Source organism: Triticum aestivum, chromosome 3D (assembly GCF_018294505.1).
Source record: "Triticum aestivum cultivar Chinese Spring chromosome 3D, IWGSC CS RefSeq v2.1, whole genome shotgun sequence".
NCBI lineage: Eukaryota > Viridiplantae > Streptophyta > Magnoliopsida > Poales > Poaceae > Triticum > Triticum aestivum.
In genome coordinates, this window is record NC_057802.1 from 10,595,714 (window position 1) to 10,667,607 (window position 71,894).

The window sequence follows — 71,894 nt, forward strand, 5'->3', positions numbered from 1 at the left end:
TCACTTTTTCAATTCTGAAGCTGCTAACCCACACTCATGACTGAATTTTCGTTTTCTGGTTGTAGCCCTTACTCAAGATGTGCGTCCGTTGAGTGCATCTGCCATGTTGAAACCACTCAAATCAGCCTTTTGAATCGACTTAATACATGGCAGATGTGCTTGAAAAGGGATGTAAAAAAAAGGAAGTGGAATCAAACCTTAGGGAAAACCAATCGGATCCCAACTGTCAGACGCAAACTGCGCTGGCTCGCCAAATCCCTCATCCACCGTCGCCCCCTCGCTAGATGGAGCTCGTCGGAGCCCCCGCCACCCTGGCCTCCGGGGTGGCCTCGTCGTCGCTGCAAGCGAATAAGGGAGATGCTCGACCGACCACCGGCTGGCAAGGCGCTCAAGGCACGGCCAGCTCTAGATCTATCGTCGTCGGTGGTTCTTGTGCCCCAGATCTGAAGATGCTAGTGAGTGAGGACTGAGGACCGAGGACGGTCTGCGCGTGGAATGCTTCTTGAATTGATCACAAGGGGACCCTATGGTCTTCAATGCTCTGGTTGGGCGCCATTACTTCTTCCCACTTTCTTGCCGAGCTCTGAAGGCCAGCACGATGCACTGTTCATCCGAGGTTAAATTCCTTTTTTTTCAACAAAACTTCCAACCTATTCATCTTCAGTTATGGCAGTACAACGAACACTAGAAATAATAAAAATTATATCCAGATCCGTAGACCACCTAGCGACGACTACAAGCACTGAAGCGAGCCGAAGGCGCGCCGCCGTCATCGCCCCTCCCTTGCCGGAGTCGGGCACAACTTGTTGTACTAGACAGTCGGGAAGTCGTCGTGCTAAGGCCCCATTGGACCAGCGTACCAGAACAGCAACCGTCGCCGATGAAGAATAACGTAGATCGAAAGGATCCAACCCGAAGACACACGAACATGGACGAACAACAACCAGATCCGAGCAAATCCACCGAGGATAGATCCGCCGGAGACACACCTCCACACGCCCACCAACGATGCTAGATGCACCATCGGAACGAGGGCTAGGCGGGGAGACCTTTATTCCATCTTCAAGGAGCCGCCGCCGTCTCGTCTTCCTGAACAGGACACAAACCCTAACAAAACTCGAAGGAAGAACTGACAACGAAGCCCTCCCACCGGCCCTTGCCAAGATCCACCGTGCCCCTATGGCCCTAAGGCCACTGGAGACGAGGCGGACCTACGGCGGCGCCGGCGAGAGGCACGAACCCTAGATTTGTTCATCCGAGGTTAAATTCCTTGTCGTAGCAAGATCGGACAAGAGATATAGTACTCCTAGTTTCGAAGAGGTTAAGAGCTACTCTAGCAAAACTGCTGAAACGGAGGCTGCCAAGGCTATCTGTAGATTAAGATTCGTCAAAATATTGCCACCATGATTTTGTCACAAAAAAGATTGCATACTGTTGAAAATTCTACTTTCAATTGGAGGCATTCAAACACCGACTAAAACTGAATGAACACTCAAACAATGATAAAAAATAGTTAGTTCATATATATTGGGGATAGAGCTACATATATTTAGCGACTAAAAATATTGAGAAGTGACTGACATTTGCTCTGCCATAGTGGAAGAAGAAGAAGCACCGTCAGACCATACCACCTAGACAATGCGCTCTCCTAGGCGAGGAGGTTCAGCCAATAGGCGGTATCGTGGCACGACGACATGGTCGGAGTCGAAGAGGGGCTATGGGGGCGTTAGAGCTGAGCTAGGGAGAAGAAGAGAAATGGAACTGGCGATGCTCTATTTGGGAGAAGGTGGGCTAGGGTTTGTGCCCTCGGACATGTCGCTAACTGACTTCTAGATCTATGAGTGGCGTCGGAAATGGGGTGTGTGTGGCTGTCATCCAAGCGGGCGAGGCAAGAAGCTGTGTTGTGTGGGTTGGACACGTGATGTCCACCATTAATGGTCAGGGGCATGTTTCCGATGGTTTTTTCTACATGCGGGCCTATCACGCGTGACAACCCATTAAACAATTAAACACATGGTTGGACTGAGAAGGAAGGATTTGAAAGTTCAGTGACGTGACATTAGTGGCTTTTATATTCTGCTGGAGTGAGTTTTTGCCCCTCCAGCCTCTATATTAACGGTAACTGTGGAGAGAGGGGACATATGACAACTCTGCAAAGGTTGCTCTAAGAAGTAGTGTTAAAGCATCTTCGACAGCTAGCCCAAAAGATGTTACTTAAGCTAGAAATAAATAATGGAGAAAAATGCTTTAATGTCATGTCTGATTAAAGAGATCGTTAATAAAGAATGGGGTTTCGAAAGATGAGAATGGAAGGGGAAAGATAATTAATGAGGCCAATTTGAACTGACGATCCACACATCCTCCCATATATCAATTTCTCTCTCGTCCCATACTCTACAAAAAATAGCTCCCTTGTTAAAAGTATATATGTAATCCCGTAGGATGCTCTGCCATGTGAATGAAGAGCCCCTCTTCATTTTGCTTTCATATAGTGTCCTCTTCAACTTGTGTAGTGTTATTAGATCAGTGCAAGTCTCTAAATCCCATTCCTCCTCTTTTCTTTGAAACACAAAGTTTCCACCAGGCAAATAAGTGCATTTTTCTTGGTTTCGTGGCAATGCACAGACACTAGTTGGTCACCCGAAAAAAATGAATTAACGAAATTTTACCGAGTACCGGCCCATATCAGCCCAGACCAACCCTTTCTTTTCTGCCGGTACGCCGAGGTCAGAGCTTTCCAAACAGGCCATGCCAGCTGGACACACAGGTTAAAGGGTGCGGGCTATACCTTCTAGTGAGGCAACCTTTTGAATCGCTGAATCATCTTCCAGTCCCGGGAGCGTATGGGCCGACCAAGTGCGCGGGAGGCCACTGCCTCTTTTCTTCTATTTTATTTTCAATGTTTTTTCCTTTTTACTTTTGTTTATACCTGCAAAGATTCTAAATAAAATATATTACAAAAATTTTCAAAAACAAATGTTAACCAAGCATTTGAAAATGCTAAATGTACATGGAGAAAATATTTCCCATGTGTAAAAAAATGTATAAAAGAATATATAATATGTGTGAAAAAAGTTGATCATGTATTTATAAATATTAATACAAGCATTAGAAAAAAAACAAGTATTTAAAAATGTTAATAACACATTTAGAAATATATTAAATGTGTATAGAAAAATGTTGACCATGTATTTAGAAACTATAAATTTGTATTCAAAAAATGTTAATCATGCGTATAGAAAAAATACTGATCATTTATTAAAAAATATTAAGCTTGTATTAAAAAATTGTAAATCAAGCATTTGAAAAACTATTAAAGGTGTATAGAAAAATGTTGACCATGTATTAAAAAATGTTAATCTAGTATTTCAAAAATGTTAAGCAAACATTTCAAAAGACGTTAAGTGTGTATCAAAAAAATGTTGACCATGCATTGAAAAACTTTTAATCTAGTATTTAAAAAATGTTAATCAAACATTTCAAAAGATGTTTTTTTTGTAAAATATGTATCGAAAAGATATCACCATGTATTTAAAAAGGTTAATATGGTATTTGAAAAATGTTAATCAAGAATTTGTATGAATTTTTTTAGTCCCTTAAAATTTATTTAATCAATGATTTGAATTTGTTAAACGTGCCCTTCTAGGCCGTGCCGTGCCAGGAACGATTGCCGGGCTGTGCAGTGGCGTGCCGGCCCGTTTGGCCAGCTCTGTCGCCTCCCGCTGCCTCGTCCCAAACCCAAACCCTCGCTTCTCAGAGAGAGAGAGGGGGGAAAAAAGAAACTTTCCGCCGTCGCCGGCGCTCCCGCTCCCACCGGCCTCGGATCAACGAGCGTGCTGTCCCGTCCGAGAGCTCACCGGCAAGGGAGCAGCTACCTCGTCGTCGACGGCGTCGCCATCAGGAGACGGCGACCTCGAGGCCGGCCATGGCGTCTAGGTCTTGCAGCGGATAGACCCAGTATTAGTTCAGGTATGGCTGAATCCATCCCGATTCTGGATCTTCCTCCGTCGTCGGAGTCGCATTGCTAATGCCAATGCCCAAATTTGAGCCGGAATTTACCGTCTTTTCACTGCTTCTCTCTGTCAGATTACTCTTATTATCCCAGTAATGAGGCAAATCAGCTCAATGTTTACTGCCCCAAAACAAGAGAAATTACAGATGTGAGATTGTAGTACTCCACCACTCGATTAATTAGCCTGTGTCTAAATTGCGCTTGTCTGTTGCTTTTCCTTTACTATCTTGGCCCCAAACAATTACTCCCTTCGTTCCAAAATAGATGACTCAACTTTGTACATACCAGCGTCACTTCCAAATCCCTGAATTTTATCAGTATATCTTGTGGTCTTGTGCAACAGGCCGGAGAAAGGAGCGGTGGTTTGGATCTTGGTTTCGGTCTGCAGTACCAGCAGCAAACAGCAAGCAATTTAGTTCTGGTACACTTGAGTTTTGTTGGCGATGGACAGCAGCAACTCCAACAAGAGGAGAGGCGAAGCTCCGAGAGAGGGAGACCGCTGGATGGATGTCAGAATATTGAAGGAGACCCTTGACTGCACAGTCTGCTTTGAGCACTTCAGCACTGAGATTTATCAGGTAAATGCACTATGTATATGTACATATTGACCTGTTTTGAACACAAGCTTTTTTTCCATTTCTTATAAAGATCAAGATAAGAGAAGAGCTTTGACGAATTATCATTGTACGTAACATAATAGTTATGGTAGCTGAAATGATGAAACGTGTGGCACTAACCTGTCTTCTTGTTGTGTAGTATATTCTGTTTTCCCCTTCTTATTTATGTTATTAAAACTTATTCTCATGGGGACCCAATTAATCATTTTGTTTCCACAGTGTTCTGTGGGGCATTTCATATGCTCGTCTTGCCGCGACAAGATACTGGACAAGAAGTGCCCCACGTGCTCTATCAAAACTTCCTTCAACCGCTGCTTTGGGATGGAACATGTTGTCCGGTCAGTTGCATTTCCTTGCTCCAATGCCAAGTATGGATGCAGAGAGGGTCACGCATACTATCAGAAAGAAAGACACGAGCAGGTATGCCCGTATGGCCCATGCTTCTGCCCAGCGTCCGACTGCGGCTTTGGTGGGCTGACACCCGAGCTCCTGGACCATCTCACCATCTATCACATGTCTCCATGTACCGACCTCCCATATCATGGGACGGTGGCTCTCCGCTTAGAACCGGGCATACATGTTCTGGCACCCCGCAACAAGAGCAACAACCATTTTTTCATGATCAACATGGAGCCAGAGCGGCTTGGATATGCTATCTCAGTCGTCTGCGTCCAACCTAAAGCTACGGAGCCCAAGTTCGCATGTAGTATGAGTTATGACTGCTCTGGGACAGGTTATTGTGGAAGTGCAAGTTGCCAAATAAAAAGCTCTACACTCTCTGATGGGCTACCGACGGACTACGACTTAATTCCACCCAAGAGAAAAATTTCTGGTGATCGAAAATTTATCATGCTGAGAATCACCATTCATCAAGCTTCAAGTGTCAGCAAATCCCGTGTTAAAGGAAAGGGCCTGACTTCTGCTCCATTGACCCTGTTTCCTCGTTGTTCTGATGAAGATGCTGATATAGTCTGCAGATCCTGTATTGAAGGAAAGGGCCCGACTTCCTCTCAAAAGCTACTGTTTCCTGATTGTTCTTCTGATGACGATGATGATGTGCCCTCAAGATTCGAGCGTGCTCTCCAACGGGTGTCCCTGCTTGATTAATGGGCCGATTGATGATGTACCTTCAAGGTCCGATCGTGCTCATGTATGCTAGAGATTTAGCGTTGGTGTGTGGACGCCGTTAATATGCCTGGGTGGGTTTCACCATTCTGGTTCCAGGATATATGTATGACGAGAACCTGTATGATCTAAGTATCGGAGCTGTTTTGACCTTCTTTATGTGTTATGTTGTACGGAACTCCTGCCCCAACATGTTATGCTGTCCATGATGTACTAGAAAATATTGTGCTATGTCAGTAAATTTGTATGGATGAACCACTAACATGCAGTTATCCTGTTTTATAATCTTGCACAATAACAGGGGTGCCTTCTCTTTCAGTTTCTTTGTGCATTCATGAGTTCCCAATGTTGCATATATCAGCAATATCGACGAAATGAATTGTCTTCCTGAATCATAAGAATATTTTTATTTACTTGTGTGCACAAAGACCAAGCTAGACATATTGGTAATACTGCCAGGCACAATACTGTCTGCTACTATATGATAGCAAAATTGCAACTGGTTACTATGTCCGCACTTTTAAGAAGTTGGTCGTCACATGTTACTGTTTCAAGTTTGAAACAACTGAAATATGTCCACGTATCCCTGTAACGATAGATAGGCATAGATAAACTTACTGTATTTCCAAATATTGTTTATTGGATGCCACGCTATAATTTTTTGTTGGTGTTTTAGAATAAGGATATTAAACTTTTCAAACTCGTTTAAAATAAGTTGCTTGGAGATTTTTTGAATTTGTTTGCAAAAAAGATGACTATGTTTAAATATTGTTCTAAATGTGGTGCCCTTTTGTAATTTAGTTGATCATACTTGTTATCAAGTTGTCTTTTTTTTGCGATGAATCAAGTTGTCTTTATTAAACATGTGTCATCTTTGTCTGTTGGTGGATAAATATCTTAAAACTAGTAATCCTCTAAAATGTGCAATCACTTCAAACATATTCTTCTGTGGGGATCTTATAAAATTATTATTCTCCTTCAAGGTGTTTGTTCAATAGGACAGTTGCTTTGATAACTTTCCGTCCACGTCCAACGATGGCAGGCTGGTTCGGGCGAGGGAGTGGCATTCGGTGGCACGCCATCAGCGCGCTTGAGGGGATGAAGGCGGTCGACCACATGGACTTTGATGTAACTTTTTTTTATTTTATATGGGGTGTTTGTAGTACTGGTTCAATTTATTAATCGAAGTGCTTTTCATAAAATAATAATTAAATCTCAAATTGTACTTGATTTGGAATTTCGAGACTAATCAACATCTCTGAATTTTTTGATTTAGAGAGAGAAACCGTCATGGATGGAGAAAGAGAGAGAGAGAGAGAGAGAGAGAGAGTGTTCCAAGCCCATAACTACAGCCCATTATCCTCGGCTCCTACCCGTCTCGCCTGTCGCTGGCTCGCTGCCAGACCCTTGCCGCCGCCGTCGCCGTCGACGTGGCCTCCTCTTCCCCAACTCCATAGCTCCGATCAGTCTCAGGTCGACGCGCGCGGGCGGCTGGGTCCAGGTTTCTCCGGCCAGGCCTACCCTCCGGCCGCGGCTCGCTTCCACCACGGCAGCAGCAGGTAACCTGCCTCCTGGCCCCCACCCTCCCTTTTCTTTCCTCCCTTAGATCCAAGAACCGACCCATCCACCCTCCTTCTTCCATCTCCCCTCCGTCAGCCAACCTCTGTTCGTATGGAAAATGTGATGATTACTCCTCTGTACTGCATACTGTGAACTACATTGTGTAATGGAGCTTGCATGGAAAGTGTTTGTGAAAATGCTTGTATGGATTTTTGGGTTGGATGAGTACGTGCTGTAATGCTTGCTGCAGAGCTTGATAGGTGGTTCTCACAAATGCTTGTAGGGGCAAATGTTTGCAAACTGTAGTTCGAATTAGTACACATGATAAAGTGTTTTTGTTCAAACGCAGGAGCAAATGTTTTTGTTTAAACATGTTTGCAGTGCTATGCTCCTGCGGATTGGATAGTGTTGAGTGCATGTTCAAGTTTATAAATTGTTAACATGCAGTACTAGTACCTAGTTACAGCTTTGTTATAGATAATCACAATAGTGTCTAGTTATAGAGGCTAAACATAAACAACAATGAGAGTGCTCAGATATTAAGAATGCCCATATTTGTGAAATTCCAGTCCTCAACCTGTTTGTTGATTAGCCTGTTTGCAAATGTTTAATTATTTTGTTGGCTTTCTATCAGAATATCTTGTGGAACGGGAGAATAGAGCAGTGAGGTTGTGTTGATCGATAGGTTTGGATCTCGGTTGCGGTTTGTGATACCAGCAGTGCACACCAAGGAAGATATTGCGGGCACCTTGGAATTTTGTTGGCGATGGATGGTAGTAGCTCCAGCAAGAGAAAACCTGAAGCGCAGCAAGACGGCGAGAGCAGCGCCAAGAGGCTCAATGTCACCGTGGGGCTGGAGTCCCTTGACTGCCCCATCTGCTTTGTGCCCCTCAGTCCTCCGATATTCCAGGTAAATGCTCTATGTGTTGGCTTGTCTTTGAACCCGAGGTTTTATTTCATTTGTGATAAAGCTCAAGGTAAAATTAGAGCTTTTATGGAAGTGATCTTTCTTTGGACGTAGTGCTACTTGGCAAGGACGTGTTTCATGTGAATGTAGCATAATAGCTATGGTAACTCAAACAATGAACTATAGATTACTTACCTATCTTGTTGTTTTATGTTTCTCAAAATTAAAATATATTTATGTTACAAGTTATCCTCACGGAACCCAATTAATCCACAAAGGTTGTGGCTTCGCTGGACCCACAAAGGTGCTCCTGGACCATTTCACCACCCAGCACAAGTGTCCGTCGACAACCCTCCCAGACTCTGGCACGCTGTCTCTCTGCTTACAACCGGGTTTACATGTTGTGAAGTGCACCGGGAACAGCTACTTTTTCTTGCTCAGCATGGCATCAGAGCCTTACGGACATGCCATCTCAGCCGTCTGCGTCCAACCAAACATGACAGGATCCAAGTTCACATGTAATATGAGTTACGACTGCATAACGACGGGCTGTTGTGGAAGTACAAGCTGCCACATAAGGAGCTCTTCACTCTCTGATGGGCTTCCGACAGTGTATGACTTAATACTTCCCAAGGGAAAGGTTTTTGATGATGCAAACGGTATCATGCTTAGAGCTAGCATTCATCATCAACCTTTAAGCCTCAGCAGATCTTGTTTTCAAGGAAATGGCCTGACTCCTGCTTTTCACGAAACGCCCGATACTTACCATGATGTGATGGTGATGAGGAGGATAATACACCTTTACGTCTCAGCAGATCCTGTCTTCGAGGAAAGACCCTGACTCCTGCTGTTCAACGAAGTCCCGATACTTATGATGATGATGATGATGATGATGATGATGATGAATGGTTTGCGAGGATGATGATGCGCAGCATGAGGAGGGTATCTGATTATATACCTCTAAGTCTCAGCAGACCTCAAAGTATCTGTCTTGATACTGATGATGAGGAGGATGAAATACCTTGATCTCTCAGAAGATCCCACCCTGCTGCTGAACGAAGTCCCGATACTTATGATGATGATGCGCAGCAGGAGGAGGATGGGTATGATGATAGACCTGTAAGTCTCGGCAGACCTCGAATTGTTCGACGAAGGATCTATTCAGATACTGATGAGGATAATACATGTACCTCTAAGTGCCAGCCGTGCTCGTGTACGCTAAAGGATTAGCGTGGACTTGCTGGTTGCTGTTATTCTGCCTGACTTTTGCACTTCTGGTTGCAGGATATATATGTCAAATCTTTATTTATGGTCTCAAGTATCACCGTTGTTTAGCATTGCTGCAGCTTCTTGAACGCATTAGTAGTGTTTGGCGTGTGGCTCTAGAGTCTGAATGCATGGATGTGATTGCAGCTTTGGGCTCGATGATGATGCCAGCTCATGCAATTTATGAGGAAATCAAGCTCCCTGTGATGCTTCTTCCAAGGGCAACCTTCGGATGATGTTAGATTAGTAACTTTAGCCAAATGATAAGTGTCATACATGTGGCAGGAAGCACTCCGGACTTGACGTTTTTTTGAACTAAAGTTGCCATCCAAAAAGAAAAGAAAAAACTTAAACTTGTTATCCGAAAAAAAGTTGTCATGCTTGACAATTAAAGTTACCATCTTTGCGTCACTGAACTTGCCATAAAAATCGTTCGAAGTTGCCATATATTCGTGCCACATATATGACATTTATCAGGGTCGTAAATATTACTCCACAACTATCAAGCTTATGAACAATAAGGGTAATTCATTTAGATGAACTTTGCAGCAATTTATTGCCCAATATGGTAAACAGTTAATTAGACTATAAGGTCATGCAATCTACAGAAAAAACATCTGTGCGGCACCTCCAAACTTGAGGGCCTCTTTGATTCGCAGAATTCTAAATATGCAGCACCTCCAAACTTGAGGGCCTCTTTAATTCATAGGATTCTAACACACGCGGGAATAGGAAAAACATATGATTGGAATGTCATGTTCATCTCAATCCCACGGCTCAAGAGATTCTAAACGTGGTGATTTATGGACCTGGAGCTTAGTCAAGATTCAAGAGATTTGTCAGCTTAGGAATTAGGCACTCAATTCCACCAACCCGTGTATGAAAGCATCGTGTCATTAATCTGAAGTGCAAAAATGGACAAATAACAAGACTAAAGAGTTTAGAATATCATGTTGTGGGAAGGAGAGTTTCGGGGCGGCCTTTTCTTCTAGCCGGGCCACTAGTTGAGAGATTATCCTATTGAAGGGAGGAAAGTGTTGAGACGGCCTTGTATTTGAGTGACCAACTAGTCAAAACACTCTCTTCATCACCTACCCCAAAAATGGATTGAGTCGCGCTCGAACGCCACAATTGAAACCTAAACATTAATGTATCCACTTTGTCTTGGTGCATGTCATCCTTCACATAAGGAACCCTGCTAACTTACTTCGCAAGCGCTAATGTCAACATATCCCCTATTGATGGATCGTTTGGCAAGGGAAGTTCAGCAGGACCAGGTATGGTGTTTAGAGATGTGGATGGTAGCTTTATATTTTTCATCTTGCGGAGATCTTTTTACCTATAGAGATGCTCTTGAAGTAGAGCTATGTGCTTGTATGGAGAGCTTGGCTTCTTCCATACAAAGATGTGATCTTCCAATAATGACCGAGATGGATTCTATTACTACATTCAAGCTTATCCAGGCGAAGGAGGTATATATAGACCAATCTACTCCTATCTTGTTAAAGAGATTAGACATCTTATGTGTCTTTGTGATTCTGGTATTACTCATGTAACTCACACTCAAAAGGGTTAGCAATAGCTTAGCTAAATTTGCCTGGAAGTTTCTTTAGAGCCATATCTGCTGATGATTGTAAGGACTTGAAGAGTTGAGTAATACAAGTTTTGACCCGCAAAAAGAAAACACCATATCCCCTACTCATACATTGGTTCTATGACAACAACTAGGTTTGTTTTTCTTTGTGTGTTTCCTAGTTGTATACATTTGTGAAGCAAAGGTAGGAAGCTGGACTCTTTTGGGATTGTATCATCTAAATGCGTGATTAAAAATCGATAGGCCTTTAGTAAAGAAATATCATAAGAAGAATACATGTACTTGTTGGGGTTCGTAGCAGAATTTAAAAAAAAATTCCTACGCATCACCAAGATCCATCTATGGAGTATACTAGCAACGAGGGGGAAGGAGTGCATCTACATACCCTTGTAGATCGCGAGCGGAAGCGTTCTAATGAACGGGGTTGATGGAGTCGTACTCGCCGTGATCCAAATCACCGATGACCGAGTGCCGAACGGACGGCACCTCCGCGTTCAACACACGTACGGAGCAGCGACGTCTCCTCCTTCTTGATCCAGCAAGGGGGAAGGAGAGGTTGATGGAGATCCAGCAGCACGACGGCGTGGTGGTGGAAGTAGCGGGGATCTCGGCAGGGCTTCGCCAAGCTTCTGCGAGAGGGAGAGGTGTTGCAGGGGAGAGGGAGGCGCCAGGGGCTGTGGTGCTGCTGCCCTCCCTCCCCCCCCCACTATATATAGGACCCCTGGGGGGGCGCCGGCCCTGGGAGATCAGATCTCCAAGGGGGGGCGGCGGCCAAGGGGGAAGGGGGGGTGGCTTCCCCCCCAAGCCAAGTGGGGCGCCCCCCACCCCTAGGGTTTCCAACCCTAGGCGCAGGGGGAGGCCCAAGGGGGGGCGCCCCAGCCCACTAAGGGCTGGTTCCCTTCCCACTTCAGCCCATGGGGCCCTCCGGGATAGGTGGCCCCACCCGATGGACCCCCGGGACCCTTCCGGTGGTCCCGGTACAATACCGATAACCCCCAAAACTTTTCTGGTGGCCGAAACTGGACTTCCTATATATAATTCTTCACCTCCGGACCATTCCGGAACTCCTCGTGACGCCCGGGATCTCATCCGGGACTCCGAACAACTTTCGGGTTTCCGCATACTAATATCTCTACAACCCTAGCGTCACCGTACCTTAAGTGTGTAGACCCTACGGGTTCAGGAGACATGCAAACATGACCGAGACGCCTCTCCGGTCAATAACCAACAGCGGGATCTGGATACCCATGTTGGCTCCCACATGTTCCACGATGATCTCATCGGATGAACCACGATGTCGAGGATTCAATCAATCCCGTATACAATTCCCTTTGTCAATCGGTACGTTACTTGCCCGAGATTCGATCGTCGGTATCCCAATACCTTGTTCAATCTCGTTACCGGCAAGTCACTTTACTCGTACCGTAATGCATGATCCCGTGGCTAACTCCTTAGTCACACTGAGCTCATTATGATGATGCATTACCGAGTGGGCCCAGAGATACCTCTCCGTCATACGGAGTGACAAATCCCAGTCTCGATCCGTGCCAACCCAACAGACACTTTCGGAGATACCCGTAGTGTACCTTTATAGTCACCCAGTTACGTTGTGACGTTTGGTACACCCAAAGCACTCCTACGGTATCCGGGAGTTGCACGATCTCATGGTCTAAGGAAAAGATACTTGACATTGGAAAAGCTCTAGCAAACGAACTACACGATCTTTTATGCTATCCTTAGGATTGGGTCTTGTCCATCACATCATTCTCCTAATGATGTGATCCCGTTATCAATGACATCCAATGTCCATAGTCAGGAAACCATGACTATCTGTTGATCAACGAGCTAGTCAACTAGAGGCTTACTAAGGACACGTTGTGGTCTATGTATTCACACATGTATTACGATTTCCGGATAACACAATTATAGCATGAACAATAGACAATTATCATGAACAAAGAAATATAATAATAACCATTTATTATTGCCTCTAGGGCATATTTCCAACAGTACTCGCATTTTCTTGCTCATGGTTGTATACATGTACTCAGCTAGCACGGTTTGGAAGGACCCAGTACTTCAAGCATCCTGTCGGCAGGGATGAAGCCAAATGATTAGAGCTAAAGGTCAACTTCACTACCAAACAATAAATTTCTTATGGGATTTATGAAATTTCATTGAGTTCAAGTGAAATAGGTGATGGCTTTTTGCCTTGATAATTAGTGTGCTTCCTAGTGTTCTCGCGAGTTAGCTAGTTTGCAACCGGGAAGATCAACCGCTCAACATTTGAATGTTTGAGCAAACCTTTTATGTTTTGTTGACTTGAACTGATGCCTCAACATGTGAGGCTGTCCATGATTCTACTAAAAAAATATATTATGATATGCCAATACATTTGTATGGATGAACCACTAACTTGGAGCTATCATGTTTTATAATCTTGCACGATAACATGAATGCCTTCTCTTTTGTTATGTGCATACACATGAGATTCCAAGGTTGTAGTTTTTTTTTGCGAAATAACACTTGTATTACTCAAGAAGATTAAGGATTACAATCTCGTCCAACAATATTCAGGACTTCCTCTGGACCAGAGCTCAGCCAGACAGCAGTCCGGCCTTGCAGCCTACCAAAGTTGGCCATGAAATGGCTAGCATTATTAGCACTGCGACGAATATGAGTAATACAAGTATCACGTTCCCCCATACAAATTTCGATCTCTCTAATAAAAAAAGAATATTTAGACATGTTGCTCTGATCACTCTTTACCATGGTAACGGCTTCCAAAGAATCTGATTCAATATCTATTGGTGAGTTGCTCCACTGCAGTGCAAGGGATAGACCCTCCTTTAGTGCCAAAATTTCTGCTTCTAAAGCGTCCTCACAAGTGAAAAGATACCGGCAGGAGTTGAAGATAATAGACCCTGCATGATCACGAAGAATCATACCTGCCCCAGCAGTACCCTTGGCCACCGAACCGTCAGTATTTAATTTGACTCTCCCAGGTTCCGGTGGAAACCAAGTACACGATGGGGTTACTGCAATATTCTTGCATGTTGCCATATGAGGAAAGTCAGAGTGGGATACCATTTTTCCTTTGATATCAGCAATGGGGGCAAGCTCCAGCGCGTGTAGTGAGTTCACATAGCTACACAAGAACCGAACTGAAACATCAACTGGTGGCGCAGGTTTCGCATGCACAACCTCATTTCTAACATGCCAAATCCTCCACAACAACATCAGTAGCCGGACTCGTGATGGTTCGTCGGCATCGCACACCAAGTTCAGGAACCATTCATGACACGGCTGGATACTGGAGAGAGAGTGCAGTACCCACACGACCTCCATAGCGTGCCACAAATTCCTTCCATTAGTGCATGCACAGAATACATGAAAGCTGTCCTCGTCCTCCATACCACAAACTGGACACGTTTTGAAAACCTCAAGTGACCTTTTATGTTTATCGCACCATGCGGCCAGTGAGTCCGATGCAAGTCGCCAAGGTTGTAGTTGTTGATGAGATTAATTGTTTTCCTGAATCATTACTCCTAACTTGTACACACAAATTAAGTCCAAAGCTATGCATTGTGGCAATGCTGCTAAGCGTGATAATGAAGTATGTAACTATTCGATGTCAGATAAGTTATAACGTATTACAAATGTCTTACTCGCAAAAAATATATTATAATGTCTACATTTTTAACAAGTTGGTCACTACAGGTGACTGCTTCAAAATTGTGAACCACTAACTATCAGTTATCATTTTTTTTAAGTCTTGCATGATAACACGAATGCCTTATCTTTCAGTTATGTGTGCACACATGAGATTCCAAGGTTGACTTAGCATGCTATAGTGTTTATAAGAGGTCTGGCGCAAAGAGGCTTAGCGCGTTGTTAAAACTATAATACCTACTAATAAAGCAAGGTATGTTTCTCTGATTTTTTTTTTTCATCCATTCATCGTCGAACAGATTCTTTTTCTATCCAAGGTGCTAATAAATTTTTATGCTTTCGTTTGCTAGAAATGGAAAAATGGTTTGTCTAGAATCTTATACATGGCCCGCATGCGTTGTGGCCTAGTGAAGCCAGCCCACTTATTTTTTTTCTGCCCACGCAGCAGGGAAAACTCTATTTGCCGCATGTGACAGCAAATAGTCGGAGCTTCACACAAGGCTCCCAAGACTGGGTTGGCCCATTTTTGTCTTTTCTCTGTTTTGTTTCTATTTTCTCTTTATGTTCCTTTCTCTTTTTCTTTCTTGTTTCTTTTATGCCTTACAATTTTATTCGTAAAACTAAAAATTTCAAAAAATGTTCAGAATTTCAATTTTTTATCAAATATTTGGAAAATGTTCAGAATTACAAAATTTTGTTCCCGTCTTAAAAAATGTCCAGAACTTGAATTTTTTGTTTTCCTTCTAAAATTTGTTAAAAATACAAAAAGTTTCCCATTTCTTCCAAACATGTTTGTGTTTTTCAAAATTGTTCAAGATTTTTAATAAAATTTTGCATTTTTTTCCAAATTTCAGAAAATATGTTTTTTAGTGAAATATTCATAAATTCAAAATAATGTTTGGGTTTAAAATATAATTTTTCTAAAATTATTCTCAATGTTCAAAACATGTTCCTAATTTCAAAAATTGTTCTCGAAAATGTTTGTGTTTTTATAAATGGTTCATGTTATAAATTTTTTTGTGAGTTTCAAAATAATATTCTAGTTTGAAATTTAGTTCATGTTTTTTCAAAAATGTACGGAATTTTCAAAAACTGTTAGGGATTCGATAATTGTTCTCGTTTCCAAGAATATTCATTTTTTATGAATATTTCAGAATATAAGAAATATGTTTCGAATCTGACAATGCATAGTAAAGCCAACCCACTTATTTTCCTGCCCACGCTGCTCGGAAAACCATATTTGCAAAATACAAAAAATATTTCTAATTGTGCAGAGCAAATTCAAAATAGAAAAATTGTTCCATTTTTTATAAATTATTTTGTGTTCCGAAATTGTTTGTGATTTTCAATGTGCCAAATTCGGAAAATATTACTGTTTTTTAGTTCAATGTTCACAAATTCAAATAATTTTTGCTTTGAGAAAACACATTTTCTAAAATTGTTTTGAATGTTGAAAACATGTTCTAGTTTTGAAAAACTATTCAGAAATTTAATTTTTTCGTATTTTCCTGAAAGGTTCATGTTTTGAAAAGATGCTTGTGAATTTCAAGAAATATTCCTGTTACAAATTTTATTCTTGTTTTTTCAGAAATATATAGAATTTACAAAACATTGTTCATGTTTCCAAGAATATTCGGAAATTCATTCTTAGTTTTTTTCGAAAAGTTCAAAAAAATGTTTTGAATTTGACTCTGCAGTATATTCATAAATATTCCCACTGGGCATTGGTCAGTAGCACGCGTTTGTTCAAGTGGCTAAGAACACGTGGTTGGGTCTTTAAGGTCGTGAGTTCGATCCTTCAAGTCGTCTCAACTTGCGTGGGTCAACATACATGCTAATTAATTTGTTTAGTATAGCCCAATGCTGAGGTGCATGTATTCATCTTTGCTTTGCTTACATAAAAATGGTTGGTCCTCCGATTAAATATACATATAAATTTTGTCCCATCCGCATGTAGTTCCTTTTTTTTGTTTGACCCCCAGGTGGGCTGAACTGGGCCTACCACGCATGTTTTTTTGTGTCGGACGGACGAGCAGCAAAAAATTTAGGCCGCAAGGGGATTGAACTATGAACCTTCCTTATTGTGGCGATGGACAAAACCAACTCAACTAGCTTGCAGTTGCGATAGGAATAATCCTAGAAGCTTTATACTAAATCCCACCAGTTTTTATATGTCCTTAGGTTGTCTGAAAATAGTCTCAAGAATCATGAGCAAAACGAGAGACTCCATAATTTTTTGTCGGTGCTAGCTTGCACGTGCCAATAAAAGAGAATATGCTGGTTCACTATAATTAAAAGAAATTGTGAGCACGTGCCAATAAAATAGAATATGTTAGTTTGGCTATGATGAAATAAAATTGTGGGCACCTGAACGTTAAACTAATCGAAGAGAATAAACCTTGATAAAAAAGGGATATTCATGCGTGGCTATGCGTTGATTATGCTAATGAAATAGAATTTATGCACTATAATTAGTAATCCATCACGTTACGCCATCGCAGGACAGAGTGGTTCAAGCAACCGTGCCCCAAAGGTCACCGCGATACCACAGAATGAGGAGGTAGCCACAAAGCCGAGACGGAGGCGGACCCGGAGGAAAGAAAAGACACGAGTTGGGTGGTCGCCGCCACACCGACCACGGACCAACCCCACCACTATCAAGATCTCGTGGACCAAACATGACATGCGAGATGACCGCATCTCCTCGCTCTATCACCATCGCTGCGGAGACCTTTTCGGTGGACACATCATTTATCTCTCCCGTTGCTTCTCGCAAAAAATATCTCTTCCATTGCAACGCACAGGCATATGTACTATTAAGTTATGAAAAATTATCATGTCTACAATTTTAACAAGTTGAGCACTGCTTGTTACAGTTTCAAAGTTAAAGCAAAATGAAATATATCAGTATATATATCCCTATAGGTCTAGGCATAGCTTGAACTTTCTCTATGATCAAACTAGATTATTGGATATGATACCATGTTTTTTTTGTTGGTCTTTGTAGCATAAAGATGTTAAGCTTTTATGAACACGATTTAAAGCTTATGAAAGAGGAAGGGCAATTTTAAAGTTTATAAAAGATGCCATATACAGCTCGTATTGGAGTTTGAAACTATTTATTTCTAAGTTAATTAGGAGAGGCAAAATAAGCCTACTCACAAAAAAGCAGGGGCGAATCTACGTGCATGTCTGTGGGGGCGAATGCCCCCACTCGTTTTTTCAGCCCACTTTTACTAGGCCCAACATATGCAGCGTTGCCCCCACCCAGCCCAAAGGATTTGCCCCCACTCCTTTCTTTTTCTGTTGTATGTTTAAAGCTTGTGTGTGAGAAATAAATAATTTATTAGCCCGGCAGCCCATCCAAAGAAAATACGAGCAGGCCTTATGCATACGATCGTGGTTCTCAATTCCCTAAGGGAAACGTTTGGGGCCGGGGCACCGGCGGAACATTGGGCCGGTCGCTCCCGCTTCCTCGCGTCTCCTTCATCGCAGCTCCCCCACATCTCGCGCAGCTCGCCGGGGGCGCGCGCCGCCCTCTTCTTCTGCCCCCCCCCCCCCCCCTCCCCGCCCCCCGGTCGCAGCACCACGCCTCCATTCCCCGCTAGAAGCTCGCCATGGCTCTGCGCGGTGACCATCTCATCTCGCCGGCGACCGAGGGGGGTGACCACGGGAGATGCTACAACCGGGGCGACAGGGTGCTACCACAGCGACGCTGATTGAACCCCGCGGGAGGCTGGGGTGTGTGACGGCGATGACCGAGGTGACCGCGGGCTGCAACCACGGCTTTTTCCATCGCCGGTAGCCGGTTGAAGCTTTTCCTACATACGGTTGAAGCTTTCTTTGTCAATGTTCGCAACTTTTTCTGTCGCAGGTCTGGTTGAAGCTTTGTTTCTTAACGGATGAAGCTTTTTTATACACGATTGAAGCTTTTCCAAACCACAGTCGAAGCTTTTCTGAAAACGTTGGAAACTTTTTTCGTTTTTTTTGTGTTTGCTACAACCACATCATTTTTTTGCTGCAATCGGCAAGCACAGAAGCTACATCCGTTTAACATTTTGCTACAATGACGATGGCAGGCTACAGCGGCAAGGTTTTTTTGCTGGAAGCGATTAACTTTTTTGCTACAACCGTTGACATAGAATGCTACGACCCTTGATGAAAAAAGCTTCAACCGAAACGATATAGAAAGCATTAACCAAGACTGCTACAAAGAAAAAGAGCTGCAACCGTTGATAGAAAAGTTTCGACCGCAGATGCAAAAAGCTACAACCATTGAAAGAGAAAGCTACAACCATACACTGCATAATCAGAAAAGTTGCATCCGTTGTAGAGAAAGCTTCAATCATATGTGCGAAAAGCTTCAACCGGCGTGCGTTGCTATAGGAGCTGCAATCACAGTTGATTGCCTGGTAGCCACCGTCGACGCAATTTCGTGCAACGATGAGCATCAATGGTGAGTCTCGGCAGCGGAGCTACAACCGGGGAGAGCTACAAGCGTCGCCGCTGCAAGCTGCAACCCCAGATGTAGTTTTGTTTCATGCGTCGCGGCGATGACGAGGACGGCCGGCGAGGTTTAGAAGCGGCGAAGGGGATGGGCGGCGAGGGTGGGGACCGGCGACGGGGATGGCCGGCGAGGGTGCGGACCGGCGACGAGGACGGCTATCGGAAGGGATAGGAGGCGCGGCGCGGCGCAGCCCGAGCGAGGGGATCGAACCAGAGGAAGAAGAAGCTGGGGCGATTTTTTTTTGCTCGAGATCCAACCGCTGCGCGGCTCGCATCGAGCGGCTAGGGCTGGACCGGCCGATATTTTCGGCCGGTGCGCCGGCGCCTAGCGGTGCCCATTCGCTAACCGCTAGCGTTAGAATAGAAACACACGAGTTCAGATCTTGGGATCGGGAGTTTCACACGCGTTTGTGCCCTGTGCGTTGTGACCACCTTGACAAGCCGAAGCCGCCACGACGCCGCCGACAGCGCTGCGCTACACATATCCAACGCCCCTTCGGCGATCAGCCTCGATCCGCACTGCACCGCCCGGCCGGCCGGCTTGCCATCCCCATGGAAGATGTTCTATTGATCAAACATTCAATCAAGGTAAGCCCTAGTAAATTTAGTTATCTTTTTTTAGACAAAGTAGGTTTAGTTATCTTGTTATTCTATTCTGATTTCCATGTAATGAAGCAAACTGTATCAAATATCCATGGGTATAAATTATAGTGTACAAATTGGTAATTAGATTTCGATTGATTGAATCTAGCTTCACCTATAATAATTTCATATGAATAAGTTTGAGCACGTGGGAGCAGAATAAAATCCATAGCAATATTCTGCCTCCATGATTCAAGTTATGTAACATTCAACTATTTGATATTGACAGACAAGTTAATGGAGCGATTTTTTGCAATATCCATAACTGATAGTATGCCTGAAATAGTCGATCCGGACAAGCTTACTCGTGATTCATCTAAAAGTAAGAGACTTGCAGATTTTAATATCAACCAACATGAGGAGATTAGGAAAAATCGCCGTGGGATGAAACAGAAGGAGGTAACGTGTTTACATTTTCTTTCTATTTAAACACGTATATTTTTTATCACTGCTTGAAGGCTAGAAATCAGGGACGTAGCAACGAAAAGGAACGACATATTCACATTTCTTAAGGTATTGTGCCTTAAGTGGTTAATTTACTTTTACTTTGGCAATCAACTTGTCATAATTATTTGTGTAATGACATTATCTTATAAGGAAATATTTGATTTTGATTCTTACATACTATATGTATGCTTGTGTGGTTAGTTTTTTAGATGATCTAGCCATTAGTTTGTATAAACGTTTCTGAAAAAAAAATCGTGTACATCTTTGCCCCCTCTTGGTTTTCATCCTGGCTCCGCCCCTGCAAAAAAGGATAGGTAATTTTTTGTGGCAACTTTGGTTGGTGTGAGGATGACAAATTTAGTTTACGGGCATGGCAATTTTCTGGCAAGAAAATAAACTTGGGCGGATTTGTTATGCTTGGCAACTAAATTTTTCATCCTCGGTGATCACAAATTGACGTAAAAAACGTTCGGTTTGCCATGGTTAAAAATATGACGTCAGATTTGTATTTTTTAGGGGAATGTCAGATTTTGTAGTTTTTTTTGAGGAAAGTCAGATTTGTAGTTTTTTTTAGGGCAAGTCAGATTTGTAGTTTTGTTTTTGAGAAATAGTCAGATTTGTAGTTAAGTCGAATTCTTTTACCCAAAACGCAGACGACCAGGCCCATTTTCCAGCCCACTCTCTCGGTCTCTCCTACCCCAAGCTTGGCCAGCCACTCCCCTCTCGCGCCGCCAAACCCTCCGCCGCCGTGCCGCCGTCGCGCTCGCATTCTCCTCTTCCCCAACTCCGATCAGGCCCAGGCCGACGACGCGCGGGAGGCGGGGTCCAGCGGAGGACTCGCCGGGGAGGGAGCATCAGTCTTCTGCCCACTTTCCTCGGAGAGGGAGGTCGCCGGAGGCGGCGACCTCGTCTCCGACGGCGCCGCCATCAGGAAACGGCGACCACGAGCCAGCGAAGGCGACCAGGTCTTGCAGCGGACAGACCCCTACGGAGAAAACCTAGGTACGTCTGCATCGCTCTCGATTCGAAAACCTAGGTCCGCCGGCAGTGCCAAAATCTGAATCGGGATAAAAATTTCTTCCTTTTACTGCTTCTCTGTCAGATTACTTGCATATGCATCGTCGCTCTGATTATTACCCAATAACGTACTGCTATCGCATCGGCGAACACCTAATAACGCAAATCGGCTCGAATACACTTATCTCCCAGATCAAGAAAACCACCATATTTGTTAAAAAAATTGCAGTCCTCAACCTGTTTGATCAATTATTCAGTCCCGTTTGCAGATGTTCCTTATGCGCACCACACAAGTGCCATTTTGTGAATTTTATCTGTGTATCTTGTGGAACAGGGGAGCGTAGCGGCGGTGAGATTGTGTTGACAAGCTAGTGTGTGTTGCGTTTGTAATACTAGCATACACCAACCAAGCCAGTGCGCGCATATTGGAATTTTGTTGGCGATGGATGGTAGTAGCTCCAGCAAGAGAAAAGCTGAAGCGCAGCGAGAGGGAGAGAGCAGCGCCAAAAGGCTGAATGTCACCGTGGGGATGGAGCACCTTGACTGCCCCATCTGCTTGAAGCCCCTCAGGCCTCCAATACTCCAGGTAAATGCACGACGTGTTGTCTTGTCTTCCAACTCAAGCTTTTATCTCAGTGATAAAGCTCAAGTGTAATAAGAGCTTTGATGAATCTATCTTTGGACATGGTGCTACTTGGCAAGGACATGTTTCTCGTGAACGTAACATAATAGCTATGGCAACTCAAACAATGAACTAGTATAATATTACTTACCTGTCATGTTGTTGTTTTATGTTTCTTGAAATTAAAATGTACATTTATGTTAGAATTTATCCTCATGGGACCCAATTAATTCTTTCTATTCCACAGTGCTCCGTGGGGCATTTCATATGCTCGTATTGCTGTACATATCAAGTGGACAGTAAGTGCCATTTATGCTCTGAAGAAACTACATTCGAGCGCTGCTTTGGGATGGAACATGTTGTCGAGTCAGTCACAGTAGCTTGCTCCAATGAGATGTACGGATGTGCGGAGACAGTCACCTACTACAAGAAAGAAGAACACAAGGAGGCATGCCCATACGCCCCATGCTTCTGCCCAGAGTCTGGTTGTGGCTTCGCTGGACCAACAAAGGTGCTCCTGGAACATTTCACGACCCAGCACAAGTGTCCATCGACAACCCTCCCAGACTCTGGCACAGTGTCTCTCTGCCTGCAGCCGGGCTTACATGTTTTGCAATGCACCAGGAACAGCTACTTTTTCTTGCTCAGCATGGCATCAGAGCCTTTTGGACATGTCATCTCAGTCGTCTGTGTCGAACCAAACAGGAGGAAATCCAAGTTCACATGTAATCTGAGTTACGACTGCATAACAACTGGCTGTTGTGGAAGTACAAGCTGCCACATAAGGAGCTCTTCACTCTCTGATGGGCTTCCGGCAGTGTATGACTTAATACTTCCCAAGGGAAAGGTTTCTGACGATGCAAACGGTATCATGCTTAGAGCCACCATTAATCAGCAAGCTTTAAGTCACAGCAGATCTTGTTTTCGAGGGAAGGGCCCAACTTCTGCACTTCAACAAAGGCCCGATACTTGTGATGATGAGGAGGATGATGATGATATACCTAAAAGTCATAGAAGATCTCACCCTGCTAAGGAGGAGGAGGAGGTGGAGGAGGAGGATGAGGATGATGAGGACAATGAGGAGGAGGAGGAGGAAGATGAAAGACCTTTAAGTGTCAGAAGATCCCACCTTGCTGAGGAGGAGGAGGAGGAGGAGGATGAAAGACCTTTAAGTCTCAGAAGATCCCACCCTGCTGTTCAACTAAGGCCCAATGCTTATCATGATGATGGGCAGGGGGAGGAGGACGAGGAGGATGCTAGACCTGTAAGTGTCAGCAGACCCCGTGTTCGAGGAACGGCTCCGGCTCGTGTTGTTCTACAATCTGATACCGATGATGAGGATGATTTTCCTATAGCTTTCAGAAGCGCCCGTCTCCGAGGAATGCGTCCAGCTCCTGCAGTTCAAGAAAGGCACTATTTTGACACCAGTGATGAGGATGATTTACCTATAGCTTTCAGACCCTTTATTCGAGGAACGGCTTAGACTCCTGCAGTTCAAAGAAGGGGCGTAGTCTGATACTGATGGTGAGGATGAGAGGCCTTTATGTTCCAGACTTCCCGTACGCTAAAGGTTTTCCGTGCACTTGCTGTTCTTCTGCCTGGCTTGCACCGTTATGGTTCCAGGATATATGTATGTCAAGTCTTTATTTATGGTCTCAAGTGTCGCCATTGTTAAGCATGGCTGCAGCTCCTTGAACATATTACTGGGCGGCGTGTGGCTGTATAGTCTGAACGCAGCTTTGGGTTTGATGATGATGCCGCTGATGCAATTTACGAGGAAATCAAGCTCCTGGCAAAGTTTCTCCCGTGGGCAACCTTCCGGATGATGTAACAGTCATGAATAAATTATATAGTAGAGGTTACCCTGAGTTTTTACAAGAAGACCGCGAGTTGCTTCAACAATGTGGCTACTAGAAAACAGTACTGTATTCTATGTAGGTACATATCTCTGCATTTACATGACTGACTGCCGAGTATGAACCATGACCTTTTGTGGTTATGATGTTTGTATCTCTCTTTTCCTTTTCATTTCTGCATGGGTTCACGAGATCACAAGGTCGCAGATAGCGGCACAGTATCTGCAGGGTGATAAGACGCGATGTATTTTTCTTCTGAATCGTGCTTTGACTCAACAGATGTTTGGTTATCTGAAGATATGAGCGAAATTCTCTGTCATTTGTAGCTAGCTGCTTCTTTGTCAGCGAGTTATACTACTAGAGTTGTTGGACACTCAGAACAATTTTTGTGGAAGTAATCATGAATTTTGACGGTGAGTTATACAACTAGTCGTAGCCCTCACAGGAGCAGCTGTGGAGCCTTCCAGCGGCATTAGTCGTCTGTAGCTTCCTTTTATCTCTAGCAACTGAAACTTTTTCCACTGTTGTGTGAATAGTCAAATCCAGATGAGGATCCCATCTAACCCAACATCGGTCTACATGGCAAATAGACAAAGTCAACTTAACAAATGTACAGGTAACTCGTAAATGTCAACAAGTGAAGGAGACGAATGAGCTAAGAGGGATAATCCAAGGATGAAGGTGGATGCGTGAGTGGGTTAGTCCACCATGGACCCTGCACCCCCCCCCCCCCCCCCACATCACCATTTATATCTTGGCCATGTATCAAGGGCTCCTATAGCCTATATAAAGCCCCACATAGGGCATGTAATCATTCACTCTCACTTGAATATAACTCAAGGGAGAGGCATTCAAATGATTTGAGAAGGATTTGGATAAAGTAGCTAGCTTCACGAGACCTCGAAAGGCTCAAAACGACGACGAGGGAAAGGGGAATTTTTTGCTCGACCCGAGCCACTTGAGCACTTCTCCCGTCAAAGGGAGGGAAGTCTTGAGGCGGCCTTACCTTCGATCCAAGTTGATAGTCGAGACACTCTCTTCATCACCTATCCCAAGATAGGATTAAGTCAAGTAACGCTCGAATGAGACGACCGAACCTATTCATAAACATCGACATACCAACTTTTGTCTCGGTATACGGCGACCTTCGCATACTCCCCCATACACAACCCCTGCTAACTTTACTTTGCAAGTGCTAACAATGACATATCCCCTCCTCTTCTATCGTCTTTACGACAACTATATCCAGGTGTTTCTGTTTGTATGTTGCTGGTTGTGTACATCGACGATGCAGAGGTTGGAAACTGACCTCTTTGCAGTTGCATCATCTAGATACATGGAGAAGAATCTTTAAAACTCTTATTTAAAAAAATCACAACGAAATACACATACACACACTTGTACTTAGCTAGCACTGTTCAGAAGAACCATTACTTAACACATGCTATCGTAAAGCCAGATGCTGAGAGCTCAACTTCACAACCAAACATTGAATTTCCTTTGGGGTTTATGAAATCACATTGAGTTCAAGTGAAATAGATGCTTGCTTTGTGCCGTGATAATTGATACTGCACTTCCTTCGAGCATTAGTTGAATTAGCTTGCAACTGCGAAGATCAATTGCCTGTTCCAATGAGTTTCAACTGTTCGAGAAAACAAACAGATAAAAAGCGATGACATCAATCATATATACACACACTCATTTTTTTAAACATCGCTAGTTAATTAGTATCAAAAAGAAATTCCTGGAAAAGAAGGTATTGAAGAGAATTCAGGTGCCTTACAAGGTTATTATTTGGTACCCTCCTGTAGAACCCCTGGAGCAGGATTGGCGCGACGTTGCATGCTACCAGAACAAAAATCATTAGGGCATGCTTTCCCATCAACTCCATTGGGAGAACCGGCCTCTTGTAACCGTACACGTCCACCTACAAAAATAATATTTAGTACATAAAACAGAGCGAATCAAGTGAAATACCAGAGATAAATCCTACTCCATGCGCATGACAAAACTTTTTCTTTTCATGCTGCAAGGGCGTGCTCAATCCAAGCATTTAAATCTGTGATGCTCTCAGGACTGAACTGTGCCCTACCAATGTACAAGACAGTGCTCCAAAGGCAACCAAAAACATGCATGGCTCCAACGCTTTTGTTTCTCAGTTTCCTCTTCTCTATTTTATATTTAGCTTTTTTTTTATTAGAGTAGAATTAATGTGTAAATATTTAAACTAGTCAAATTGCACCGAACCGCCAAAACCTAAACCGAACAACCAAAACCAGACACATTAAATTAATGAGACTATTCTGCGGATGTTTTGGATAATGTGAAAGTGGTTTCCTATGGTCAATAAATAAAGTCAACAAAATTGGAGTAAAAACATATAAATAAAACATACCATTAAATTTATTATAAATCAATGAAAGTTTTACATACTATGTAAAATAATAGATAGTCGAAACCACCATGTTCCTAATTTATTTGTTTCTTGTATAGTTTTCTCCTTCTCCTCAATTTCTACATTTTGTTATTGTTTTATCTTTATTTTAATTAAGTTTTGAGATTACTTCTAAAAAATCTCGTAGCTTTTCGTATGCTTGCTTGAAGATTTTTTTGTTAACTTTACTGGGTGGTCTAATGCCAACTACTACCATCTGAACACCCTTAGAGTACCAATCCTTTATTTTCACGGTTGAGGTTTCTATTCGTCTAGTTTTAGAGTTGAGAGATGAAATATAAACTCAAGTTTTGGGATGTGGGATTAATAGTAGATTTTTATAATTAAGTTAAAAATCAAATACTTAAACTCCTTTTGTTTATAGTTACAGACCAACAGATAGATCCCAGTGAAGAAAAGGCCAGCTGTGCCGGCGGTTACACATGTGTAGCTAAGACTGTATAGTGACTTGTTCATACGCAGCCCTGCATATATGTCAACCCAAAACATCTCATTAATCATGATGTTTACAAAGTCACAAACTTATTATTTCTTGCAATCACAAGATAATTAATTAATCAGCAAAATAATTACCAAGCAAGTCGAGTGAGAAGCCTAGAGCCAATAAGCTCAATGCCGAGAGGGACCACCGCACCATTCTCTCATCATGCTCCTGCACGAATGATGTAGAGTTAATCATCAGGAACTAGGATTTTGTTGACGGTGAACTAACACATAACAACAAATTGGGTTGGTCTCTGGACATTCCATAGCAACAAGTTTAAATAACAAACAAACTGAATCACCCATGAAAATAATGGTTTCCTCATTTGAGACAAGCAATAACTTTTGCCATGAAAAGTCCCTGGGAGTTGCTTAGTCGGGGAGAGAGTAAAATCCAACGGCCATCATATAAAAGGAAAACTGAGATTCTGGTGAGACAGAAGGATATATATATATATATATATATATATATATATATATATATATATATATATATATATATATATATATATATATATATATATATATATATACTTTAAAGTGGATGATGACATGTCCGAATTGAAGCCCGACCAAGCAGGTGACTATTGCCATCAAGGAGCTACATAGTACATGAAGATGATTAGTATATAGCGAGATTCAGATGCTTCTTCAATTGGTCAATGGCTAACTAAGGTAGATGCCACTACTTCCACACCTTAGGAGGCCCTCTGGATCGAAAGGGGCTTCACACCATGGTGCCGCGTCAGACGGGAGTGGTCCGTTGTTGGGGGAGTCGATGCTGCACCACTACAAGTTCCAAATGGAAAGACGAGAGAACTTGTCACGACCGTACTAGTAATATTGAACAAACAAGATATCTAGAACTTCATGACCCCACTACTCTTGTGGTTACTATTTGATTGATTATATACCTCTGTTTTGAGATAGACCGGCCGTGTATAAAGATGCTGGATTCCAAATATACTTCGATCGATCATGCCAACGACATTGCAACCTGGTCCTGTATGCCCTCTAACTCCACATTTCACCTGCATTTAATCAAAGAAAAACCACCAACAAAGGTTCTTAAGAAAAAATGCATACGAATACGAAAGGACAAAGAATTTTCAGAAGTGAAAGCTTACCACAAAATGCTTCATGGTTGAGTCCGATGATGTGACATTATACACCCAGTCCGGCACGGGCAAACAGTACAAAATCACCGTGTATGTGGATGTGAGGACTAAACCCACAAGACTTCACAAAAAGAATTGTAGGGATGAAATATGTGGATAATAACAAGGCAAATTAACTAGTTAAGTAACTTAAATGACAACGAGTTTGTATAGGTCAGTGTGCTATGCTCACAGCTGGCATCGGTATTTTCTGATTATTGCATAGCCAGAGCCTATGCCACCTTCTCTACCATCCCGTAGCCAGATCTCGCATAGTGCCACCACTAGGTATGCCATTGCAATTCTCTACATCAAGTGAAATATATCAAACAAAAATGGTATTTGTTGTGCAGAATCACATGCACAGATCTCCCTCTTGTTCTTTACATGAAAGTAAAAAATAAAATTGTTATGTGTGTGACCGAACAAAGAATTATGTTCGTAATGGATAGGTTGGCGATGATTGGTACCTGTAAGACACCCATTAACCGTATCTTGCCAATATCAACCCCATATGTAAGATCATGTATGTTGTGGAAGAAGCCACCTTGAAAATAGAAGTTCATAGCTTTACAACCATAAACTGTTGGCTCTAAGAACCACTTGGATTTTCTATTGCTAGAAAAGGTACTTTTATTTTCATGACAAATTATTACTCCACCTTTATTAACTATAATTTACTCCACCATTGTATAACTAATGTAAGAATATATTATATTATGATCACTAGAGTTGTATTATAAACCATTGTACTAAAATTTAATAATATCTTTTTATAAAACATTAAGGAAGAGCATTTTGGGTTCATTGAATACATTTCTAGGGTTTTAGCCCTTTATTTAATTTGAGGCTTTGAAATATTCCTAAACTCAAATTTCTTTAAATTAAAACATGATGCATGATTAGCTCTAATGCAACTATTTACATTATATTATTATAGGGTTGTGACACTATTATAGTATGTGGACAAACAATCATGTAGTATACCAGACTATGTTTGTAATCAAATTGATAGGATGGCCAAAATACCACAGTTGGCATGTCTTCTGATGAAGGTCACTAGCTAAACGCATGTGTATTTACCTTGAAGCAAGAGGCCTAGAAGAAAGAGCTTTCCAGCTCTGAGCACGGCCTTCTTGGTTGCCGACACTCTATTTGACACCCTCTGCACAAAACTTGGTTTAGCAGCGAGTTGGTATTAGTGTTTGACAATTTTATATTATGAGCACTAGTAGTACTTTGTAGGCGAAGGCCAATGAGATTCCCACGACGAAGAGGAAGAAGGGGAACACAAAATCCGCTAGTGTGGCGCCATCCCATGGTGAGTGGCTTATCTTTGGAATTAGACCACCAACATCATCGACAATGATCATGAGCTGTAATGTATAGATATTTCATTGGGTTAAATTAATGTGAGGTGGGAGAGGTAAAGATTAATTTTTGAGGCCTCTGCCCGTGGCTTCCGAGTTGTAACATTGTTTTTCTAGTTAGACCTTAATTAATAAAAAGAGACAAACCTTCAGCCTTTAAAAAAATGAAATAGAATAGATATGATTTAATGTAAAGGTAGTTTCTTCCAAACAATGTTTCATGGAGGTCCAAAGATTTCAGTGTTGAGGTCTCCAAAAAGCTTAGGACACATATAATTTACTCAGGAAAAACAAATAGTTTTCACAAGTTTTCTTAATTTCACATTGGAAGCTTTCAAATTGTAATTAATAGCACTGTGAGGAGAGGCCCTTACCACAACAACAACAACAAAATCAAAGACAACATGTCATAGTGCTAGGACCAGACCATAAGAAATAAAAAACGATTTCTCTCTTCCGTCACATGAAGTTAGCAAGTGGTTGCCAGGTTGAGTGGTTGGAGTAAGCATCGACGGAATTTTGCTGGTCTAAGTTAAGGTGGAGCCCAACTTATGGCCTCCTTATAAAATAAGGGCCAGAATGCCTTTATGCCAAACGATCTTTTTGCTTATTTTTATGTGTAATGTGTCGTATTAACCCCTTTGGAGTGGGTTAGATTATATTATTTGAAGTCTCTACCTTAGTTTTTCCCGGTGCTTTCACGTCATGTATGCATGAAGCTATGTCTTCCAATGTGTACTTTGTGACCAATACTCTATGGGGATAGCTAGAAAGGTAGAAAGTTCGCTGACCGCAACGGTGATCCCCCTGAAGACGTCGAGCGACACGAGGCGCTCCCGCCCCGGCGCCGCCGCCCGTGTACTGCTCGTCGTCGTTGTGCCACCGCCGTCACCCGCCTCGATGTCGGGGTGGTGATCCTCGTCTCCTTCCTGAAGCTCGTCACCACTGCCATGGACGATGATCTTCGGAGTCGACATACTGCTGCTGATGATAATGGTGATGGTGAGCGCTACTATCTCTGAGTTTCCACTGTTCCAGCCACTGGCCATTGCAGATTTATATACCGGGTGCGCAAACGTCTTCTACTGCCTCCATCAGCAAACCCGCATTTCTTTTCCTTACACTATAAACACCTTTCATTCAGAAAAATCGGGACCACAAACCAAATCGGAATCAACCTGCATTACAATAAGAACATTCAGTCCCAATGGTCTAGTTCAGTTCAGAGAACCAACCAAGCAAACCTTAAGAACATATTCCATGCACGCGTGTAAAATGCTTTTGTCCTCACCATTTGGCTTCATATAGCTAACATATACAACCTCCGTTCCTAAATATAAGTCTTTTTTAGAGATTCTAATATAGACTACATACGGAGCAAAATGAGTGAAGCTACACTCTCAACTACGTCTATATACATCCGTATGTAGTCCATGTTGAAATCTCCAGAAAGACTTATATTCGGAACGGAGGGAGTATATTCCTGCAAGTGGGCTAATACGTATATGTTTTCATCCTCCGAATCTCACACGCTTCAATTTGAGAGAGAATTTCACTTCTCTCGACCTCTGAACCAATTAGAGAATTAGAGATGCACACAACCGTTTTTTCAGTATTAGTAGCTGGATTTTTATCTTGACCAAGTCTGACCCTCAAGGATATGTAACTATGAGTACCAAAAGCACTATATTGATGGGTAGTCCCACCTGAGTGATTTTTCTATACCCTGGTGAATTGCACCCATGATGAACAGTAAAATTAAAAAAGTAAATAAAATAGGAAAATCTAAACTTTTTTTTTCTCGAATATGCACAAGCATGCGTATCATCTATTAAAGATAGAAAGGGGGTAAAGAGCCCCTCTACAACAGGATGAGCAACTACGCCCATGTCCACCTAGATTACATAATCGGATTACTCATGACCTATCCACCGCGACAAACTAGAAAAAAAAATCTAAACTTTGTGGCTTGATATGATCAAAGGTTCTAGGTTCTTGCAAAATTTGGTTGCCAAATGACATTCGAGGAGTTCCATAACAAACATAACAAAAAATGTGCTCAAACTTGTGAGCACTGTTTGATGAGCAGAATTTTTGGTTTGTTTATATGGAGCTCATTTTATGTTATTTAGCCACCAAATTTTGCAAGCACCTAAAACATTTGGTCATAATGAAAGTCGCAAAGTTTCAGTTTTTTTTCCTATTTGTTTTGATTTTACTATTCATCATGGGTACAATGCATCCGGGTGTAGTACAACTTTTTCAGTCCGACCACGCACCAATTTGCTTCTCAAGTAAATAAAAGGGAAGATCATATAAATCATGCATCAATTCTAAGAATTAAACCTGGATGGTCAGACGACTGCACAACAAATGCCTAAGCGCATGCACCAATCTCTACCATGGTGCATGCGGATCGAGTAGCGCTTGAAGGTGACTAGGTAGGCTGTCATTTTGTTGATTTTTTTCCGGATATCTTTTTTGCCGGGCTCCCCCTTTTTTGGTTGTATTCTTCTTTTGTCGGCTTTAATCTTGTGCTGGCTGTCATTTTTCTTGATGGTGATGATGAGCTACTCCCACCGTTGGGTTTATAAATCGGGCACATGTTTTATCCTTTGGTGTTAAAGATTATATGGTAAAAAATTTATTTGACGACGAACCTAAAGATTGTTTTAATGCAATACAAGTTTCCCTAGTCAAATTAAAGACCTAAAAAACCATGCCCGACTTATAAACCTAAACGGAGGGACTATTATCTCTGAGCTTTCACTGTTCCACCCCCTGCAGATTAATACACCGGCGGCGTGAAAGTCTTGCCTTTCTACCGCCCCGATCAGCAAAATCACATATATGTTTTTGTTACGCTATCCATCATTATACTAATAACTATCATGCACGCGAATACCTTAATTTATAGGTGCTTCCAATCTCTACCATGGTACATGCACACCTGCACTTCAGCGTGACCAGGTAGGCTGTCGTTTTTGGTTTTGTTCTTTTGTTGGCATTTTCTTGTGCTTGCCTGTCATTTTTGCTCCTTTCCCCCCATGTTTTTTCATTTCAAATTGGGAGTTTGGGACGCAGACCAGATCAAATTCAACCAGCAGCATTACAATAAGAACACTCAGTCCCAATGGTCTAGTCCAGTACTCAGTTCTATAACATATTCCATAGACGTACGCGTGCAAAATGCTTTTGTCCTCACCATTTTGGCTTCGCATAGCTAACAAACATATACCTGCAAGCTGCAAGTGGCAAAGCCGATGGTGCTAGTGGTGGTGGTGATGACAGAGGATGAATACCAGGTAGGTAGAGTTTTAACATGCAAATGTAACATATCCCTAGCTACAAGTGCCTAATTAACATTAGGTCAGGCCGGGGACCCCGCAGAGAAAAACATTAGGTCAGGGGAAGAAGGATGAGGTATTTAACAGGGGAACGATCAGACTTGGGTGTGCTGTGACACCTACACCAAACCCAACCCCAACCAAAAGTGCCCGACGGCTAGCAAACTTTGGTGTTGGCTTGCTTGGACGATCCATGCCAACTCGTTGCCGGTGCCACGAGTTTATGTTAGTTTCACGGCTAACCGGGGGAGGCTGCAATGGATTTTGGCCGGAGTGGGTGCGCTTTACATGTTGCATATGCTTTGTTAATGGAGGAGTTTCAGTGTGAGATCTTCAAATTAAGCAAGGCATGACTCTTTTTCAGTTAAGCAAGTCGTCACAAGATGCACTTTATGTTGCCCTTTGGTGCTAAGTAGTTTAGCCTATTTGGTCCCGTTGGCTCTGGTCTTTTGGGTGACAGAAGGGGTGCTTATCTTCTTCTCTTTTTCAAAACTAAGAAACCCTCTTTACATTACTTTTTCATGTAAAAGAAACTAGCACCTTGGGCCGTGTAATTGTGCCAGTGACATCTATCTCTCATTTTTATCCTAGATTATATTTTATGCATATATTTGATATTAAGTAATTTGTAAACCTTGACCAAGTTTATAGAAAAATGTTAACATCTACAATACCAAATCAATATCATTTGGATATGTTATTGTACATATACTACTAGAGTTTTTGTAAACTTTTATATTGCTTTCCGTAAAGTTGGTCAAACTTGTGAGGTTTGACTTAGAAAAAAAATATAGTTTGCAAAGTAAAAATACAGAGGGAGTACCTTGGTGGTTGCGATCTGCTTCTTTTCAGCGAGCTATACTACTAGAGTGTCTGGACATGAAAAATGTTTATGTGGTAATTTAAAGTTTTTAATGAAAATTTGAATTTTTCAGTGAAACAAAGTGTAGCTCAAAGCAATTATTTTTCAAGAAACAGCTCAATGCAACTAATTAAGCAAGCTGAAAGAACACATAGCCCAAGTTCCTTGTAGCCTATGAGAACTTGCACACTGGGGCTACTACACCCTGACCCATATCCAGCCCACATTCTTCTCTCCTCCTTCACCACACTGCCTGTAATGTTAGGTTTGGTCTTGACAAATCATGTTGCCGCCTCTCATCTCAACGACGCCTCGCCGTAGAGGAAGCAGTAGTCTTCTACAACCTTTTTTTGGCATTGGAGCCCTTTGGACACGCTAACTCAGTTGTCTGTGTCCAACCTAACGACTTGGGCCCCAAGTTTATATGTAAAATGAAGTCCGACTCATTATGAGTGGCTATTGTGAACCTCATGTGACGAAATAAGAGACTCTTCATTATTTGATGGAGTACCGACATGCTATGACTTGATTCTGCCCAAGGGCAAGGTCTTGAACGACCAAATGGTATCATGTTCACAACAACTTGGGTAAGGTACAAGGCTCGTGGTGGGTGTACCCTTTATTGAACTGATGACTATGGCGATTACTTTAGTTTCCACAACTCATCGAAAATGAAGGTCAGTAAGAGTAAGAGTAGTTGAACTTTTTTTATGGATCGAGCAATGGATAATCAGATGGTTGATTATTGAGTCAATCCATGATGGTCTGTAGCTACTGTACTTGATTGCTTGTTGATTGATATATGATTCTTTATATGTTGAGTTGAGCTAGTACCATTTTTCGACATCATCTATTGAGTCAAGCTATTGGAACTATCACATTCCTTGTGTAGTTGGACTTTGAAATTCTGAGCATGTGGTAATTATTTTTTAGGATAAATAAATGGGAAAGATTTTTTAGGACTAAATGTGATAACTGGCAACTAGTAAGAGCTTCATTTAGATCATCGGTCAGTTTTTTAAGAAAGACACTCAAAGGACATCTTAGCTGATAATTATCAAGGAAACCATGCAGTACAATGGAAATACAACTGGAAGCAGACCGACCAGTAAAAAATAAAATTAGAATGAAAATCATACTAGCCTTCTTTTTCCTCCGATTCATTGTCGCCCGTCATAGATTGAAAATTGAACTGAACCAACAATAAAGGAAATGAGCACCTGCAAACGCCATCGACACACCAGACTTTAAATACCGCAATAGTCACTTGTTGCTTGAAACGAGATCTAGGAGCCGCTGAAGAAACACCGGTTGGAGCATCACCTCACACAGTACATGCTTGTAGTTCATCACCACTGGTCCAGAGAGTTGGAGAAAGCAAATCATGCCATAGAGCAACGTGAAAGAAGATGTCGAAGTCACCACACCCATAGCCATCCAATTGTTTTCATTGATAGACACGCCAACTTCCAAGATCTGAAGAGAGGCAACAGATATGATGACACGAACTCTCACAAGCCCTTTGTTGACATGGATCGAAATCATTAAGAGGGGGGTGGGGGCAGAGAGAGACCTTATCCCACATGACATTGCCACCGCCACCTCGTCGGTGCCGCCAGAAAAACAAAAGCTAAGAAAAATAAGGTAACTAATGGGTGCACACTCCTCTTGAGGCCGGCATGACCGCTAGACGGGAGAGAAGAGGGGGACTGATGCGACGGCGTGGAGAAGACACTTTGGCGGGGGCGACGGCTAGGGTTGGCCAGCAATGCTATTACTCCAGCTAGGGCTCTTTTGAGATTAAGATCTTTGGTCAGGCATGGGTGGAAGACATTTTTTTGTTGAGGGGTGACTTTTTTTAGGTGAGAAAGATTTTTTTGGAAAGCAAAAACAAAAAAGAGGAAGGTTGTTTTTAGGCCTGGTTCAAAGCAACTCACTCGTAAGAATGAAACAGCCCAAGATCTTATAATAGGCAACAGTTGTATGCCCAGGCCCAGCCCACCCTTTTTGCTCCTCCATCCAGCGCACGCATCCTGCGTCCGTTCCCTCTCGATTAGGCACCTTCCCCCCCTCCGCCGGAATCGCACTTCACAGCCACGCCAACTCTGAACCGGAATAATTTCTTGTGTATGAGCTATTCATGTTATTTCCCCTAGATACTTCTGCTGATTGCATGAAGGAGATAAGCAAAACAGCTCAAATTTTCGATTTTCTGTGGAAATAAGAAGCGTAGAACAGGAGCAGATTATATATATATATATATATATATATATATATATATATATATATATATATATATATATATATATATATATATATATATATGTGAAATTTTGTTACTGCCCGCCCCCCTTTAGCTATGTCATTTTGAGGAACAGGAGCAGGAGCAGATTACAATTTCCCTTGCTAGATTTGCAGAAACCGTCGATCATTTTCGCTTCTGCGTGCCGTGTCATTTCTGTTATGTTCTCTTGATACTTCTGCTGAATTGATCAAGGAAACACTGAAAAACAGCTCAAATGTTCAATTTTCCTTTCAGAACAGAAGTTTACTGGACAGGAACATATTACATTTATATGTGAAATTTTATTACTGCCCCCCTTTAGATGCTTGTATTGTTGTTTTTCTCTCTTTAGTTTAGCAGAGAGCATGAAGCATTTCTGGCTTCCGCCTGCCACACCAGTATCACTTCCATGCATGACTGTTGTTGTGTTTCTGTGGAACAGGTACACGGGGCTGTGAGATTGTGTTGATCAATTGGTTTGGAGCCTGGTTCTGCTTGTAGTTGCAAACTAGCAATATCAAGTAAGCAAGTGGTAGTTACTTTGAGTTCTGGTGGCGATGGACGGTACTAGCTCCAACAAGAGACAACTGGAAGCTCAGCTAGAGGGAGATAGCAATGCTAAGAGGCACAATGTCACCATGAGGTTGGAGACCCTCGATTGCTCTGTCTGCTCTGAGCCGCTCAGACCTCCGATATTCCAGGTAAATACAATATGTGTATGCATATATTTACTTGTCCTCAGACACCAGCCTCTTGTAAAGTTCGGGATAAAATGAATCTGTTGTCTGCTGTAACGCTAGTTGTCAAGAGAAACTTTCTTTCGGACATACTTAGATATGGTAGACAAAATAACAAAATGTGCAGTACTAATGTATCTTCTCATTCCGTAGTACTCCCTCTGTAAACATATATAAGAGCGTTTAGATCACCACTGAAGTGGTGATCTAAACACTCTTATATTTCTTTACAGAGGGAGTACTTTGTTTTTCTGTCGCAAGTTATGCTCAAGTGAGAGCCCTGTTCTTTTCTGTTCCAGTCTTCTTTGGGGCATTTCATATGCTTGTCTTGCCGTTCCGAGATCCTGGACAAGAAGTGCCACTTGTGCTCTGCCGTAACTTCCTTTGAGCGATGCTTTGGGATGGAACATGTCATCAAGTCAGTCACTGTTGCTTGCTCCAATGCCAAGTATGGATGCGCCGAGCAGATCATCTACTATCAGAAGGAAGAACACGAAAAGATGTGCCCAAACGCCCCATGCTTCTGCCCAGAGTCTGGCTGCGGCTTCGCTGGGTCTACAATGGCGCTCCTGGGCCATATGACCGGCAAGCACAAGTGCCCGTTATCAACCTGCGATGATCCTAGCATGGTGAATGTTTATCTGTACTTGGAACCGGGCTTACGTGTTCTGCACTGCCATGAAGATGATCAGTTTTTTCTGTTCAACATGGCATCTGAGTCATTTGGGCATGCCATCTCTGTCGTGTGTGTACAACCTCGGGTGACAGAACCCAAGTTCACATGTGATTTGTATTACGACAGCTCGACAACCGACGATTCTCAGAATTCTTGTTGCAAGGTAAGAAGCTCATCACTGTCTGATGGGCTACCAACGGGCTATGACCTGATTGTGCCCAAGGGGAAGGTTTCTGATGAAGGAAATGGTATCATGCTCAGAGCCACCATCCGTGAAAAGCGCAACGTTTTCTATGATTCCGATTCTGATGAAGTACCCAGGGCTTTAGGTCGCAGAAAAAGGAATGGCCGGAATCCTGATTGTTCTGATCCCAATCATGAGCGACCCGTACCCTTGGCTGCCAGATTGATTCCTGATTATTCCGAGTCTGAAGATGAACGGCCCTTGGCTGCCAGATTCTCCAAAATTCGTGGTTATGAACGCTGAAGGTTGCGGACATGTGATTTTGTGGTTGGCTTCAGGGTTTTGGTTCCAGGATATTATTATGCCGAGTCTCAATATCTCAGACCTTCTGGTAGCATGGTTGTTCTAGTGAAGTTACTTCTGTTTCGGCGTTTGATGTACTGTCGCAGGGCCGTGTGGCTCTTGCTGATCTAATAGGAAAATTCTGGGTTAGTGTTGCTGGATGGTATGTTGCTAGCGCTTTTCTGAGCTACATTTTGGTGATGCGAAGGATCCCCTCTCGTCGGAGGTTGGACATATCAGCAGGATAGTCTTAAAACTAAGGTCCATAAAATTCAAAAAATTAAGGTCCATGAAAAGTTGTCACTTACCTTATCCAACCATGCGGAAAATAGAACTTCTTTCCCCTGAATATGGTGGTGGCCAGTCAGATGTTTCTTTGTTTTCTTTGAAATGGTGGATCAGATGTTTGATAGTGAGCGGGAAGTCTTGTGGAATTGTACTAATTCATAGTAGTAGAATAGTAGTACAGTAGTTAACTGCTTGGTGGTTGCTCTTCGAGCTGTTGAACTCTGGTGGTATCTGTTTATGAGGAGTTAACTTTGCGAGTGGAAGATTATTTCATAAAGCCCTTCCCTGCTGCCGGTGACACCCCCCCCCCCCCCCCCCCTACGTAGGATTGCCCCATGTGTAGAACCCGCCCTTCGGTGCACAGCACGCCAAACCAAATTCCATAGAAGTCGAAGCCAAAAAGAGCGTGATGCTATGTGTGGGACACTGTTACATCCAATTTTTGTGCAATGCAGCCAACCATCATCGTATCATGTCAGTTTTCCCTTTTTGTAACTGGATGAAAAAATTGCTTCATATGCATCAATCATCGTAAATTAGAGAGAAGAGTTTATAGTACATAGGCACACCCACAAAATGCTACTACCTCATAAACTTCAAAAACGTCTTATATTTTGATATGGAGGAGAACAAACTACTTATTCTCGCGTCATGATTTGCCCCAAGTGCTTTGCGTCCGTGGTGACCTAAACTCCAAATGGCGATCTCCTTGATGTCAAGGAAAAGAATGGTTGGAGGTTTGAATTTATGTTGGAATACATTGGTGTTCCTCACATTCTAAATTTCCTAATTGACAAGCATGATAAGAGTGGCCATTGCATTCTTATTTGGGACGACATGCGCCCTGGACATATGTTGATCCACCGAGACTTTATAGAGCGCTCCAAGGCCCAGGTGGAGGTATCAAGGATATCAAGGTGCAACCATTAATTGCTCGATCAAGCTCCATAACCTAACCAGGAAACAACATTTTGTAGAACAGGTGTGTGCGACGGGTTCGTTCTCTGTCTAGCATAGGGGGCATAATTAGCCACAGTTTGGCCCCTTCTCGTGTCTAGCCTATCTGCGGTCCAAATCCTATTTTACATGGCCAACCATACAAAGTATTTAATTAACTTTTGGGGGTGTGATGGTGTCCTGGCTAGGGGGACCATGTCGACTCCTGGCCTGTTGGACCGGGCTAAGGACCCCTAGGTCAATTCCATCTTATGCCACTTTGGGTGACCCATTGCGATCTACAAGAATCCTTGGCGTACAAGACAAGGACTCCTTATTTGTGGATGACTCTCCTCCACCGATGTAGCCGACTAGAACTCCTGTAATCCTAGACCTCAAGTATCTTATATAAGCCGAGGCCAGTCTCGTGGTACGACATCATTAGACATATTACATCTAGACACAACAATCTCAGTGTAGATCTTCTGTACTTTATACTCCAATCCAAAGCAGTAAACACGAGAAAGATGTAGGGTATTATCTCATCGGAGAGCCCGAACATAGGCAAAAACTCGTGTCCTGTTACCATCGCATGTAGTCTTCTAGTTCAGGATTCCCTACCCCGAGATCTGCTGGATTTAGCTCTGCCATGATGCCCAAGCCATCCAACTCATGGCCTTCAATGTTACTTGGGTGGCTCCCACAAATTGCGTCTTGTAAGCGGATGTCATCAAGTAAAGCCCACTAGACTAGTGTTTCCACACAATGTCACCCATAACAGCCTCGTCGAGATGAACGCCCCGAAGACGTGCCCAAAGGTCAACAAATTCCTGAATGGGCCATCGACCACTGGTTGTGGCTTCTTGAGCTTCCGGATGCATGCATCATCTTCCATGGCCTCCCTCACCTTTCCTTTTTTTTTCTCATGGGCGGGCCCAAAGATTAGAGGTGCAATATCACTAGGCTTGTTTCCATGGAGCCAAGGTGAGTACCAAAAAATTGCTTTGTCTAAAAAAAACCCCAAAAAATTGCCAATGGAGGTCGGCGTTGAAACATAGAACAAGGTTATGTCCTTCTCATCACAAGGGTTTTCCACGCCCACCCACATCCTTGTTGGATCTTTTCATTCGAACCACAGCAATGTTAAACCGAAACTGCTCCACACACGATAAACTTTGAACGATCTGTGCACGATTAAAGAATCCACCGGCGGCTGTTGCTCGGCCATGAACAAGATTGCTCCGCTGGATTTAATCGTGGGCTGCAAATCGTCTGAATTGCACTACTCATGTTAAACGGAGAGCTCTTGCAAAAATTTCTCATATCCATGTGCGGCTAAGGATGGTCATAGTGAGAGTAACTTAGCAAATAACATAGCACATTTTTTCCCGCAAAAAAACATAGCATATTTCAAGACAAGTTTGCTTATGTGGCATATAGTTAATGAGGAGAGATGTGTTTGAAGTAACATAATATGTTACTACTGTAACATGACGCAACCTAAAGCAAAATGAGTCTATAATGTAATGAATGCTATCATCTATGATACTAATTGTATGTTACTTTGCACTATGAAGATAGTAACAAAGACTAGTGTACACTAGTCTAAGTTACTCCCCACTGTGACTAGCCTAAGGCTGGTCATAGTGGGGAGTAACTTAGACTAGTAACATGCATATGTTACTAGTATATGTTACTACATCTATAGTGCATAGTATCATAGATTAGTATCATAGGTGGTCATATTTATTGTCATGCATGACACATAGTAGCATCACATTTATTATGTTACGGTATCTATCTATGTTACTATAACCATCTCTCTCTTCTTTAATTGCCTGCCACATAAGCATGTTTGCGATTCCCAAATGCATGATACTACTTATGTTACCCTCACTATGGCCAGCCTAAGACTATCCACAGTGGAAGTAACATAGGTAGTAACATCACACATATCTAGATAAAATAGATGATGTGGCAAGCAATAAATGAAGAAATGAAGGAAAGTAGTAACATAGCTAGTTACTAGTAGTATGAGTACCATCACACATGTCAAGGCAAAATGAGTCTATAGCCTAATAAATGAAGTGTTGCATGTTACCACACATATGTTACTCCCCACTATAGAGGTAGTAACATAGACTAGTAACATGCACATCGTTTGGTAGTTACTCCCCACTAGGTGCATGCCAGTGAAAGTGTTGCATGCATGTTACTAGTCTATGTTACTACCCATTGTGACCAGTCTAATAACACTCGTTTGTGAACACGGCACACAACATACCACAGCCAGTAGTACTGCATGCAATTAAATTGCACGCCCAACTTGAAGTCTGGTTTCCTCGTAATCAGAAGAGATCGACCACTATTGGTTTTCATTAACTGGCCTGGTGTGGTGCGGAAGACGAAACGAAAAGGCTCATCGTGCATCTTCCACTGGCATGCACCTCCCTCGCTCAATATATATATTGGCCCTAGCTTCCCATCACCATCGTCAGTTCGTGGAGTGAGGAGACGTCCTTCCTTCTACGAGAAGCTTGAAAGGAGCGCCCGCAAGGTGACTGTGAAACGAGCAATGCTACATTCACGGGGGCTTTACGGGCGTTTTACGGGGCTACGTTGACGTGGGTTGCGCTAATTGGGCATTAGGCGACACGGGCTTACCCTTAAAATAAGGGGTTGAGATTAGTGAGGAGGGAAAGGAAAGTCTGTTGATTAAGTAAAAGTAGTCCATGAGTGTAGCATTTTTGCCGTGAAACTGAGCCGAAGCAGAAGGATTATGGCGGCGGCAGCGGGATCATATTCACCGTCGACCAGGAGGCATTCCAGTGCCCCGTGTGCATGTAATAAATTAGCGTGCGCTTTAGCGGTTTTCGGTGCCAGACAGTTTGTTCGGCAAGTTTGGTCATTCAGCGTGATCCCATGTTGTTGAACTCGGCAAATTCAGAAGAACTCGCATTGACTGACTTTCCACTAATTGTTGAAATGGAGGGTTGTCGGACAATCACAGAAACATGAGGAGACAAATTTTGCCGAGCGACGAACGCCCACAACAACGGACGCCCGCCCCGGCAATGAACGCCGAGGCCTGTTTTTTCCTCTGTATTCACTAGGTTCGGCAGCACACCAGGGCCCCTACAACCTTATACCCTGGCGCACACACACGCATGCACGCACTAGTCTAACTAAGTACATGCCGGTGTGGCACTTATCCACTCAACGGATTCCTACATTCATGCAAGTCTAGCACGCAGCTCTCGCCAACGGCCGCTGCCAATGCATCGGTGCTTAGATGAGGTGCTAAGCACATTAAATAACTTAGCAACAATACTTCCCAATGCATAGATGCTTAGCTTATGGTAGCTAAGCTTACTTTATTTTGATTTAGCAACTAAAACTCTTCATGTATTGGTAGGCTTTCTTCATTTAAATGTTTTGCCTAGGTTCACGCGCTTAGCATTGTTTCTTTCTGGGATCAGCACACTCATCTCTCTCCTCTTAAATAACTTACCACATCAGATTTTTTGCCTATATAGAAGGCTTAGCACCTGTACAAGGTGGAGCATTGGGAGGGCCTTACGTGTCAGACTCAGAGTGCACACACACGCACATGAATGCATGTGCCACCGCGATACACACACACACCACGGACACGGACACGGTCCACGAACCGGCACCCGAACTCGCCCGAACCCGTGCAGACACCTAAAAACAGAAACCATAAAACGTGTTTAAAGTGTCCCTCAAAACGTTTTTTCTCCGAAAGAACAGATACGGTAAAAGGAGACCGTAAAAAAGAATTTACATGGATTCGACAATTTCTCCCCTTTGCCTTCTTCTTCAGCTCACTCGCGCCGCCCGTCCTCACTGCGCTGCTCGTCCACCTGCTCGCGCGCGCGCCTGTGCAGCGCCGCTCAGATTGCTCGTGCGCGCTCGCCTGTGCAGCGCCGCTCAGATTGCTCGCGCGCACTCGCCTGCTCAGCTGCAGCTCGCCCGCGCCGCCGTGAAAAATTGGACGGTACACTCTCTAGCCCTCTGGTACGGACGGCAGCGCGCATGGAATGCGGAGAATTCCGCCCAGTTTGTGGCCTGTATACTACCCTCCAAACGGTATAAGTATAAGTCGGAGGCTCGCGTTTTTGGTGGCATGTAAAACATTTACAGTTCCGCGAACTTTTACAAGTCTGTTCTGAACACGAAATTGATCTGAAACCGTAAATCCGCCGGAATTTTACAGGTTTAGCGTTTTTACGGTGTCTGTTGGAGATGCTCTAGCACTAGTGTCAACAGTTTTCCAGAACCAGATCAAGTAGGAATAAAGGAACAGCGAGCCAGGGAGATGGTTTGATGAGGTTTCGTCTTCCGCACCTCGCTCCTGGCCCTGCAGTGCACAGTACGCCAAACCAAATTCTTGGTCGAAACAAAATTTGAATGCAGTATCTGTAAACGCCACGCCGGAATGAAATTGCACGTACTCGTCCAATTTGAATTCTATTGTTTCCTCGGAATTGCAACAGACGACAGAGATCGAAAGCCTTCAGCCTCCTCGGTACCAGTATAAATGTATAATGTTAGTCTTAAGTGTGGAAGATGAAACGAAAGGGAAACGTTTCCCCACGGTGCGCCGGCCGAATCATTGGGCCGGTCGCACCACTCGCTCTGTGACTCGCTTCCTCTGCAAGTAGGCCCATCACCGAACGACCACCTCCCACGTTATCTTATCTCTTCAGGAACAACGCCAACCGCTCATAGCGCATCTCGTCTACATCGCAACCTCCGCTCTTCCCCTTTTCTTTCTCTCTGTAGATGCTCGCGCCTCCCCCACCGGCAACTGGCTGTGCCGCCAGCCATGGCCATCGCGCCTCCCCCACCGGCGACTGGCTGTGCCGCCAGCCATGGCCACCGTGCCTCCCCACCGTGGCTGCCCCACCCCGGCCCCTCACTCCCCACCAGTGACTAGTGCTGCCAACCAATCCCCACCAGCGCTGCCGATGGCGGCGACAAGTGATGGAGAGCCGCGGCGGCCGGCGTTGGAGCGTTGCAACTATTGGAAATATGCCCTAGAGGCAATAATAAATGGTTATTATTATATTTCTTTGTTCATAATAATTATCTATTGTTCATGCTATAATTGTGTTATCCGGAAATCATAATACATGTATGAATGCATAGACCACAACGTGTCCCTAGTAAGCCTCTAGTTGACTAGCTCGTTGATCAACAGATAGTCATGGGTTTCCTGACTATGGACATTGGATGTCATTGATAACGGGATCACATCATTAGGAGAATGATGTGATGGACAAGACCCAATCCTAAGCATAGCACAAAGATCGTGTAGTTCGTTTGCTAGAGCTTTTCCAATGTCAAGTATCTTTTCCTTAGACCATGAGATCGTGCAACTCCCGGATACCGTAGGAGTGCTTTGGGTGTGCCAAACGTCACAACATAACTGGGTGACTATAAAGGTACACTACGGGTATCTCCGAAAGTGTCTGTTGGGTTGGCACGGATCGAGACTGGGATTTGTCACCCCGTATGACGGAGAGGTATCTCTGGGCCCACTCGGTAATGTAGGGGAACGCAGCAGAAAACAAAAAATTTCCGACCTACGCACCAGCCCAGGACCACTATGGAGACTGCATACATGGTTTGATCTTTTTCGTTACCGACTCGTAGCGCAGCGGGAAGTAGAGTCGATGACGATCGGCGGTGCAGATCCCCGCAGCTAGGATTTACAACCTCCCAACCGCAAGGATGTATACCTTCATCTGCTCCTCAGACAGCCCTCCGGGAGGCGGTCGAACAGCCCCCCGGACGGTGTCGCGGACAGCCCTTCGGGAGGACCTTCGAAACTCGAACGGTCACTCGGACAGCCCTTCGGGAGGACCTTCGAAACTTGGACGGTCACACGGACAGCCCTTCGGGAGGCACTCACGAACTAAGACCGAAACTACGATCTCTCTACAGAGTTGCACACATACAGTGTCATCTATCCGGCAGGGCTTCGCCGTCCAGAACTAGTTCCTGCCGGAACCCAGACAGCCTTACGGCTCTACGAAACTCTTTTCGTGGGAGGGAGAGAAGAAGCCAGATAATGCATGGCATGTGTATGAGAGCAAGGGATGAGTGTGGAGGGCTGCCCCTCCACCTCTATTTATAGGAAATCCCAAGGGGGTAGGGTAGTTTCACAAAAAACCCAAAATGCACATGAATGAAGTCCTTCCACAAGGACCTAGGAGTGAAACCAAGGAACAAGAGGGTCCCCAAGGGGGGATACCCCATGTGGCCGGCCACACCCCCATGAGGGGCCCAAAAAATGGCTCCTATCCATCCATGTCATCCCCAAGATCTTTTGGAGCAAAGCCCCAAAAGGTGGCTTTCCATAAAGTAACCATAAAGCTGATTTTCACTATTCACGACGACATTTTTCAGCGTCTGATCGAACTGAAAATATTTATGTGGGCTAAGAACATTTCCAGTACCCACTAAAATGATTTTCAACGCGTTCCGAAACAATTCCGGTTTTAGTGATTTTCATCTGCGAAACGCATCTGAAGTGGCTCCGGCAGCTCCGGAACATTTCCGGTTTTTATCTCAGAAAATTCCAAAAAGCTTCCAGAATGATTCTGGCATCCTCCAAGAATTATCAGGCATGTGTCGAAACCAATTTGACTTAATGGTGTATCCCGAAACAACTTTTCGGTATCATCGAAACTTATCCGATGACCTCTCTCTGCGGTACGATTCCGCTGTCCGAAACTTTTCGGTGTCCGAAACTTTTTCGGTGATTTTCTCTCAGACTCCCTGTCTAGTATTCAGCAGATAGATGACCCTTAAGCGTGTGACCCTATAGGTTCGGTGAAGTATAGACATGACCCGGAACCCCTTCCGATCAATGATCAACATCGGAGCCGTGGACACCCATATTGACCCCTATACCCACACGAATAAATATTCGAGTGAACCTCCAGTTGCCGTGTGCTATTCCTGTTGCTTCGCGATATGTTACAAATACCCGAGGTGAGACATGTTGGCATTCCCGTGGATCAACAACTTGTCCACTATGCTAGTTACCTCGTTACCGGTATTGTCCTCTTTTCTCGTTATCGTGTTCCGGCATCCCCGTGATCAAATCACAAAGTGTCTGGCCAGACGATGATGGATACCGTAACACCGAGAGGGCCCAGAGATATCTCTCCATCGTCGGAGGAGCAAATCCCAATCTTGAGCTATCAAGTTACTTGACACACTTTTCCATGAACCCGTAAGCCACCGTAATAGCCACCCATTTACGGATGACGTTTAACAAACCCCAAAGTTCATGAAGCAAGCATGAAGAAACTCGATACTCTCATGGTCTAAGGAATCATGCAAACGTTAACCATCTCTGTGTTATGTACCAATAAACTTGTGACGAATGGATCTCATAGCATAACATCAATCCGGGTCGATTCAACACAAATGTTCTCTTAACATTGTGCCCTCAAGGTTGCTGACATAGACATGCCCATGATCAGGAAAACATAACCATCATGCAACACTTGAGCTAGTCTTAGAGGCCAGACTAGGAATACATTTTACCGTTTATTATTCCACACGTGCATATGAGTCTTCCTCCGAGCCTCGTGGTTATTGCAGACTCGAGAACCATAGCAGTTATAGCATGGAACATAAACATAATTATGAACTCGGAGATAAATAATATCATTAATTATTGCCTCTAGGGCATATCTCCTACAGACTCCCACTTGCACTAGAGTCAATAATCTAGCTTATGCTAATGCACTTCACACCTGTGGCACACCGGTGTAACTATGCTTCGCTTGTGGTATAGCCTGATGTCCAACGGATCTGATGACTTCAGTTCCGTGTGTATCTTTGTATGTCCTCGCGTTTTCACGTTTTCACAAAATTCATATTTTGCGTGGACTTGGCTTTGTATGTATGTGAATCACAGGTCGAACCTGGATTCCTCAGACTGAGTTATGGAGCAACTACCTGCAGTAGTGTCCCATTGTCAAAAGCCATCTTGGAACTATACTAAGTTCATGAATGAACTATATGATTCAACATCTTCTTTGTCGCTTCTAAAGCGTCAACATACTTAGCCCTTGTTATAGAATTCGCCACAGTAACTAGTTTGAACAATTCCAACTAACTGTGCCACCACATTGTGTGTTACACAAAACCCTTAACTTAAATCGAAAATCGCACGGTGAAAAGATGAAGACTATCGATGTAACATTTTACAACGAACTCTTCATGATCTCCGCTTGCAAGAAAACATATCATCAGTACTTACTCTAGTACTCAATGACATCTTTCACTGTTGTCCCACGATCAGTACTTTGATCACTTTAGTATCCATACTCGCAACACCTTGGGAGTATCGGACATATCTGGTTGTTTTACATACCATGGAATACATGATTAATCCAAAAACAAAAGTGTGTGGAATCTGCATCATGTATTTTACTCATCAGTGTTTTGGGACACCGAGTCTTGCAAAAACTCCTTCCATGTGACTTTGGCAAGAATCACTCCTTGGCGTTTTAAATGCTAAAAGGTTTTAGCATCTTGTCAATATGTATTCATTGCTTAGCCCCATTAGGTAAATCTATCTCCATAGATCATCATGCCTAATATTGAGGCTATTTAGCCTAAGCACTTCATCGAAAAACTATTTTCAAATGAAGTCCCAATTCGTGTCAAGAAATTTATTTCCAATTACCAATGTGCCAAGCACATAAGGTTTTTAGAAATATTATTACGCTCCCACTTACTTTCTTGAATTACAAGCATCTTCGTTACCCATTGATGAAGACAAAACCCCTTTGACCATTTCATCAAAACACGAAGATTCCAACTCCATTTTGCTCTCTTCTGTCCATTGCTGGAACTCTGAAGTTTGCATACCTACTAGCATCCTCTGGATCGACAAATTACTTTGGACTGTATCATATACAAGTCCTAGCTTTCATTTCCATCAGATGGAAATCCTTTTATCATCCATGTTTCATATCTCATGATTGAAATATGTATTAATTGCTAGTTCAACCCGAACCGACTTTAAGCATCGCTACGATGAAAACAACCTCATCGTAGTCAACTCTTGAACTTGTTATTTCAACAAGTCGAGCTTTATGGATAAAACATTTTTATCCGTATCAGTTTTAAGTTCCATAAATATTCTTTAGACTCTAAGTCTTCCGAAAGGTGTATCAAGGTTTTAATCTTGAATCACTTATATGGAAACTAACTCGGGTTGTATTGGCATTTAGCCAATTCCGGAGTCAGGGCCCATCAACGCTTCCTTGTGTATCGTAGGTATAATGTTGCCTAACAACAATATCTCGTTTGCGCACCTGAGAGGTTTGCACGAGCCTTGCCTACGTGGTTCAGCTGCAAGTTCGACCGAAGTTCATACATTTTATTGTAGAGACTTCCGTATCAGTCGCGGTAGGAAACTCTAGAATTACTTCCAAGGTCTCTTTCCTTTGATCTGATGACGTAGATACTGTTTATCTCGTCGAGTTGCACTATTCTCCCACTCACCTTTTTGAAAGAACCATTCTCTTTAAAAGCACACCGTTTCGCGGCAAAACTATTTGCCTCGGTATAGTGAGGGAGGAATACCCAACATTTTGGTATAACCTACAAAGTAGCACTTGTCTGATTTGGAATAGGTTTGTAACCTTTTACACAAGCCCCATATTCCAAATGTTTAAGAAAAGATATAACATGGTTGGGCGTACCATACCATGGCTTCATTTCAACAGACCCGATGTAGCTCTTTTCAGTGTAAAAGCCGCAGTCTCTAAAGCATCACTTTAAAAGGATAAAGGCAAATTTATTTATGTCATCTTTGACCTTACCATGTCATAAATGGTTTGATTACATCTCCATAGACTTTCCACTTGCAGTGGTGTTCCGGGAGGTGCAAGTTTTGAAACCCCTTTCACAACTCATCAGACATTCGCTAAACATGTAACTCAAATATTCCTTTGTGCAATCAAATTGCAGAAACATAATTTTCTTGTTACAATAACTTCTACTTCATTTTTGAAAACCTTTCGAATGATTTCAAAAGATCCAGACTTGCCGGTAACGAGATTGAACAAGGTATTGGGATACCGACGATCGAATCTCGGGCAAGTAACATACCGATAGACAAAGGGAATTGCATACGGGATTGATTGAATCCTCGACATCGTGGTTCATCCGATGAGATCATCGTGGAACATGTGAGAGCCAACATGGGTATCCAGATCCCGCTGTTGGTTATTGACCGGAGAGGCGTCTCGGTCATGTCTGCATGTCTCCCGAACCCGTAGGGTCTACACACTTAAGGTTCGGTGACGCTAGGGTTGTAGAGATATGAGTATGCAGAAACCCGAAAATTGTTCGGAGTCCCGGATGAGATCCCGGACGTCACGAGGAGTTCCGGAATGGTCCGGAGGTGAATAATTATATATAGGAAGTCCAGTTTCGGCCACCGGGAAAGTTTCGGGGGTTATCGGTATTGTACCGGGACGACCGGAAGGGTCCCGGGGGTCCACCTGGTGGGGCCACCTATCCCGGAGGGCCCCATGGGCTGAAGTGGGAAGGGAACCAGCCCTTAGTGGGCTTGGGCGCCCCCCTTGGGCCCCCCTGCGCCTAGGGTTGGAAACCCTAGGGGTGGGGGGCTCCCCCCTTTGGCTTGTGGGGGAAGCCACCCCCCCTTCCCCCTTGGCCGCCGCCCCCCCTATAGATGGGTTCTAGGGCCGGCGCCCCCCTCCAGGGGTCCTATAAATAGTGGGGGGGAGGGAGGGCAGCAACAACACAGCCCCTGGCGCCTCCCTCTCCCCATGCAACACCTCTCCCTCTCGCAGAAGCTCGGCGAAGCCCTGCCGAGACCCCGCTACTTCCACCACCACGCCGTCGTGCTGCTGGATCTCCATTAACCTCTCCTTCCCCCTTGCTGGATCAAGAAGGAGGAGACGTCGCTGCTCCGTACGTGTGTTGAACGCGGAGGTGCTGTCCGTTCGGCACTCGGTCATCGGTGATTTGGATCACGGCGAGTACGACTCCATCAACCCCGTTCATTGGAACGCTTCCGCTCGCGATCTACAAGGGTATGTAGATGCACTCCTTTCCCCTCGTTGCTAGTATACTCCATAGATGGATCTTGGTGATGCGTAGGAAATTTTAAAATTCTGCTACGATTCCCAACAGTGGCATCATGAGCCAGGCCTATGCGTAGTTACTATGCACGTGTAGAACACAAAGCAGTTGTGGGCGTAGATGTTGCCAATTCTTCTTGCCGCTACTAGTCTTATCTTGTTTCGGCGGTATTGTGGGATGAAGCAGCCCGGACCGACCTTACACGTACGCTTACGTGAGACTGGTTCCACCGACTGACATGCACTAGTTGCATAAGGTGGCTGGCGGGTGTCTGTCTCTCCCACTTTTGTCGGAACGGATTCGATGAAAAGGGTCCTTATGAAGGGTAAATAGAAATTGGCATATCACGTTGTGGTTTTACGTAGGTAAGAAACGTTCTTGCTAGAAACCTATACAAGCCACGTAAAAACTTGCAACAACAATTAGAGGACGTCTAACTTGTTTTTGCAGCATGTGCTATGTGATGTGATATGGCCAGAAGATGTGATGAATGATATATGTGATGTATGAGATTGATCATATTCTTGTAATAGGAATCACGACCTGCACGTCGATGAGTATGACAACCGGCAGGAGCCATAGGAGTTGTCTTTATTTTTGTATGACCTGCGTGTCATTGAATAACGCCATGTAAATTACTTTACTTTATTGCTAAACGCGTTAGCCATAGAAGTAGAAGTAATCGTTGGCGTGACAACTTCATGAAGACACAATGATGAAGATCATGATGATGGAGATCATGGTGTCATGCCGGTGACGAAGATGATCATGGTGCCCCGAAGATGGAGATCAAAGGAGCAAAATGATATTGGCCATATCATGTCACTATTTGATTGCATGTGATGTTTATCATGTTTTTGCATCTTATTTGCTTAGAACGACGGTAGTAAGTAAGATGATCCTTTATAATAATTTCAAGAAAGTGTTCCCCCTAACTGTGCACCGTTGCGAAGGTTCGTTGTTTCGAAGCACCACGTGATGATCGGATGTGATAGATTCTAACGTTCGCATACAACGGGTGTTGACGAGCCTAGCATGTACAGACATGGCCTCGAAACACACGCAATACACTTAGGTTGACTTGACGAGCCTAGCATGTACAGACATGGCCTCGGAACACGGAGGACCGAAAGGTCGAGCATGAGTCGTATAGAAGATACGATCAACATGGAGATGTTCACCGATCTTGACTAGTCCGTCTCACGTGATGATTGGACACGGCCTAGTTAACTCGGATCATGTTTCACTTAGATGACTAGAGGGATGTCTATCTGAGTGGGAGTTCATTGAATAATTTGATTATATGAACTTAATTATCATGAACTTAGTCTAAAATCTTTACAATATGCCTTGTAGATCAAATGGCCCACGTTGTCCTCAACTTCAACGCGTTCCTAGAGAAAACCAAGCCGAAAGATGATGGCAGTAACTATACGGACTGGGTCCGGAACCTGAGGATCATCCTCATAGCTGCCAAGAAAGATTATGTCCTAGAAGCACCGCTAGGTGAAGCACCAATCCCAGAGAACCAAGACGTTATGAACGTTTGGCAATCACGTGCTGATGATTACTCCCTCGTTCAGTGCGGCATGCTTTACAGCTTAGAACCGGGTCTCCAAAAACGTTTTGAGAAACATGGAGCATATGAGATGTTCGAAGAGCTGAAAATGGTTTTCCAAGCTCATGCCCGGGTCGAGAGATATGAAGTCTCCGACAAGTTCTTCAGCTGTAAAATGGAGGAAAATAGTTCTGTTAGTGAGCACATACTCAGAATGTCTGGGTTACACAACCGCTTGTCTCAGCTGGGAGTTAATCTCCCGGATGACGCGGTCATTGACAGAATCCTTCAGTCGCTTCCACCTAGCTCCAAGAGCTTTGTGATGAACTTCAATATGCAGGGGATGGAAAAGACCATCCCTGAGGTATATTCAATGCTGAAATCAGCGGAGGTGGAGATCAGAAAGGAACATCAAGTGTTGATGGTGAATAAAACCACTAAGTTCAAGAAGGGCAAGGGTAAGAAGAACTTCAAGAAGGACGGCAAGGGAGTTGCCGCGCCCGGTAAGCCAGTTGCCGGGAAGAAGCCAAGGAATGGACCCAAGCCTGAGACTGAGTGCTTTTATTGCAAGGGAAGTGGTCACTGGAAGCGGAACTGCCCCAAATACTTAGCGGACAAGAAGGCCGGCAACACTAAAGGTATATGTGATATACATGTAATTGATGTGTACCTTACCAGTACTCGTAGTAGCTCCTGGGTATTTGATACCGGTGCGGTTGCTCATATTTGTAACTCAAAGCAGGAGCTGCGGAATAAGCGGAGACTGGCAAAGGACGAGGTGACGATGCGCGTCGGGAATGGTTCCAAGGTCGATGTGATTGCCGTCGGCACGCTGCCTCTGCATTTACCTACGGGATTAGTTTTAAACCTCAATAATTGTTATTTAGTGCCAGCTTTGAGCATGAACATTGTATCTGGATCTCGTTTAATTCGAGATGGCTACTCATTTAAATCCGAGAATAATGGTTGTTCTATTTATATGAGAGATATGTTTTATGGTCATGCCCCGCTGGTCAATGATTTATTCTTGATGAATCTCGAGCGTGATGTTACACATATTCATAGTGTGAATACCAAAAGATGTAAAGTTGATAACGATAGTCCCACATACTTGTGGCACTGCCGCCTTGGTCACATTGGTGTCAAGCGCATGAAGAAGCTCCATGCAGATGGACTTTTGGAGTCTCTTGATTACGAATCATTTGACACGTGCGAACCATGCCTCATGGGTAAGATGACCAAGACTCCGTTCTCCGGAACAATGGAGCGACCAACCAACTTATTGGAAATCATACATACTGATGTGTGCGGTCCAATGAGTGTTGAGGCTCACGGAGGCTATCGTTATGTTCTCACTCTCACTGATGACTTAAGTAGATATGTGTATGTCTACCTAATGAAACACAAGTCTGAAACCTTTGAAAAGTTCAAGGAATTTCAGAGTAAGGTTGAGAATCAACGTAACAGGAAAATAAAGTTCTTACGATCAGATCGTGGTGGAGAATATTTAAGTCACGAATTTGGTACGCACTTAAGAAAATGTGGAATCGTTTCACAACTCATGCCGCCTGGAACACCTCAGCGAAACGGTGTGTCCGAACGTCGTAATCGCACTCTATTAGATATGGTGCGATCTATGATGTCTCTTACCGATTTACCGCTCTCATTTTGGGGCTATGCTTTAGAGACTGCCGCATTCACTTTAAATAGGGCTCCGTCAAAATCCGTTGAGACGACACCGTATGAATTATGGTTTGGGAAGAAACCTAAGCTGTCGTTTCTAAAAGTTTGGGGATGCGATGCTTATGTCAAGAAACTTCAACCTGAAAAGCTCGAACCCAAGTCGGAAAAATGCGTCTTCATAGGATACCCTAAGGAAACCATCGGGTATACCTTCTACCTAAGATCCGAAGGCAAGATCTTTGTTGCCAAGAACGGGTCCTTTCTGGAGAAAGAGTTTCTCTCGAAAGAATTGAGTGGGAGGAAAGTGGAACTTGATGAGGTGATAGTCACCCCTTCCGAACCGGAAAGTAGCACAGCGCGGGAAGATGTTCCTGTGGTGCCTACACTGACTGGGGAGGAAGTTAATGATGATGATCATGAAGCTTCGGATCAAGTTACTGCTGAACTTCGTAGGTCCACAAGGACACGTTCCGCACCAGAGTGGTACGGCAACCCTGTCCTGGAAATCATGTTGTTAGACAACGGTGAACCTTCAAATTATGAAGAAGCAATGGCAGGCCCGGATTCCGACAAATGGCTAGAAGCCATGAAATCCGAGATAGGATCCATGTATGAAAACAAAGTATGGACTTTGAATGACTTGCCCGATGATCGGCGAGCCATAGAAAATAAATGGATCTTTAAGAAGAAGACAGACGCGGATGGTAATGTGACCATCTATAAGGCTCGACTTGTCGCTAAGGGTTATCGACAAGTTCAAGGGGTTGACTACGATGAGACTTTCTCACCCGTAGCGAAGCTGAAGTCCGTCCGAATCATGTTAGCAATTGCCGCATACTATGATTATGAGATATGGCAGATGGACGTCAAAACGGCATTCCTTAACGGCTTCCTTAAGGAAGAATTGTATATGATGCAGCCGGAAGGTTTTGTCGATCCTAAGAATGCTGACAAAGTGTGCAAGCTCCAGCGCTCAATCTATGGGCTGGTGCAAGCATCTCGGAGTTGGAACATTCGCTTTGATGAGATGATCAAAGCGTTTGGGTTTACACAGACTTATGGAGAAGCCTGTGTTTACAAGAAAGTGAGTGGGAGCTCTGTAGCATTTCTCTTATTATATGTGGATGACATACTATTGATGGGAAATGATATAGAATTCTTGGAAAGTATAAAGGCCTATTTGAATAAGTGTTTTTCAATGAAGGACCTTGGAGAAGCTGCTTATATATTAGGCATCAAGATCTATAGAGATAGATCAAGACGCCTCATTGGTCTTTCACAGAGTACGTACCTAGACAAGATATTGAAGAAGTTCAATATGGATCAGTCCAAGAAGGAGTTCTTGCCTGTATTGCAAGGTATGCAATTGAGCACGGCTCAATGCCCGACCACGGCAGAAGATAGAGAAAAGATGAGTGTCATCCCCTATGCCTCGGCCATAGGGTCTATTATGTATGCCATGCTGTGTACCAGACCTGATGTAAACCTTGCCGTAAGTTTGGTAGGAAGGTACCAAAGTAATCCCGGCATGGAACACTGGACAGCGGTCAAGAATATCCTGAAGTACCTGAAGAGGACTAAGGATATGTTTCTCGTTTATGGAGGTGACGAAGAGCTTGTCGTAAAGGGTTACGTCGACGCTAGCTTCGACACAGATCTGGATGACTCGAAGTCACAAACCGGATACGTGTATATTTTGAATGGAGGAGCGGTAAGCTGGTGCAGTTGCAAGCAAAGCGTCGTGGCGGGATCTACATGTGAAGCGGAGTACATGGCGGCCTCAGAGGCAGCACAGGAAGCAGTCTGGATAAAGGAGTTCATTACCAACCTAGGGGTGATTCCCAATGCGTCGGGCCCGATGACTCTCTTCTGTGACAACACTGGAGCTATTGCCCTTGCCAAGGAGCCCAGGTTTCACAGGAAGACCAGGCATATCAAGCGTCGCTTCAAGTCCATTCGTGAAAGTGTTCAAAATGGAGACATAGATATTTGTAAAGTACACACGGACCTGAATGTAGCAGATCCGTTGACTAAACCTCTCCCTAGAGCAAAACATGATCAACAGCAGAACTCTATGGGTGTTCGATTCATCACAATGTAACTAGATTATTGACTCTAGTGCAAGTGGGAGACTGTTGGAAATATGCCCTAGAGGCAATAATAAATGATTATTATTATATTTCTTTGTTCATGATAATTGTCTATTGTTCATGCTATAATTGTGTTATCCGGAAATCGTAATGCATGTGTGAATACATAGACCACAACGTGTCCCTAGTAAGCCTCTAGTTGACTAGCTCGTTGATCAACAGATAGTCATGGGTTTCCTGACTATGGACATTGGATGTCATTGATAACGGGATCACATCATTAGGAGAATGATGTGATGGACAAGACCCAATCCTAAGCATAGCTCAAAGATCGTGTAGTCGTTTGCTAGAGCTTTCCCAATGTCAAGTATCTTTTCCTTAGACCATGAGATCGTGCAACTCCCGGATACCGTAGGAGTGCTTTGGGTGTGCCAAACGTCACAACGTAACTGGGTGACTATAAAGGTACACTACGGGTATCTCCGAAAGTGTCTGTTGGGTTGGCACGGATCGAGACTGGGATTTGTCACTCCGTATGACGGAGAGGTATCTCTGGGCCCACTCGGTAATGCATCATCATAATGAGATCAATGTGACTAAGGAGTTAGCCACGGGATCATGCATTACGGTACGAGTAAAGAGACTTGCCGGTAACGAGATTGAACAAGGTATTGGGATACCGACGATCGAATCTCGGGCAAGTAACATACCGATAGACAAAGGGAATTGCATACGGGATTGATTGAATCCTCGACATCGTGGTTCATCCGATGAGATCATCGTGGAACATGTGGGAGCCAACATGGGTATCCAGATCCCGCTGTTGGTTATTGACCGGAGAGGCGTCTCGGTCATGTCTGCATGTCTCCCGAACCCGTAGGGTCTACACACTTAAGGTTCGGTGACGCTAGGGTTGTAGAGATATGAGTATGCAGAAACCCGAAAATTGTTCGGAGTCCCGGATGAGATCCCAGACGTCACGAGGAGTTCCGGAATGGTCCGGAGATGAATAATTATATATAGGAAGTCCAGTTTCGGCCACCGGGAAAGTTTCGGGGGTTATCGGTATTGTACCGGGACGACCGGAAGGGTCCCGGGGGTCCACCTGGTGGGGCCACCTATCCCGGAGGGCCCCATGGGCTGAAGTGGGAAGGGAACCAGCCCTTAGTGGGCTGGGGCGCCCCCCTTGGGCCTCCCCCTGCGCCTAGGGTTGGAAACCCTAGGGGTGGGGGGCGCCCCCCTTTGGCTTGTGGGGGAAGCCACCCCCCCTTCCCCCTTGGCCGCTGCGCCCCCTATAGATGGGTTCTAGGGCCGGCGCCCCCCCCCTCCAGGGGTCCTATAAATAGTGGGGGGGAGGGAGGGCAGCAACAACACAGCCCCTGGCGCCTCCCTCTCCCCATGCAACACCTCTCCCTCTCGCAGAAGCTCGGCGAAGCCCTGCCGAGACCCCGCTACTTCCACCACCACGCCGTCGTGCTGCTGGATCTCCATTAACCTCTCCTTCCCCCTTGCTGGATCAAGAAGGAGGAGACGTCGCTGCTCCGTACGTGTGTTGAACGCGGAGGTGCTGTCCGTTCGGCACTCGGTCATCGGTGATTTGGATCACGGCGAGTACGACTCCATCAACCCCGTTCATTGGAACGCTTCCGCTCGCGATCTACAAGGGTATGTAGATGCACTCCTTTCCCCTCGTTGCTAGTATACTCCATAGATGGATCTTGGTGATGCGTAGGAAATTTTAAAATTCTGCTACGATTCCGAACAGCAACCACGGCGACAAGTGATGGAGATCCGGCCTTTCTTTTATTGGAAGCAGCCCCAGTTTTTGCTACCAAAGCCCTTGCCTTTTGCTGGAACTAGTGTAAGATTTTGCTACCATCATGTTTGTTTTTTGATGGAACCAACCCAAGTTTTTGCTGCCTTGTCATTTGCTTTTTGGTATAGCCAGTGTACAATTTTGCTACCACTATCTTCAGTTTTTGTTGGAACAAATCAATTTTTTTGCTACCACCATGTTCGTTTTTTGATGGAACCAACCCAAATTTTTGCTACCATGTCATTTGCTTTTGGTACAACCAGTGTACATTTTTGCTACCACCATCTTTGGTTTTGCTAGAACCAGTCAATTTTTGTGCTACCATGTTTTTTTGGTGGAACCAGTGCATCACTTTTTTTGCTACCACCGTTTGAGTTTTTGCTACAACCAATATTCTCAATTGCTACATCCATTTATATGACACGCATCACGGCGTCATGTAAATTGCTAGAACCAGCAAACATTTGATTGAAGCGGCATGATTTTTTGTTCGAACCGGCGTTTATTTTTGCTGGAACTAACTAATTTGTTTGCTACAAATCGACTACTGAAGTTTTTCTACTGCTGAGATTTTTGCTGAAACCATCATTTATTTTTGTTGGAACCGGCAAATCTTTTTTGCTTCAACCCAGCACTTGAGGTTTTTATTGCTTTTTTTGCTAGACATGGCGGTACAAGTTAACAACAGCAGCGAGCCGGAGACGGGGGCGGCGAGCCGGAGACGGGGTCGTGGGGGACGCTGCAACCATGAATGACAGCGCGCTGGACCCTCCTGAGTGTGAGTTGCGACCATGGCAAGCGGAGGCAGCCGAGGCAAGTGCCGTGCACGAGCGATGGGCGAGCGGCAGACGAGCGCGGGTGACGGGCGCGGTGGCAAGGTGGCAAGCAAGCATGGGAAGACGAGGAGAAGCGCGGGCGGCCGGCGAGCGCTCGGGATCTGGCATATGCGCACAATGCCTTTTTTTCCTTGTTTCCTGTGTGTTTTGACTTTTGTAATGAAGTAATCCGATGGTTGGGAAAGTATGTATCGAGTGGTTGTGGCTTGGCCGGTCCAACTATTCGGCCGGTGCGCCGGCGCCTATCAGCGCCCGAAACGAAAAGCCTCGCCGCGCATCATCCACTGGCTCCTCCCTCGCTCAATATATATAATATATTGCTCCTAGCTCGTAGCCTCCCGATCACCAAGTCACCATCCCCGGTTCGTGAAGTGAGGGGACGCCCTTGCACAAGAAGATGGAGAAGACCCGTAGCAAGGTGACCGTTAATGTGGAGCCGAAGCAGGAGAACCAGGGCAGAGGCGCCGCGCAGCCTGCTGGATCGGCGTCGACCGCCGTGCTCCCGCTCCAGCAAGGCGCGTGGCTACCGGCGAACCGCTTCGCGGTTGTTCTGCCGGAGATATCTCCAGCCCCGGCGTCCATCACCGTCAGTATCGGCGAGGGGAAGGCCGTTGAGGGTAAGAGCGAGAAGGTAAAGGAGGCAAAGGTAATGGTCCACTCCACCGTATAGGATCCTGTACTGTGTACGTCGTCCGATATCCCTACATCCCAAGGCGAATGAACGCGCGGTGGTGCTTTCTTGTTGTGCATGCAGGGGCGGGTTCTGAAGATCGGCCCTTGCGGCGGCGCCGGCGGCTACCCCAGGGAGATGGACATGGAGGAGGTCGGCCGAATTGAAGCGGTCACCGTCCGCCATGGCAACGCGGTGGACGCCATTGCCGTCACGCACGAGAACGTGTCCACCAGTCTCTGGGGAGGACGAGGCGGCCGCAAGCTAAGGTGTGATGTAGATCATGTACTAATTAACAACGTCCATTAGTTGGTCTCTGGGATGAGTTCACAGGTTTGGATTTCTTTGTTTCGGGCAGTTCTATCTGGAGCCAGGCGAGTGTCTGACGAGCGTCGGAGGCCACTACGGCGAGTTCAAGGGTCAACTCGTGATAAGGTCGCTCAGGTTCACCAGCAACCTCCGCACGCTCGGGCCGTACGGAAAGGAGGACGGCGTGGCGTTCACGCTCCCTGTGGCCGCCGGTGGCAAGATAATCGGCTTATACGCGCGCTCCGACGAGTAGCTCGACGCCATTGGCACCTACGTGAAGATGGGCGATGACTAATAAGATTGCTCCTAGTTTTTAATAATGTCGCTAGCAAACCGAACTACTCCCTCCATTCCTAAATATAAGTCTTTCTAGATATTTCAACAAGTGACTACATACGAAGCAAAATGAGTGAATCTACACTCTAAAATGTATTTACATACATCCGTATGTTGTAGTCCATTTGAAATGTCTAAAAGACTTATATTTAGGAATGGAAGAAGTATATATGTGTGGTCTTTGCCGTCGGTCGATGAGCAAATTAACAGTCGGTGTTTGTCGGTTATTTTCTTTCGCCTTATCCTACAAATTTCTTCAGAAAATTACACATCGCCCTCTCTAGCTGATCTTGAGAAAAAAAAAGCGTATGCACATATGGATCTTGTGTGACGCGGTGGGCCACTACGAAACAAGAAAGTTCCTGATTTTATTGCAGCAGCCATTGCGGCTGTTTATTGGACAGTAAAACCCGTGGCTCCGAAGATAACCTGCAAAAAATGAATATTTGTTGTTCTGTTAAAACCAAATCATTTCTGCAGTTCCAAACTGCCCACAATAAAGCACATACTCCTACGCGAATGTGTCTCGCTGTTACGGGATCTATCCCGTTAAGTCACGTCCCAAATAACGTGCCAACAGAGTTTGGATGAGTAATGTTAAACGCTATGTGAACCGACCGCCATAATTTTTTTGCTAACGGGCAGTCAAGAAAGAGGTGTTTGATGGATTCATCCATATTACAAAAACTACATCTTGTAGGTCCAGTTGCGTTTTGCCAGATTGTCCTTAGTTAAAATGACTTGTTTATGCACAAACCACATAAACACTTTAATTTTCAAAGGAACGTTGACTTTCCAAACATGTTTGGAATTAGGAATAGAGTTAGAATTGATACCATCCATATACATGGATTTAACCGAAAATACTCCATTCCTAGTAAGCTTCCAGCGCAACTGGTCGGGCTGTTGAGAAAGCTGAACCTCCATCAGTCTACTCACAAGATGGATCCAGGTTTCCCAACGGCTTCGGGCAAGCGTCCTCCTGAAGTGAATATTGATAGGGATGGACTGAAGCACTGATGCAACAGAATCGTCCCGTCGTTGAACAATGCGATACAGGGATGGATATTGAAGCGCTAGGGGTGTTTCCCCTAGCCAAGTATCCTCCCAGAATCTCATGGTGGTACCATTTCCGACTATAAACTTTGTCCTATTGAAAAAAGCCGATTTAACTCTCATCAGTCCTTTCCAGAAAGGCGAATCCATCGGCCTCACTGTTACCTGGGACAAAGTTTTGGAGTGAAGGTACTTACTACGGAGAATCTGCGCCCATGTGGCCTCCGTTTCAACAGATAACTTATACAACCACTTACTGAGAAGGCATCTGTTCTTCACTTCAAGATTCTCAATGCCAAGACCCCCTTGGTCTTTTGGTTTACAAATAATGTCCTATTTGGCTAGTCTGTATTTTCTCTTTAGTTCATAACTCTGCCAGAAGAATCGGGATCGATAAAAGTTCAGCCTTTTCCTAACTCCAACTGGAACCTCAAAAAAAGACAAGAAAAACATAGGCATACTCGTGAGGACCGAATTAATAAGAATTAATCGGCCTCGTATGACATGAGCTTGCCATTCCAGCAGCTCAGTTTCTTCTCAAATCGATCCTCAATGCACTTCCATTCTCTGTTTGTTAGCTTACGATGGTGAATTGGTATACCTAAATACGTAAACGATAAAGCCCCCAATTTGCACCCAAACAATTGCCTATAAGCCTCTTGTTCCTCATTGACTCTTCCAAAACAGAACAATTCTCTTTTATGAAAGTTAATCTTTAACCCGGTCAATTGTTCAAATAAGTATAACGCTAGCTTCATGTTTCTCGCTTTTGTCAAGTCATGCTCCATAAAGATGATAGTATCATCAGCGTACTATAGGATAGACACACCTCCATCAATTAGATGAGGCACCAGGCCACCTACCTGACCAGCCTCCTTAGCCCTTCCTATTAGGATTGCCAACATATCAACTACAATGTTGAACAAAATAGGAGACATCGGATCACCTTGTCTCAGGCCCTTATGTGTCTGGAAATAATGACCTATATCGTCATTCACTTTAATTCCAACACTCCCTTTTTGCGTGAAAGATTCTACCTAGCGTCGCCAGGCTTGATCAAAACCTTTCAGACGCAAGGCCTGTTGAAGAAAAGGCCATTTGACTTTGTCGTACACTTTCTCGAAATCCACCTTGAAAACAACTTCATCTAGTTTTTTCGTGTGAATTTTGTGGAGCGTTTCATGAAGGACCACAACCCCTTCTAGGATGTTTCTGTCCGGCAAGAAAGCATTTTGGGAATGCTGCACCACATAATGCGCAATCTGCGTGAGCCTATTAGTCCCTACCTTGGTGAAAATTTTGAAACTAACGTTAAGAAGACAGATCGGCCTGAACTGCTCAATTCTCACAGCCTCTGTTTTCTTAGGAATCAGAGTTATCGTTTCAAAATTCAGGTGAAACAACTGAAGCTGTCAAGAGAATAAATCATGGAACATCGGTATCAAATCCTCGTTAATAATATGCCATCACTTTTATAAAACTCCGCCGGAAATCCATCTGGCCCTGGAGCCTTATTATTTTTCATCTGTGAAATTGCTTCAAACACCTCTTTCTCCAAAAATGGGGCAGTCAAAATATCATTCTCATCTGCAGCAAGTTGAGGACATCCTCAATCCTAGACTCATCCAGGGATACACAATTATCCTTCGGAGGCCCAAACAACTGCTTGTAGTATTCGGTTATGTATAACTTTAGGTTCTCGTGTCCTAAAATCGTTCCTTCATCTTGCTCAAGCTGAAAGATTCTTTTCTTTCTGTGCTTGCCATTAGCGATCATGTGAAAGAATTGAGTGTTCGCGTCCCCTTGGACAACTTTTCGAACCTTAGCTCGCAGCGCCCACTTCAATTCCTCCTCACGGAGAAGTTCTTTCAATCTCATCTCCGCATCTATTTTAGCATGAAGCACCGTGGTCTCTAGAATTGTGGACTCGACTTTTAAATCTAGGGTCTGAATAAGTGTAAGGAGCCTTTCCTTTTCAGCCTTATAAATCCCACTAAGATGTTTAGCCCACCCACGTAGGAAGCTTCTCAAGTGCCTAATCTTATTCTGCCACCGCTCAACGGAAGTCCGACCTCCTGCATCTTTAGCCCATTCCCTGGCTATCAGACCTCGACGGTATCTGAAAGCTCTACCAGTTACCAGGGCATGGGTGGCGACCTCCAGAACCCAAGCTTATCAAGATAAGCACTGATGCGGCAAAGCAAAAGCTTTGCCTTTTTATTAATTAAGAAGGAGAAAGAGTATGTACAAGGCCTTTTCTATGGACGATCACACTTGAGTAATCCGTTTTGATCCACACCCTTTTTAGGAGCATGGAGCAACTCATACACATGATCACTGGTCCTTTGATGACCGAGGCCATGTCAGTTCGCACGAGATTCGCTTTGCAAAGCTTAGAGGCCTTCAACAAGTGGTGATGGAACCAATTGCCTAGAGGTTGAAAATAGGAGAGCTAGCTTTTAGTTTAAATTCCTTCGTTATTCAACCTATAAACCGGCCGGCCAGCCAACTTCTTATCTCATCTAAGAGTATGTGCTAAGCGTCAAGATCGCAACGGGGATGAAACCCATCGGGTTTTGCCTTCCCAAACCCATCCCCACGTGAAAATCGTAAACCCATCCCCGTCCCCGTCACTGTGCGTGGGGCTAGTTTTTCGCCCGTCCCCTAAACCCATTGGATTTTCTATACCCACGAGGAACTCTTGGGAAAATCAACATATATAAGGAAACATCCTTAGATTCAAGCACACTACTGTTGACGGTGTCAGTCAATGAATCAATTAACCTATCAAAAAGAATAAAAACATAATTATTAGCTTTGGTGTCTTATTTTGGACATAATGCCAGTAGCAATTTGGACTCTACTATATGTATTTCTTGCAAGTCTACTAGAACAGTAGCAATTTGTACATGTATACTGAAATATGATGACCAGAAAAAACACGCTGCATATTATTTGTACAAGGATTCCGAATCCATTTTGTTTCTTTCTTGCAAGAGTGTACTAGCTTCAACTTAACTTCTGAAACATTCATGAAAAAGACCATATACTAGAGTCTAAACCAAACCCTAGCAAACCTAATCCATGAATTCACAAAAAATTAGCATCATCCATCTCAAACCCTAGCACCATCCATCTCAAATTGTGCGATACCGGGGCTGCTCACCTCGTCTTTAACTTCTTGCGGACGTTGAAGTTGGATGGAGGCTTGGGAATCGGATTGGAAAGCCCTCTACCTCCTCTTCCACGAAGGCCACGACCTGCTGCCCTTCCATCACCACCGCGCGGGGTTGTAGTAGAGAGAGGAAGGCGACGGATGGCTGCAGACTGCGCCGACGGCACCGGCGGCGGCGCCCTTTCACCTGACTTCGGACGTGAAGAGGCCACCATGGGATTCGTCACCGGTGGTGGCACCCTTTCTCCAGATCAGACCGACGGCTTGGTAAAAAAAATGTATTTTGCCGGGTTTCGGGTTCGGGGTCTACTGAAACGGGTGCAAACCCACGAAACGTGTCGGGTTGTATAGTGTGCCCAACAACAGCCTCGCGGGGATGAAAAGACGCCCACCCCCGTTCCCTAATAGGGTAAAAACCCGCGGGGACGCGGGTTTCGGGGCCCCATTGCCAACGACAGCTAAGCGTGCTTGTATTTTGATTATTACTGAAAGCTGGCTCCACATATTCAGGTCTCATGAGCGGATCCAAAACCAACAGGGTGGATAGGTGTGTGGCGTGCCACACCTAAGGCCAACTCCAACGGGCGACCCATTTGGTCGGGCCGTATACGTTTAGGTCAAAGCGGAAAGAACTCACGGCCAAGCGCGCTAGAGCAAGCGCAAATTCTGTCCGGCTCGTGTCCAGCTCGACCCAAATCCGATACAATTTTGGGCCTGATTTGCGTCCATACGGACATTGTACGGACGCGTGCACGTCGTCTCTTCCTCCGCCCCTAGACCCGCCTGTCGGCCATGCAACGGTTCCCCACCAGCCCTATTTAATCCGCTCGTCCGGCGGGGCCTGTAAAACAGCCGCCCAGCCGTCCTTTTTAATGTGAAAGCTATGGACCGGCCATCCACTTGCACACACTTCCACTTTCACCCATCCTAGCCTCCTCGGGCTCGACACGATGGCCATACCCTAGCTCCCGTCGACCGCCGCCCTATCTCCCGCTGGCCGCCAAGGGAATGTGGAATTGGATCCCTGGAAAGAAGGGGAAGCACGACCATGAAGCGGGGTCGTGCTCCGCATCATCGGGGAGCGCCGCCGCCCACCTTCTCCATTGCCCCGCCGGCAACCGCGCCGCGCATTAGGCCGTACATCAAAGCCGAGATATGCCAGCGGTACAGGGAGATGGGCACGCCGCTGTCATGGAGCCGATACATGGTCACCGTCCCCACCACCACCTCCTCCCACAATGACCGCCGAGGAGGAGCTGGTGAGGAGGGTGCTTGATGACTCTGTGAGGGAGCACGACCGCACCCAGTGGGAGGGCCTGGACGTAATGTTGGCCCCTGTCGGCCGCTGGCGACGTCACCATCCCTGAGGTGGAGGTGAAGGAGGTGGTTTATGAGCCTGCCGCCTCGCCCAGGAACCCGTCGTTGGTGTGGCAGTCCTGGGCGTGGCCGTCCACGGTGCCCTGCATGCCAGAGTACATTTATGTGTCGCCCGTGTGGGTGGGCGCTGATACATGGTCACCGTCATCGCCACGACCACCAGTGGTGCAGGCAATGCCCGCCCATCTTTGGCAGCCATCGCAGGGGCCGCCCGCCCACCTCTGGCAATAGCCGATGTACGTCGACCCCACCATGGATTATGAAGACGAGGACGGCGGCAACGACATGAACTGGGACAGCCGGCATGGCGACGATGACCATTCTAGGGTTTTCCTTTTTATGTTTTTAGTTCAGTTTTATTTTTAATGTTTGACCAGGACGTGTGGACTTTAAATATGTAATGTATTATTGTTTCTAGTTGTTTTTATGTTACTAGCAAAAGAGCCCGTGCGTTGCAACGGGAGAAAAAACACAACACACACTCTTAACCGAACAACCATCACTCAAGACCACAATAGGTCCATCTCCTTTATTTTAGCGACGCATCATATTTGTGTTGCCGCTTATCCTTCTTCTCACCCCCGCCGGCGGTGGCCTTAGTGTTCACACAAACCAAACCGTGTTAGAATGTGGTTAATCCTAAGACGTCTCTCTCTCCCTCTCTCCTCCCTCTCCCTCTATCTCGCTTTCTCTCACACTCGCGATGAGAAATCTGTTTTTTTCCTGCACCGTATTCAGAGGTATGCATGTATAGTTCTCGATGTTTTTTCCCTATATGATTATAGTGGGTATTTATTTCCAATCCGGATCGCCGCATGTATGAAAGAAAAATGGATCGTGCACTATAGTTATAAGTTTGCTTCCAAAATAATATTTAAAAAATATTTAGCAGGTAAAATTAACATCATATACAGATTTTACACATTTTCTAATCAAAATTCATATATAACATGTTAAAATCGGAGTTACGGTTTAAAAGATACGTATAATTTAAAAAACCATTTGTTTGAATTAAATATCTTCCAAAATAATATTTATAAATACTTAACAGGTTAAAATAATCCTATATTCATATTCTACATATTTTTCTAATCAAATTTCATATATAACATGTTTAAATCGAAGTTACGGTTTAAAAGATATAGATGGTTTAGAAAAGCATTTGTTTGACTTAAATATGATCCGCAGATGAAATACCTAAAAAGTTAGGGAGGGTTTTGAAAAAGTGTAAAATAACGGTTCGGTGTGACTTAAATCTGGACTGCGGGTTGATTTCATGAAAATGCAGGGTCTTTTTTGCATATTGGCGCGACGGACGGGCAGAAACCCTACGTGCTTTATTATTACTAGCAAAAGAGCCCGTGCGTGCAACGGGAGAGAAAACATAACACACTCTCTTAACTCAACAACCATCACTCAAGACCACAATAGGTCCATCTCTCCTTTATTTTTGTGAGGCATCATATTTGTGTTGCCGCTTATCCTCCTTCTCAACCTCGCCGGCGATGGCCTCGGTGTTCACACAAAACAACAAAAAACATGTGTTGAATATGGTTAATCCTAAGGCGTCTCTCTCTCCCTCTCTCCTCCCTCTCCCTCTCCCTCTCTCTCTCCCTCTCTCTCTCTCTCTCTCTCGCCCTCTCTCTCTCTCTCCCTTTCTCGCTCGCTTTCTCTCACTCTCGCGATGAGAAATCTGTTGTTTTCCCTTGCTACATTTTTCAGAGGTATGCATGTGTAGTTATCGATGTTTTCTTTTCCCTATATGGTTATATTGGGGTGTTTATTTGCAATCTGGATCGCCGCCGGTATGAAAAAAACCCGGATCTTGCGCTATAAATTATAAGTTTGCTTCCATAACAATATTTTGAAAATATTTAACAGGTAAAATTAACATCATTTTAGATTCCACACATTTTTCTAATAAAATTTCATATATAATATGTTAAAATCGAAGTTACGATTTAAAAGATACAGATAATTTAGAAAATCATTTGGTTTGACTCAAATATATTCCAAAATAACATTTAAAAATACTTAACAGGTAAAAATAATCTCATATTCATATTCTACATATTTTTCTAATCAAATTTCATATATAACATGTTCAAATCGGAGTTACGGTTTAAAAGATATGGATGATTTTAAAAAGCATTTGTTTGACTTAAATATGATCCGTGGATGAATTACCTAAAACATCAGGGGGGTTTCGAAAAATGTAAAATAACGGTTCGGGTGTGACTTAAATCCGGAAGGCGGGTTGATTTCAAGAAAAGACAGGGACTTTTGTGTAAAATAAAGCCAGGGCAATCCGCCTGGGCAATCCAGAAGGCGGGTTGTAAAGCCAGGGCAAACACTCCCCTCCAAGATTCGCCGGCGAGCCCATGGAATCTTCCCTCTGCCGGCCGCTCCGGTGCCCAATGGCGGGGAGGGGAATTTTGGTGTCTCCGCTCCACTTAGCAGTTTAGGTTAGGGTTGCAGCGCTCGGGTGGATGACGGCGCTCCTTTTTCGAGTTTCACTTTCTAGCTTGGAGCCTCCTAGAGTTCTTCCGTCTTAGACATAGTCGACCGAGCTCCAACGTAGATTCCTACCATATGCTTTTTTCACAAAAAGAAAATCCTACCATATCCTTTGGGGCCGTAGGTTAATGTTTCCCGTTATGTAATGAGATTTGGTGTCAGCTGTTTCAAATCTATTCAAGGGTTCAATAGTGACGCAGGGCGCTCGTCCTTAGGGGCACTTGCACAAAGAGTTTCTGGCTATCATCGATAAGGTCAAGCCGTTTCCGGTAGGGGAGCAACGACAGTGCAGCGCGCCAACGGCTTGTTCTGGTGGCGGTAGTGGTCGTTTAATTGTCTCGGAATCGCTATGTAATTTTTACTAGGTTTGAGGTGATTGAAGAACTTTTATAATAGGTCTAATTGGTCTAAATCCTTTCCCAAAAAACATGATATAGCTAATATATGCGAATTTCGAATGTAATAATTGAATTTATGCTACCTGTGAGAAGCATGAATCTAATTCCACCGCACTTTGCATACGTTCACATTGGAATATTATTTTTGTGGTTTAGGAAAAAAAAGATGCTAACTCCTTTTTTTTTTGAGGGGGTCTACTCATAGGTAGGTCCACCGTAGCGTCAAATCCTAGATCCGTCGATACTCTCAACTTCCCGATGACTCCTTGCGAGGTTTTAGGAGTAAATCTCTCAAGTTTCCTCACAAAAATAGGAGTAGAATAGAAAAGGAAAAGAGACACGTAAAAAGACACGGCTCCTATCCACGGTTTCTCGCCCTAGCGCTGCTTCATCTCCCCTCTCCCATCGACCATCGTGCTCAGATCAACGCCGCGCGCGGGCCCGGTGGAGACCTCGCCGGCAAGGGAGCAGCAGCCTTCTCCCCTCTTTCCTCGGTGGAAACCATGACCTTGAGGCCGCCCATGGCAACTAGCTAGGTCTTGGAGTGTATAGGCCCCGAGGCGACCAGGTAGTTTCAGGTACGGCTGCATCCCACTCGATTTGCCCTTCGCCGGAGTCACACGGCTACGCTATGCCAGTGCAAACGTTTAGCCCTAATAGATTTATTCTTTTACCGCTTCTGTGTCAGAATACTTGCATATGCATTGTCAACCTGTTAAGGAAAATCAGCTCAGATACTCTTTTCTCCCAGAACAAGAAGAGCCAAAAGAGGCGTTGAATTGTAGTCCTTAAGGCATCTCTAACTGATCCCCAATAACCGGTTCGAGGAGGCTAAATTCAGGTTTTCTCCTCTAACCAGAAACTAACCGAACACCAAAAACCGTTATAGTGGAGTAAAAAATATTACTCCGCGGCGGCCGCGACTCCTAGATATACTCGATAGCCGAATCCCTACCGGTCCGCCCCCACCCTCACCCACATCCACTACGGCATTGGTCTGCTGCCAATAATGGCCGGATCCGCCCGCCACCCATCCCCAGCTTGTTCCACGCCACCACGAGCGGTCTCGAGCCCGTGCCAGCGTTGGTGCTTCCTCCTCCCGCGGCGACCACTTACCCGGTTTCCCGGACCTCCCACCATCGTCACAGAGGGAATACCTCGGCGTGCGTCAACGCTCTTGGGGGATGTGGGTCACCGAGATTTTCGACCTCAATACAAAACAGTGCATTTGGATTGGCTCCTTCCAATCGGTGATGCTGGCGGCATGCGAGTATGACATTATGTCGGTCCGCCTCCATGGCGCGAACACTTGGCGCAACTTCCTTGACGGCTTGCCACGGCTGGAGCCCGTTGACCCCCCGGGTGGCGACCGCATGGGAGAGGCGGGAGGATCGCGAGGCCCACGAGTACCTCGAGGCCGAGCAAGCCGGCGAGGCCTACATGGCGGACCTCCGCCACCTCTACCCGGAGCGCATCGAGGCGGAGTGCCGGTTGTAGGAGCAGGAGCAGTATGCGGCCGGTGCGATGGGTGTCTTCGAGCTCTTCAGCGACTCCGATGACGACGGCAATGGCGGTGGCAACAGGGCAGGCTAGGGCGGTGACCCTGTGATCGGACGGCTTACCGAATCGGACTGGGAATGCCTAGAGAATGAGAGCGATAGCGAGTAGTTTTCTAATAAGTTTTTGTGCAATGTAATCTAAATTTATTTTAATATATGTAATATATTTCAAATTTGCAGCAAATTTTGTTTTAGTAAGTTTTATGTAGTAGTTTGAACCAAATTTGCACCGAATTTGGGTTGATGCACCACTGATTCTTTTAGTCCATTAAGTATTGGGGATTGGTTTAAAATGCCACTTTTTAAAGGAGGAAATATGCTCCTCTTAACGATACTCGGCCTTATCTTCCTCTATATTGTTGGGGGTCGGTGAGAGATGCCCTTAGAAGTTAGAACTTTTGTAAATGTTTACTAGTTCTGCTGCTTTTACTTAGCTACTTTGTCACTTCCATGACTTTTATCCATGTATCTTATGGAACAGGCGAACACACATTGAGATTGTGTTGCCCAGTAGGTTTGTGTCTCGATTGAGTTTGCAAGCTAGTGAGGGTACCTCTTGGAAGTTTGTTGGCCATGGGAGGTAACGCCAATACAAAAAAGAAAAAAGTTGAAGCAGAAGGAGAAGGAGAGAGCAGCACAAAGAAGCTGAAGGTCACCATGGGGGTGGAGACCATTGACTGCCCAATCTGCTACGAGCCCCTCAGGCCTCCGATATTCCAGGTAATTGCAGTACGTTTTTGTAGATGTTGACTTGCCTTTAAACTTAATTAAGCTTTTATTTCATTTGTGATAAGAGCTCAAGATTAAAGTAGAGCTTTGATAAATCAATCACTGGATGGGTGCTACTTGGCAAAAAGTGTTTCTTATGAAATCTTACATAATAGCTATGGTAACTGACATAATGAAATGTGCGGTACTAATCTATCATGTTGTCGCGTAGTGTTTCAGTTCTTTCTTTCTGGCAAGATTTGTTCTCATGAGGATCCTTTCTATTCCACAGTGCTCCGTGGGGCATTGTATATGCTCGTCTTGCCGTGAGAAGCTGGACAAGAAATGTCCCGTGTGCTCTATCAAAACTTCCTTCAAGCGCTGCTTTGCGATGGAACATGTCGCCCAAGAAGCCAAAGTTGCTTGCTCCAATGATAAGTATGGCTGTGTCGAGGGGGTCATCTACTACCAGAAAGAAGAACATAAGAAGGCATGCCCAAATGCCCCGTGCTCCTGCACGGAGTCCGGTTGTGGCTTCACTGGACCAGCAAAGGTGCTCCAGGACCATTTCATCATCCAGCACAAGTGTCTGTCTACAATCCTCCCAGACTCCGGTACGGTGTCACTTCGCTTACAGCCAGGGTTACATGTTTTGCGATGCACCGAGACCAGCTACTTTTTCTTGCTCAACATGTCATCAGAGCCTCTTGGATATGCCATCTCAGTCATCTGCGTCCAACCAAACGTCACGGAACCCAAGTTCAAATGTAATATGGAATATGACTGCATAACGACGGGCTGTCGTGAAAGTATAAATTGCCACATAAGAAGCTCTTCACTCTCTGATGGGCTACCCATAGTGTACGACTTAATAATTCCCAAGGGAAAGATTTCCGATGATCAAAATGGTATCATGCTCGAAGCCACCATTCTCAGCAGATCATGTCTTCAAGGAAAGGGTTCGACTCCTGATCTTCAACGAACGCCCTGTATTAAAACTGCTAATACTGCTACTGCTACTGCTGATGATGACAATGATGATGACGACGACGATGATGACGACGACGATGACGACGATGACGATGATGATGACGACGACAACGACGACGACGATGATTCTAGCTCATCGTCGTTATCGTCCTCGTCATCGTCGTCGTCGTCTTCATCGGCATCATCGGCGTCCGAACAAGAAGGAGGAGAAAGAGAAGGAGAAGGAGGAGGTGGTGGGCGAGAGCCAAGACGAGGGCAAGTGCGAGGGAGAGGGCGAGGTCGAGGGCGAGGGCGAGGACGAGGACGGGGACGAGGGCGAGGATGATGAGGACGAAAGGGCCTGAGTCCTACTCTTTGAGGAAGGCCTTTTGTTTTTGCAGGAACAAAGGCCTTGTTCTTGATAGTTCTGATAATATTGATGACGATTATGATAGACCTTAAAGTTTAAGTATTTGCAGACCCCGTATTTGAGGAAAGGACCCAACTTCTGCTCTTCAGTGAAGGGCCTGTGTTCATCTGATATACTCAATTGTGTTTCTGGACCGTCTTCGAGGAGTAGAACTTTAAGTTTAGCTTGGACTGACTGTTATTATACCTGGCTTTCACATTGTGTTTCTGGGATATATAAGTTGAGAGGGTCTTTATAGTCTTGTTAAGTATCACTGTTGTAGAGCATGGCCGCGGCT

The 71,894-nt window shown here is 44.5% G+C and overlaps 4 protein-coding genes and 3 pseudogenes across 4 annotated transcripts; 5 read left to right on the forward strand and 2 right to left on the reverse strand.

Annotated features, from left to right (window-relative positions):
- Positions 1-585, reverse strand: part of LOC123076855 (disease resistance protein RGA5-like) — a 4,402-nt pseudogene extending 3,817 nt beyond the window's left edge.
- Positions 586-3,744: 3,159 nt separating this feature from the next.
- Positions 3,745-6,057, forward strand: LOC123076856 (E3 ubiquitin-protein ligase SINA-like 7). The gene is made up of 3 exons (XM_044499004.1): positions 3,745-3,969; positions 4,356-4,590; positions 4,849-6,057. The coding sequence occupies exons 2-3, from the start codon at positions 4,456-4,458 to the stop codon at positions 5,734-5,736; spliced, it is 1,023 nt and encodes a 340-aa protein (XP_044354939.1). The 5' UTR covers positions 3,745-3,969; positions 4,356-4,455; the 3' UTR covers positions 5,737-6,057.
- Positions 6,058-7,099: 1,042 nt separating this feature from the next.
- On the forward strand, positions 7,100-9,538 carry LOC123076857 (uncharacterized; annotated as a pseudogene).
- An 11,468-nt stretch (positions 9,539-21,006) lies between these two features.
- Positions 21,007-24,015, forward strand: LOC123076860 (E3 ubiquitin-protein ligase SINA-like 2). Its single transcript, XM_044499007.1, has 3 exons — positions 21,007-21,350; positions 21,700-21,951; positions 22,235-24,015. The coding sequence occupies exons 2-3, from the start codon at positions 21,808-21,810 to the stop codon at positions 23,468-23,470; spliced, it is 1,380 nt and encodes a 459-aa protein (XP_044354942.1). The 5' UTR covers positions 21,007-21,350; positions 21,700-21,807; the 3' UTR covers positions 23,471-24,015.
- A 1,443-nt stretch (positions 24,016-25,458) lies between these two features.
- LOC123076028 (heparan-alpha-glucosaminide N-acetyltransferase-like) lies at positions 25,459-35,549 on the reverse strand (annotated as a pseudogene).
- A 742-nt stretch (positions 35,550-36,291) lies between these two features.
- On the forward strand, positions 36,292-42,971 carry LOC123076029 (E3 ubiquitin-protein ligase SINA-like 7). Its single transcript, XM_044498490.1, has 4 exons — positions 36,292-36,502; positions 36,838-37,527; positions 37,848-37,903; positions 42,809-42,971. Exons 1-4 carry the CDS (start codon positions 36,359-36,361, stop codon positions 42,969-42,971), a joined length of 1,053 nt encoding a protein of 350 aa, XP_044354425.1. The 5' UTR covers positions 36,292-36,358.
- A 25,307-nt stretch (positions 42,972-68,278) lies between these two features.
- On the forward strand, positions 68,279-71,883 carry LOC123073728 (E3 ubiquitin-protein ligase SINA-like 2). The gene is made up of 3 exons (XM_044496777.1): positions 68,279-68,529; positions 69,992-70,230; positions 70,511-71,883. The coding sequence occupies exons 2-3, from the start codon at positions 70,084-70,086 to the stop codon at positions 71,531-71,533; spliced, it is 1,170 nt and encodes a 389-aa protein (XP_044352712.1). The 5' UTR covers positions 68,279-68,529; positions 69,992-70,083; the 3' UTR covers positions 71,534-71,883.
- The last annotated feature ends 11 nt before the right edge of the window (positions 71,884-71,894 follow it).

Coding starts and splice junctions, on each gene's coding strand:
- LOC123073728 (XM_044496777.1), top strand. CDS start 70,084: ATGGGAGGTAACGCCAATACAAAAAAGAAAAAAGTTGAAGCAGAAGGA. Junction 70,231..70,510: donor TCAGGCCTCCGATATTCCAG/GTAATTGCAGTA, acceptor TCTATTCCACAG/TGCTCCGTGGGGCATTGTAT.
- LOC123076856 (XM_044499004.1), top strand. CDS start 4,456: ATGGACAGCAGCAACTCCAACAAGAGGAGAGGCGAAGCTCCGAGAGAG. Junction 4,591..4,848: donor TCAGCACTGAGATTTATCAG/GTAAATGCACTA, acceptor TTGTTTCCACAG/TGTTCTGTGGGGCATTTCAT.
- LOC123076029 (XM_044498490.1), top strand. CDS start 36,359: ATGGACGGTACTAGCTCCAACAAGAGACAACTGGAAGCTCAGCTAGAG. Junction 37,528..37,847: donor ATGATTCCGATTCTGATGAA/GTACCCAGGGCT, acceptor GTACTGTCGCAG/GGCCGTGTGGCTCTTGCTGA. Junction 37,904..42,808: donor TGGGTTAGTGTTGCTGGATG/GTATGTTGCTAG, acceptor CTTCTTCTTCAG/CTCACTCGCGCCGCCCGTCC.
- LOC123076860 (XM_044499007.1), top strand. CDS start 21,808: ATGGATGGTAGTAGCTCCAGCAAGAGAAAAGCTGAAGCGCAGCGAGAG. Junction 21,952..22,234: donor TCAGGCCTCCAATACTCCAG/GTAAATGCACGA, acceptor TCTATTCCACAG/TGCTCCGTGGGGCATTTCAT.